The sequence below is a fragment of the Oryctolagus cuniculus genome, chromosome 17 (assembly GCF_964237555.1).
Source record: "Oryctolagus cuniculus chromosome 17, mOryCun1.1, whole genome shotgun sequence".
Lineage (NCBI taxonomy): Eukaryota > Metazoa > Chordata > Mammalia > Lagomorpha > Leporidae > Oryctolagus > Oryctolagus cuniculus.
Window position 1 is genome coordinate 23,762,633 of NC_091448.1, and position 50,714 is coordinate 23,813,346.

The window sequence follows — 50,714 nt, forward strand, 5'->3', positions numbered from 1 at the left end:
AAGCACCTGGCTCCTGGCTTCAGAACGGCATAGCTCCGGCTGTAGTGGCCATTTTAGGGGTGAACCAACGGAAGGAAGACCTTTCTCTCTGTCTCTAACTCTGCCTGTTCAAATAAATAAATAAATAAACAAACAAACAACACCAAGGCATGGGCTGGGACATGTGCTCCCTCATCTGCCTCTCTGTTTGCACACAGCATCAGAGGGGCCAAGGACAGGGCCACGGCTGTGCAACGCAGGGTTCTGTCCCCAGCCATGCCATGGCTTGGGGACCTTGGCAATGTCACTCTCCTTGCAGGGTTTTGGCTTCCTTATCTGCTGAAGAAGCGTCTGGGCTATGGATTCTTCAAGCTCGAATGTTACGGAGATTCTCCTAGGGCTTTGTCCTCTGCCCCCTACCTCCCCCACTTGCCCTACATTCCCGCTTGGGCCCCACAGCAGAATCGCTGCTTGCAGAGGCCACCGTGAAGCAAGGGAAGTTTTTAGCAACACCCATCCATATCCTCGGTGCTCCAGAACACCAAGGTTTTAAACAGTGGAGGGGCTCTGGGAGTGTGGAAGGGTGGGCAGCAGGAGGCAGTGCAGGCCCGTGGGGAAGTGGGAACACAGCAGCCATGAAAGGAGATGCAGAGGTGAGATCAAAAGATGGGCGGGCAAGGAAGCCAGGAGGCAGGACTTTTCTTCTGTGGCTTCCCCCAAGAAGCCATTCCCTTCCAGATCCAAGGAGGCTGCCAGGCAGTGCTGACCCTGGCCCCTGGTATTGTGTACAGCAGAGGGAAGTTATTTGTGAGGTGTAAGAAAATGGGGGAGGCATAGTGGGTAAAGCCTCTGCCCGCAGTGCTGGCATCCCATATGGGCGCCAGTTCAAGTCCCAGCTGCTCCACTTCCTATACGGCTCCCTGCTAATGCACCTGGCACAAGTCCTTGGATCCCTGCACCCACGTGGGAAACCTGGAAAAAGCTCCTGGCTTCTGGCTTCAGGTAGGCTCAGTTCCAGCCATTGCAGCCATTTGGGGACTGAACCAAGGGATGGAAGATTTCTCTTTCTCTCTCTGTAACTCTGCTTTTCAAGTAAATAATATTTTTTTAAAGAAAATAATGGAGAAGAACAAGACCGAGCAGGTTTTCTTTTTATTTTTGGTTTTTTTTTTTGTTTTTTGTTTTTTTGTTTTGTTTTGTTTTGCTTCGTTTTAAAGTTTATATGCTTATTTGAAAGGCAGAGTTACAGAGAGGCAGAGGCAGAGGAAAGACATCTTCCATCCACTGGTTAAATGGCCACAACAGCTGGAGCTGGGCCAATCCAAAGCCAGGAGCCAGGAGCTTTTTCTGGGTCTCTCCACACAGGTGCAAGGACCTGGGCCATCTTCTACTGCTTTCCCAGGCCACATCAGAGAACTGGACGGGAAGAGGAGCAGCCAGGACTCAAACCAGTGTCCATATGGGAGGCCGGCACTGCAGGCGGCAGCTTTACCCACTATGCCACAGTGCTGGCCCCTGAGCAGGTTTTCTAGGAAGGAAGGAGAAGGCAGGGCTTAGGATGTAACAATGAAGATAGAAGAAATAGAGGCAAAATTTTATTGTTCTTCTCCCTGTCCCTCCATCCCGCCCCGCCCCCCCCAGCTGCCCTGCTTGTCACTCCGAGGTCCAGGAGAAAGAAGGCTGTGGCAGGTGGAGACCTGCGTGAGGCTACAGCCCCACCAAGGACAGCAGAGTGGTCCTAGGGAAGCCTTTCACCCCTCTGGGCCACGGCTACTCCTCTGAAATGGGGCCTTACTACACCCCCGAAGTGGAGCAACAAGGCGCTGGTTGTGGTGTTGCTGGGCAGCGCACTGGTCATCTTCTCATCACTCCAGCCAAATACCCGAGAACACTGACTTTTAGAGAAAAGGTTCATCTAGCTCACAGGTTTGGAGGTTCGCAGTCCAAGCTCACATGTTGGTTGGGGTCGCAGTGGATGGATGGATCACTAGGGCACCCAGGAGGCAGAGAGAATGGCGGGGCCTGACTGAGGCTTTTATAACCATCATTTTCCCAGTAACTTCAGGATCTCCCACCTCTAATCATTACTTGCATTGTCTCCACCCTCATGGCACCATTAACTTAGGGTTTAATGTCCACATGAGTGTCCTGGCATTGTGGCGTAGAGGGTTAAGGCACCCCCTGTGACAGCAGCATTCCATATGGTCACTGGTTCAAGTCCTGGCTGCTCCACTTGCGATCCAGCACCCTGCTAATGCACCTGGGAAAGCAGCATAAGATGGCCCAAGTGCTTGTGCCTCCGCACCCACATGGGAGGCTCAGATGAAGCTCCTGGCTCCTGGCTTTGATCTTGACCCTGCTCTGGCTATTGCAGCCATTTAGGGAGGGAGTAAACCAGCAGGTGGAAGATCAATCTTTCTCTTTCAAATAAAATAAATAAATCTTAAATAATAATAAAGTCCCCAAAAATATGGGAGTCAGATCTTGTTTAAATGACAGCAGGTGGTGTAGGGGAGTCAAAGGTCTAGCTTTGTCAACTGAGAGTGACTCTCTGAGCCTCAGGGTCTGCATCTGTGAAGTGGGGATAAGCACACTCACCACGAGGTGGGGAAGAATCATTGCAGTAAAGCACACAATAAACACTTTATAAGCTGCCCCAGTCTGCACAAAGAGTGACCCTGGTTATACCCTCACCATGCCCACTCTCAAATTCTAGTTGAGTGGCAAGGTGCCAGGGGGGTGCAGGCGTCCAGAGCAGCAGGCCAGGAGGGGGAGCCTGATCCTTCATCACGCCTGTTGCAACCACTGCCAGGGAGCTGCAGGAGCAGAGGGTTGGGGAGAGGGGCACGGGCTCATCTGTGGTTGCTATGGCACCCATGCTGGATTTGCCCATCTCTCCTAATGGAGCAAAGGGCAGAGGGAGGGAGGGGGGAGGAGCACCACTGGTCCCTTCCTCCTCTCTCGCCCTCTCCCTGGAGCAGATGCGGGGTGGGGGGTGGAGGGAGTGCAGACACTGGATCAGAGAGTGGGGGGAGGACAGAGTGGCTGCCAGGATTAAGAGGGTTTGAGGTGGGGGCCACACTGAGAGGGGAGGGGCAGGGCCCTCATAACGACATCCAGAGCTGGCTGATGACGTTAGAGAAAAGAAAAAACAGGCGAGCGTGAGAGAGAGGGAGGGAAGAGGAGGGGGAGCCAGGAGAGGAGGTGTGGAGGCAGGCAGCCCCCAGATGACAGCCACCTCTTCCTGGGCTTTCTCGAGTCACCGAATCCCCCAGGCAGCCTGGAGCCCAGGGTCTTGAGAGCTGCCCCGAGGATGGACACCAGGGCAGTGGTCCTGCTGCCTCCCGTGTGGGGGCTGCTGGGCTGCTACTTCCTCTGCGGCTGGGCTCTGGGGGGCCCACGGTCGCTCCGCTCTCTGCCCTCTCAGGCCCCGCCAGGGTCCGGGCCCGTGTGGCTGCCCCCAGAGGGGGCTGAGGCGGCGCTGGCTTTTCTCCACTCTGGGGACGCCCGGCAGCTGTTGGGGGCTAACTGCAGTGAGCGCTACGAAGCAGGTGGTGCAGGAGCCAGCCCGGGGCTCCCCCAGGTGCTACACCACGCAGCCAGCACCCTCGCCCAAGCTGCCAACTTCCTCAACATGCTGCTGCAGGCCAACGACATCCGTGAGTCCAGCGTGGAGGAGGACGTGGAGTGGTACCAGGCTCTGGTCCGCAGCGTGGCGGAGGGAGACCCGCGAGCTTACCGTGCCTCGCTGACCTTCAACCCTCCACCAGGGGCCAGCCACCTACAGCTGGCCTTGCAGGCCACCAGGATGGGAGAGGAAACCATCCTTAAGGACTTGTCTGGCTACAGGGTGCAGGAGAGCCCAGCCGGGGACCCAGACACCTCTGCCCTGCGGAAGCGAGTGCTGACCAATGACCTGGGGAGCCTTGGCAGCCCCAAGTGGCCACAGGGGGATGGGTATGTGGGGGACATTCAGCAGGTGAAGCTGTCTCCTCCCTTCCTGGAATGCCAGGAGGGCCAGCTCCGTCCCGGTTGGCTGATCACACTCTCGGCCACCTTCTACGGACTCAAGCCAGACCTCAGCCCAGAGGCCAGGTAAGTGGGTAGGACTTGATGCCTTTGTGGGCACACGATGGTGAGAGGGGCAGCTGCGCTTGGGCCATTTGGCACACACATGTGCCTGTCTGAGGGACACAGCTGTATGTACTCACCTTTGGCTCTGAGACTCTGTAGCTATTGGTTAAGGTATATAGACACGGGTGCATACACAATGTATGAGTCAGTGCATGGACAAGTGTTGGTGTGGGGGTCTGTATTTATGCTCTTGAGCACAGGAATGGGCGTATGTGAGCTCATGCAAGCATAAGTGGGCATGCACCTGCCGGCAGGAGTACATAGGGAGTGTGTACAGATGTGTACAAATGTGTGGGTGTAGCCAAGCAGAGGTCTTGGGCCCCAGGTCTGAGGAGTGGGCAGTGTAAGAAGCTGGACAGGGCTTGATGTGGATGACAGTGACAGTCCTTGCCCCAGGCGGACAGCCCAGGAGTCAAGCGTGCTGGTCCCTAGCACTGAGAACTAGCAGAGGGAGGAGAATTATTGGGAGTGGGGGGTCTGGAACCAGCGCTCTTTGTTTCCAAGAGCTGGAGCTGGCTGGGTCCCCAGTGGCACTCTCAATGCTGTATTTTGCATCTGTCCTGACCCAGGAGCTTGTGATGTGCCTTAAATAACTGACCCCTCACTCAGCCAGAGTAAAGAGGACTGGAAGCCTCTTTGGGAAGGGGCAGCAGCTGAGGCCTTCAGCAGGTTGCTTTTCCGGCTCCATGTACCCGTGCTGCAGGAAGCCTGCAGGGGCTGGGGAGCTCGGGAGCAGTGCTCCCCTCTTCCACGTCCCCCTGGCCGATTGGCACAGACGTGGGAGTGAGATGCTGGCTAACAGCTGAGCTGTGTTGTGGGTACCTGCAGTAGGGCAGAGTGAAAGCCCCCTCCGACTGATCCTCAGAACCCTGGCTCCCACGTTTCTCGGCAGGGTCCCTCCCATTGATAGAAACCAGAACGGATAAGATGCTGAAAAGCTGAGGGGTAGAAGGACAACCCGTGTGAGGTTGCCCCGGAGACAGTGAGGGTCAGGAGCACTGGAGGAGCGGAAATGCTCGTGTGCCCTGCTCTGCACTTGCTCAAGTGTGTAAGAATTGTATTTGTTGCCCTAAACGCCCACCTTGGCAACCATCACTGTGCCCCTCACTGCCAATTCACTGCCCTAGGGGGCAGGTGCAGATGGACATCGATCTGCAGAGGGTGGACATCGACCAGTGTGCAAGCGGCCCAGGCTGGTACTCCAACACGCACCTGTGCGACCTCAACAGCACCCAGGTACGGAGAAGGAGGATGAGGGACCACGAGTGTCCTGCCTGCCTCCCCTCTGCCCATCACTGCCACCACCCAGGTCCCGGGAGCAGCTGGCAGAGCCACCCTAGCATCTCAGGGCTTCAGGGGAGCCCTTGCAGTGGGAGAGGCAGGAAACCCCGTTTTTAAAAAGTGAGACCATGTACAGCCCACCCCTCCAGCCTCCCGTCCCTGCCCAAGGCAGCTCTAGCTCCCGTCCCAGGCTTGCCCCCTGAGCCTCCATAATCACCCTCTGTCTTTCCCCTCGGCCACATTCTGCAGCTCTGGGCTCTTCTTGGTGCACAAAAGGTGCCCACCAATGGGCTTCCTCTTAGGGATGGGAGCCATCTCCCCCAGGAAGAACTTGCAGGGTCTGGGATGATGCAAGGGAGGGATCCCAGGCCAGATGCAGACGAAATAGAGGCCCCGGGAGCAGGTGAGGCCTGGTGATGGGTCCTGCAAGCCCAGGACTGGATGCCAGTGAATGCCTCCGCACCACGGTTACACCGACCGCACACTTGGTGGGCAGGCAGGTCGCTCCGTGTGCACAGGTGGCCCTGCTGCTCTTTAGGGAGCATATGTCCAGGGGTGGAGAAGGCTCCCGCTGTCCCGCTGCTTCCCATGTACTTTCTTTTCTTCCTTCTTCCTTCCTTCCTTCCTTCCTTTTTCTTTCTTTCTTTCTTTCTTTCTTTCTTTCTTTCTTTCTTTCTTTCTTTCTTTCTTTCTCTTTCTTTCTCTCTCTCTCTCTCTCTCTTTCTCTTTTTTTTTTTTTTTTTTACTTATTTGACAGGTAGAGTTAGACAGTGAGAGCAAGAGACAGAACGGTCTTCCTTCCATTGGTTCACCCTCCCCAAAGGGCCACCACGGCCGGCACCATATCAATCCGAAGCCAGGAGCCAGATGATTCCTCCTGGTCCCCCACGCGGGTGCAGGCGCCCAATCACCTGGGCCATCCTCCACTGCCCTCTCATGTCCCGTCCACTTTCTAACCCAGCCTACTTCTCTGGGTACACGTTTGGCTGACCATTCAGACTGAGGCAGGAATGGAGCACCATCCACGGGTCCGTGTGAGAGAGAGCTGAGCCGTCACACTCCAACCTTCCGGGCGAGGTCAGGGCTGGCTGTAGACTCGCCCAGGGTCATCTCCTCCCTCTGCCTCCTTGGTGTCTGTTCCCAGCCACTCCAACAGAGCTGACCTCCCCCGCATCTCATCTTCCCCGCCTGGCTCTGAGTTCTGCTTTCTCCCCTGCTGCGCAGACATCAATGGGTGGAGGTGGAATAAAGGGCTGGCCTTGGCATCCCACCAGTGTGGCATTAGCCTGGCATTAGGGCCGGGGAAAGCAGTCCTGCGCCAAGCCAGATGGCCCCTGACAGAGGAAGCTGCTCCTCCACAGGGGCCTTTTCAACCCACCCACATGCCAAAGAGGGAGGTTGATGGGGACCCTTTGAAGCAGACGGTAGCACACAAGGTGTGGCCGGACAGAGTGCCCCCTCTTCCGCTCCCCCATGCACCATGCCCTAGCAGCAGGTGGGCACTGAGACTTGGGACCTATGAGGCTCCTGTCACTGGTCGTCTGAACAAAAGGGAGATCCAGCCCTGTAGTCTTTGCTTGAGGTTTCTTTGAGCAGAAGCAATAGCAGGGGGCAGGGGACAGTTTCCATAGAGGGAAAGTGCCCCAAGGACTTGGGAGGGCTGCCGGTGGGATTCTCTGTGCCACAGAAAGGGAGGGAGGCGGGCACGCCCACTCTCCCCAGGAGGGGAGCTCTTCCAGAGAAAGCCCCCTGTAAACACCTGTCGTGTTTGTCATCCCCACAGTGTGTCCCCCTGGAGAACCAGGGCTTTGTCCTTGGCCGCTACCTCTGCCGTTGCCGACCTGGATTCTACGGGGCAAGTCACGCCAGGGGTATGCCAGGGTGGCGAGGGCCAGGCAGGTGTTGTGCAGGCCATGGTGGTTGGGCGCATCTGGGGAGGAAAGGAAGTTGCCGTGAGACCATGGGGGGACACCTGTGGGGCAAAGGCAGAGGTCAAGAAGATGTTGCAAGGGCAAGGGGCGTCCAGTCGGGGGGCGTCTGTTTCTTCCGGAACGAGCCTGTCTCATGCAGGTGTGGTGCACGTTAACCTTCCAATGAGCCCTAGCCTGACGTCACCTCTTCCTCTTACTGTCTCCCTGGGGGGTGCCCACTCCCTCATAGCCCTGGGGCCACAGATCCCAGGAGGGCAGGGAGGGAGTTGTGGTGTCCATCAGGAGAGATGGCTGGGACACAGGCTGCCCCAGCCATGCCTCTCCCTGCACCCCTCTTGTTCTTTGTAGGGTTAGAGGAGACTGCCACCTACCCTGCTGGGCAATTCCAGCCCCCAGAGAGGCTGCTGCGGTGCCAGCCGTGTCCCGAGGGCTGCACCAGCTGCATAGATGCCACACCGTGCCTGGCGGAGGAGGCCCTGGCGCTGCGGGCAGCAGTGCTGGCCTGCCAGGCCTGCTGCATGCTGGCCGTCTTCCTGGGCATGCTGATCTCCTACCGCTGTCGCTGGAGCAAGGCAAGGAAGGCCCCACAGCCCCCTGCGCACATGTCCTGCCTGTCTCAACAGGAGATATGAGACAACCTAAGACTAGAACTCAGGGTGCCGGTCTTGGTTCTAAAGCAAATTCAGTATGTGACGTTAGGCAAGTGACTTCTCCACTTTAAACCTCTTAAATTAGCACTGAATGGGATTCAACCAGTGCTAGTTGAGGACGAGAAGCAAAATACTGCCTATGTGATCTTGACCCTCAGGGAGCTCCCGGCTTGGTGGAGGAAGCAGAAATGTACAAAAAAATGACAGCACGTGAGACAGGGGCATGATGGAGGGCTCTGTCAGGTGCTGGGTGGGCGCTCAGAGAAGGGACCCAGTCATCCTGCCTGGCAGGACATCGGAGGGACTTGCAGGAGAACGTGACATTAACATTAACCAGCTATTTACTGGGCAGAGACGGGCGTCTTCTCCCAGACTGGGAGGCAGTTTGACCCTAAGCTTGGGGGAAGGCATAAGATCCTATTCAGCTCCAGCAACCTCTGATGTGAGCCCAGGTCTGCAGCAAGGCCAGGGGTGGGATTGGGAGAGAAATGGGACTGGAATGCAGGAGGGGGAGCCACAGGAACCCTTGGTCTCAACCAGGCTTAGTGCCAGTGGAGCTAGGGGCAGGGTGGGAGTTGGGGCATGGCTGTGGACAGACAGGGCAGAGCTAGCATTGTGGGTAAAGCCAGGTCAGGCCAGGTCACTGAGTGAGCCTGAGGACAGGCCTGAGACCTGGCGCACTGTTCCGGCTCTGTGCTCCCCTGCTCTGCTCACCTGCCTCTCTGGTCCCTGCATCCACAGAGGATCCGGGCATCTGGAGTTGTCCTCCTGGAAACCATCCTTTTTGGATCCCTGCTGCTCTACTTTCCTGTGAGTCTGTGGCCAGAGGCTGGTCCTACCTCCCAGGATTCCCTACAGCCTGCAGCTGCCCGCCCCCCACCCCAGAACCCTCCCTCTTCTCTGCTCTCTTGGGGCCTCCTTGCTTCTACTCATGCCCACGAGAGGCAGGCTGGCCCCTGAGCTCTGAGACACACCGCGCGGTGATGCAGGGCAGGCTGCCGACCTCTCTGGAGGCGATGCTGTTTCTCCCGCAGGCTGCACAGCCCAGACCCGCGCCTCACACCAGCACAGTGGAACCCAGCTCTCCTGCCCTCTTCCCTCCAGGTCTTCATCCTGTACTTCAATGCCAGTGTGTTCCGCTGCATCGCGCTTCGCTGGGTCCGGCTGCTGGGCTTCGCCATCGTCTACGGCACCATCATCCTCAAGCTTTACAGGTAGGGCTCAGGTACAAGCTCCCTCTGCTTGCAGCAGGCCGCCCCAGCTCATCCGTGGAATGGAGGTTTTCACAGCAGACCCTTGCCAGCTCCGGTGCCCGTGCCCCCGAGACCTGCCTCCATCACGCTAGCCTTCCCCTCCATGTAACTTTTCGGGGTAAGATGAGGCAGACCACCGTGGGCAGGAAGGGAGGGCAGGCCCACGTGCAGAGGGGAGGGCAGCAGCAGACAGAGGCCAGGGCCCGTCTCTCGGGGCCTCCTGCAGAGTGCTCCAGCTGTTCCTGTCTCGAACGGCCCAGCGGGGCCCACACCTGAGCAGCGGGCGGCTGCTGCGGCGCCTCGGGCTGCTCCTGCTGCTTGTACTGGGCTTCTTGGCCGTGTGGACAGCGGGCGTCCTGGAGCGGGGGCCCCAGCAGACACCTCTGGTGACCCGAGGCCACACTCCCACCGGCCGCCACTTCTACCTCTGCCACCACGACCGCTGGGACTACATCATGGTTGTGGGTGAGCTACTTCCCCCAAGCCCAGCCTCACTCTGGCCCCTGGCGCTGCCCTTCCGGGTGTCCTCTTGTCCCCATCTCCTGCCTCGTCCCCAGAGCCCCGGGCCCGGGCCACCTGGCACGCCCTGCAGAGAAGCGGCACTGGCTGCTGAGGTGGTCCGCTCTCCCTCCCGGACTCCCACAGCTGAGCTGCTGCTCCTGTGCTGGGGCAGCTTCCTGTGCTATGCCACCCGCGCCGTGCCCTCAGCCTTCCACGAGCCGCGCTACATGGGCATCGCCCTGCACAATGAGCTGCTGCTCTCGGCCGCCTTCCACACAGCCAGGTGAGCACAGCCCCACCTGCCCGGGACTCCTCCCACTGCATCCTGGAGAGGGCAGGAAGAAGGCAGGCAGGGGAGGTGGGGGCGCTGGCTCTCACCTCTGACTCCCGCCCACCCACAGGTTTTTGCTGGTTCCCTCCCTGCACCCGGACTGGACCCTCCTCCTCTTCTTCTTCCACACCCACAGCACAGTCACTGCCACGCTGGCTCTGATCTTCATCCCTAAGGTGAGGTCCTTCCCACGCCTGCATGTGAGCAGCCCCCAGCCCCTCCCTAAGGGACTCTGTGGAGCTGCTGCCACCCTACAGCGCCCTCTCCAGGTCAGGATGAGGATGGCAGAGGTGCTAGGGGTGAGTGGGCTCTGTGGGAGGGGAGCCCCAGGCAAGGATCTGACTTGGTAGGGGTTGGAGTGAGCTGCTGTTTCTGCTTCCTGTGCCTGTGCAAGGGAACTAAGAGCTAGGGATTGGGGGTGGAGGGGCAGCTTCCTTCTATCACAGCAGGAAAATCCAGCCAGAGGCCATTAGAGAGAGGTGGGGGAGCTGAAGGACTCAGGCAGGGACTGTGGGCACAGGAGTTGGGACCACGCTGGTCTGTGGGGCCCCAAAATTCCAAACCAGAGAAGGGGGTGAAGATTCAGAAAGAGGAGACATATGCCCCAGGGCACTTGAGGGCAGGAGAGGGGAGGGAGCCAGGGCAAGTATTTCCTACTCAAACCCGCTTGGTCAGTTCCGGAAGCCGGGGGCTCCTCCCCGGGAGGAGATCTTGGAAGAGGTGTACGAGGATGAGCTAGACCTGCAGCGCTCGGGTTCCTACCTGGACAGCAGCATCGCCTCAGCCTGGAGCGAGCGCAGCCTGGACCCTGGAGACATCCGGGTAAGTGCTGCCCTCCCTGGCTCCTTTGGGTGCTGGCTACCCTGACACTAGGGCTGGGTGCTGCTGCAGGACCCCTGGCTCTCCCTCTCTCCCAGACCCACCCTCTCCCTTGCTCACCACTGCCCTAAGCTGATTCTCTGACTCTAATCAAAGGAGGCCCTGTAGCACCCAAATGGAAAGACTCCATGAGCCTGGATCCAGATCCCAGAATCCCAGGCTATCCTGCAAGTGAGATGCAGAGCTGAGAAGGAAGCCCTAACCCCTCATGTCCTCATCAGGGGGAAGCGGGTGTTAAACAAACCCTCAGCCCCCAGCAAAGCAGTTCAGTTGGTGACCCTGGGCCAGCTGTGGGGTTGGCTCATTCAGGCACCAATAGCCACCAGCACTTCATGCTAGGATCCCCTGTCCCTTGACCTGGCAGGTCTTAGAGAAAGGCAGTTCTTCCTGAGTCTTGCTTACTCTCCCCCCCCCACCCCCCGGCTGATGGGCACCCTTCTAGCCACAGGAAGCCCAAGAGGAGGCTCAATGGGGGAGTAAATAAGGAGACATGGTGGTCTAAGCCCTTGTTTTGTTTTTGAAGATTTATTTATTTGAGAGGCAGAGTGACAGGGAGAGAGGGAAAGGCGGTGTGTTGGGGAGTGGGTGGGAGAGACTTTTTCCATCCACTGCTTTATTCCCCAAATACCTGCAATGGCCAAGGGCTGGTCCAGGACAAAGTCAGCAGCCAGGTCTCTATCCAGGTCTCCCATGCAGGTGCAGGGGCCCAGGCACTTGGGCCATCATCTGCTGTTTCCCAGGGTGGGAGCTGGATTGGAAGTGGAGCAGCCAGGACTTGAACTGGCACTCTGATAGGGGATGCCAGCATTGCAAGAGGTAGCTTAATCTGCTGCATCACAACACCAGCCCCTGAGCCCTTGTTTTACAAAAACAGAGGCACAGGGACCTTTGGGAGCCCCTTTGTCCATCTCCTCCACCTCTACCAGGGAGCCCTCCACACCTGTCCCATTTACGGCTTCGAAAAGGAGACTCCACACCTCCACACCTCGCCGTCCCATCTGCCTCAGCTTCTGTGCCCCCTTGTGTCCTCCTTACCCTCTGAGCTCCGCCTGCCCTCCCTTCTGCCCCCCAGCCCCAGCCCTGGGTAAAGGCTGTGAGCTGAGTTCTCAATCCAGCTGGGAAGCCAGGAAGTGTGGCCGCACCTCCTATGGCAACACCATTTCAGCCCTCCACTTGGGGGAACATAGGCCATCTGCTCCCCTGTGGGGACCCTGGCCAGCAATGCACAGCGTAAGAGACTTTCAAAGCCCTGTTTGTTCCATCATCTACACCTGAATCAGCACTTGTCCAGTGCACTCGTCCCATGAATCCTGTCTGATCCTCTTAAGGATGTGAACCTGGTCAGCCAGGTACCATCAGTTTCTAGAAGATGCAGAGACTCAGGGAAGCCAAAAAGACACCTTGAGGCACACGAGGGGTCAGCCGCCTCAAACCCTGTCCCCTGAGCTGGTGACTGCCCAGCAGAGCCCAGGGCCCCGGAGAAGGGAGAGCCTCCTGCGTCCTCAGCGCTCAGTGGAGCTGGCGTGGAGCCGGGCTGGCAGGAACCAGGTCTTGCAGGAAGGGAGAGGTAAATTCTGAGCATTTTAGAAGCAGGGAACACAGGCTGATGGGAAAGACCGCAGGGAGGAAATGGCCTGAACAGGGCCGAGGGGGAGGGGTACAGCGCCGGCTCAGCCCTCCACCCCACGGCAGCTCGGTTCCCCTCTTCCCTCCCGTCCCCGCAGGATGAGCTGAAGAAGCTCTACGCCCAGCTAGAGGTCCACAAGACCAAGGAAATGGCTGCCAACAACCCCCACCTGCCCAAGAAGCGGGGCAGCTCCCGCCAGGGCCTGGGCCGCTCCTTCATAAGGTACCTGGCCGAGTTCCCCGAGGCCCTGGCCCGCCAGCACTCCCGGGACTCCAGCTCCCCAGGCCTCAGCAGCCTGCCCGGCTCCTCCCGCCGCCGGCTCCTCAGCTCCAGCCTCCAGGAACCGGAGGGGCCGCCAGCCCTGCGCAAGTCGCGCAGCATCTATGACCAGCACAGGGAGCAGGACTCTCCTCTCCTTGATTCGCTGCCGAGGAGGAACCTGTCCAAGAAGGACCCACGGCTGGAGAGCCGGGAGCCGGCTCCTGGGCCGCCTGCCCTGAGCTTCAGGTCAGCCAGCGCCCACAACCTGACGGTGGGAGAGCGGCTCCCCAGGGCCCGGCCCCCCTCCCTGCAGAAGTCGCTCAGTGTCGCGGCTGGCTCCAGGGAAAAGGCCTTGCTCGTGGCCAGCCAGGCCTACCTGGAAGAGACCTACAGGCAGGCCAAGGAGCGAGAGGAGCGAAAGAAGGCGGAGGCGGCCATGGTGAGCCCCGTGCGGAGGCCATCGGCCAGGAGGCTGGAGAGGGCTCGGGGAGCCCCCGTGTCAGCCCCGCCTTCCCCCGCCAAGAGCAGCAGTGTGGACAGCTCCTACACCTCAGGGAAGCTTCATGAGGAGGCTGGGAGGAGGCTGCCTCACCCACCCATCCGGCATCAGGTCTCCACACCCATCTTGGCCCTGTCTGGGGCCTGCCTGGGAGAGCCAAGGATGCTGTCTCCCATCTCCACCCTGGCTCCTGCTCTGATGCCAACTCTGGCCCCACCTGCCCTGGCTCCGGTCCCAACACCTCCCCAAAGCCCCAGCCTCCTCACCTTCATCTGCCCCTGGGAGAATGCAGAACTGCCAGTCAAGAAAGAGAACGTGGCCCCGGAAGCTCCCTCGGGGCCGGAGCGAGGCAGCCACTCTCCCGCCCCGGCTCGAGCCAGGCTCTGGAGGGCCCTCTCTGTGGCAGTAGAGAACAGGGGGGCCGGGGAGAATGACAGGGACACGGAGGGTGGACCTCTGCAGGGGGAAGCCGATGACGCGGATGGGGACAGGCCCAAGATCTTCTCTAAATCCCACAGCCTCAAGACTCCTGTTCAGCAGGGCTCCATGCGCAGCCTCGGCCTGGCCATCAAAGCTCTGACACGGTCTCGGAGCACGTACAAGGAGAAGGAGGGCGGGGAGGGCAGCCCCGAGAAGGAGAAGGGCAGAGCGTCAGGGCAGGGGGTGGGGGCAGCCCCCAGGTCCCCCAGGTCTCCCAGGCCGGGCCGGCCCCGGGCGGTGAGTAAGCAGGCCGCCCTTGCTCCCTGCGACGATGAGGAGTCTCTGCAGAACCAACAGAACGCTCACACCAGCAGAATGCTCCAAGTCTGTCGCCCAGAGGGCAGCAGGGAGCAGGAAGACGGAGGCAAGAGGACGGCCCAGGGGCTAGGGGAGCGGAGAGTTGACAGAGCAGGCAAAACGGGGCCTGCCATCCTGAGGCAAGTATTTGGGGACAAAAACGCTGAGCAGGCAAGAGAGGCCCCTGTGGGGTGGCAGGAACCGCCCAAGGCTGGCCTCGGGCTCCTGGGCAGTGCCGACTGCAGGGCGGCTGAGGTATGTCCCTGGGAAGCCACTGGGTCAGAAACGGGTCAGCTGGACAGTAGCAGCAAGGCCCAGATCTGCCCCTGGGAGGTGAGCGAAGGAGGCCCTGACGGGAGGGCAGGGAGACAAGCTCTAAATGACCAGCAGGAAGAGAGGCAGACAGCCCCAGAAAAAACAGAGCCCAAAGGTGTGGCTGCCACTGCTCGGAAGAAGCCAGAGAGGCTGGTCAGGGGGCAGGAGGCCGTGTGTCCCTGGGAGAGCGCCGACCCTGGCGGTCTTTCCCCTCAGTCATCCCTCGTGGAGGCTGACGGAACCAAGGGCAGGCCCGAGGCAGCGGGCGGCATGCGGGCTAGGAAGCTGGGGGAGAGCAATCGGGGAGAAGCTGCCGGCCCAGAGGGCTGCACAGCTGACCTAGCCAAGGCAGAGCGGTGCCCCCGGGAGGTGAGTGAGGAAGGAGCCCGGGGGGTGGTGAAGGAGCTCCCCCAGGAACGGCAGAAAAGTCCCAAGAAGGCAACCTTTGGAGACTTAGAGGCCTTCTGTCCATGGGAGAGCACCGATTTCCGGGGCCCCTTGGCGGTCTCACTCCAGGCCTCAGGCAGCCCAGAGGGCTCATGGAGTCCGGGCAGCGGTATGGCTGAGGTGCGGCCACCGGAGGCAGGAGACTCTCTCGCCATCAGGAAGGCAGAGGCCTGCCCGTGGGAGCTGGGGGATGAGCTGATGGGGACAGGTAGAGACTCCCTCCGGGAGAAGGGAAAAGGGAGCTTAGGAGAGGCAGGGGACCAAACTGTGAACACCGGGCAGATGTCAAGTCCACGGCAGGAGTCACCGTGCCCCTGGGACAGCACAGCTGCTGGACAGCCTGGCCCAGGTGCAGACAGTTCCTCCCCCACAGCTGGGGGCCAGCTCCAAAGCAGTGAGGGCAGCAGAGTGACACATGTGTGTCCATGGGAAGACCTCAAGCCAGAAGGAAAGGAGGCAACACCCGCCAAAGCAGAAATCTGTCCCTGGGAGGTTAACGAAATAACAGAGGACTGGACGTCGGGACAGGCACCAAGAGGAGAATCTCTGAAGGAAGAGCAGAAAGTGCCTAGGAAAGCAGGAATCAAAGATGCCAGGGCTTGGGAAAAGTCTGAGGGGCTGATGGAAAAGCAGGAAGCAGTCTGCCCCTGGGACAGCGTGGACCCCAGCAGCTGCCCCCCACAACAACCAGGTCCTCAAGACGCAGAGAGAGCACAAGCCGTTTTCCAGATGCCAGGCAGCGTGGAAGGCAAAGCTGCTGAGATCTGCCCGTGGGACCTGGAAGAAACCCTGGCTGCTGAGAAGGCCGCGATCTGCCCCTGGGAGGTGGGTGCCACAGCCAGGGAGGAGGGGGCTCAGGGAATTGAGGCCATCAGGAAATCTCCCAGTGATACAGGAAAGCCTCCTGCAGATTCTGGACCCAGGGAGAGGGCTGTTACGGCTCCAAAGAAGCCAGAGAGACCAGCCCTGGAGCGCGAGGTGGCCTGTCCCTGGGAGGGCTTGGGTCCAGGGGGCTCCTGTCAGCATTCAGACTCTCTGGACACCGACAGACCGAAAGCTGGGTTCCAGGGTCCAGCCCGTGTGGGGTGCAGGCCACCTGAGGTGTGTCCCTGGGAAGTGGAAGAAGCTCCTACCAGTGAAAAAGCCGAGATCTGCCCCTGGGAGGTGAATGAAGGAGCCACTGCGGAGGGACTGGGGAGCGGATCAACAGCGCAGAGAGAGAAAACTCCAGAAACGGGGAGACTCACCTCCCTGGGAGAAGAGGTATCAAAGCCAGAGGCAAAACTAAGTCAAAAGCAGGAAGCAATTTGTCCTTGGGAGGACAAGAACCTGAGGGAACCATCTGCTCAGGCCGACACCTCAGACTCGTGCAGCCGCAGGAGCAGCCAGGTGGATGTGAGTGATGAAGCAACAGAGAAGGGGGGCCTGAGACAAGACCCAAAGACAGACTCCCTCCGGGAAGATACAACCCAATCAGAAGCACTCACTCCTGAAGACGGGGAAAGAATGAGCAGTGCGCTACAGTCTGTCTCCTTCCCTCCCCCTGACAGCCCTGACCAACCTGGGGGCAGCCCCCAGACACTGGCCAGCGCCAGGGGCAGGGCCGCTGAGATATGTCCATGGGATGCACCTGAGCTGGACGCGTGTAACCCTGACATGGGTGCCAAGACTGAGATCTGTCCCTGGGAGGGGGCTGAAAGACTCCCTAAGAAAAATGCATCAAGACAGGATGGACAAGGGGACTCTCAAGAGAAGGGGAAGGCACCAGAAAAACCAGGGCCCAAAGGTGTGGCAGTCCAGAAAAAGCCAGAGACGGCAGACTCCGGGAAGCAGGAAGCTGTGCTTCCCCGGGAGAGTCCAGATTGCAGGGGTCTCTCTCCACGGCCAGGCCTACGTGCTGCCGACAGAGGCACAGGCGGTTCTGAGGCGGCAGGCAGTGTGGGAGGCAGGGCAGCAGAAGTGTGTCCCTGGGAAGCCGAAGCGCCACCCTCTGCCAATAGAGCGGAGATCTGCCCTTGGGAGGCAAGAGAAGGCGCAGCAGAGGAAGGGGGACTGGGACAGGAGGTAGACAGAGAGTCACGTGGGCGAGGAGCGCTATCCCTTCAGGAGGTAGAAGCTGAAGGCCACTTTTCAAAAGCAGCTGCAGAACTTGGCAGAGAGCAGGAAGCAGTGTGCCCTTGGGAAGGCATGCAAGCAGGGGGGCTCCTCCCCCAGCCAGAGGCTCTGGACCCGGCCCAAGTCCAAGTCAGCCCTCACGCGGCAAGTGGTGCAGGGAGCAGGATGGCAGAGCTGTGTCAGTGGGAAGTCACAGATCCAGAAGGAAACGTAACAAAGGGCACCATGGCAGACATCTGTCCTTGGGAGGAAACCAGCCTCCAGGCTCTACCAGCAGCTCAGACAGAGGCTGTCCCTGCAGTCGCTGAGACATCACCATGCCTTTCAGTCCACAGACCCCTGCATAGCTTCCTTCCGGAAAGCAAGAGCCCCCGCCCTCAGGTGAGCAAGCCAGCCAGTACTTCTACTGTAGATGGTGTCAAAGAACCACAAGGACCTGCAGGCCTTGGGCCAAGGACTAGCTCAGTCCCCGAGCCACGTCACCAAGAACCCGAGGCCCAGCAGTCTGCCTCCAAAACTGAAGATGAAGAGCAGCTGGCTTGGGAAGCTGACAGCGGAGAGCTCGCCCCTCCAAGTGTCTATCCTTGGGACTGGGAGTGACACGGAGCTGGCTTTCCACAGCCACTGTGCTTCCCACAGCCTCGTCTTCCTGAACAGTGGAATCAAAAGACACCTGGCCACTTCCCCACCTAGGAAGGCCAAAGTCAAAAAAAAAAAAGAAAAGAAAAGAAAAGAAAAGAAAAGAAAAGAAAAGAAAAGAAAAGAAAAGAAAAGAAAGAAAGAAAGAAAGAAAGAAAGAAAGAAAGAAAGAAAGAAAAACTGTCTAAGAAGGGTACAGCTCAGACCCCAGTGGGCAGTGCCACCCTCTCTTCTAATTTCTCTTCCTACTCGAGGAGAGCAAGACGGACCCTCTGCTTCTGAAGACTCCTCCCATCCCTCCCGAGTACTCAACACAAGCACCAGAGTTGACACCCGCTTGTGACGCCAACGTCAGCAGTGTCCAGGCTGCATTTTCTCTAGAATACGGAGACCCAATTCTTCTCCAGAGCCTATAAAGACCATTTTTCATGACTAAACTCAACACAAGGCATTGGCAACACAGGGACCATGGACCACAGAAGGCTATAAAGGTCACTCCAAGAAGTGCTAAGAAGCTACCTACTCAAGTTGCAAGACAAATTGGGGGAAAAGCTAAAAGGACTCAAAATAGGTGTCTGAGATGCCTTAAGGACCTTGTCATTTTGACTTCAAATCTCTTATTTCTGCTTTATTGCTCTTGTACCTGCCCTGCCTGACTGCTGAAGTAGAGACAATCAGAACAGCCCTGTCAACATCTGGTATCCAAAGCAATGCCAGAGACAGACACAGGAAAGCACTTCCCCAGGCCCTCCCCGTTGGGTCGAGGTGGGGCTCTCCCTTCCACACATCCTCAGCTCTCCTCCTCGAAAGCCCCGGCTCCTGCCAGTCTCACTGCTCACGTCACTGGCTCATGCTTCTCCTGGCCTCCCAGCGCTGTCTCAATGCAACTGGAGCCAGAGAGTCCCAGGAACCACTGCCAGTCAGTCTCCTTCCCACAGAAACCCAAGTAAGGAAGGCGGTCCTGGTCGCAGCCAGCACTCTATCTGCACCTGCCCTCAGAAGGGACGGTGCCAGGGGGCAGTGAGAAGCCTGAGGTGGGGAAGAGTGTCACATAAATACAAAGCTCCTTTCTCAGGGAGCTCTCTCTGTCGTAGCTCAGCTCTCTTGACAGTCAGTCTTGCGCAGGCAGAACTAGATCAGAGTGCTGGGATTAGATAACATCAGAGGGAAACAGGAAGCAGAACAACATGCAAAGAAGTCCCAGCACTGGCAGAGGAGAGCTGAGGATAGAAACAGGCAGGTTCCACATGGGAGAGCCGGGCAGAGGTACTTGAGAAAGCACTGAGACCCACTAACAGTTCAGATACTGATGTCATTCATGGGAAGGAAAAAAAAGGGAACAAGGGGACCAAACACCCAATGGGAAAACAGTGAGTCTGTGTATAAACACGGCAGTCAGGGGACTTCACAGAAAAGGAGCAGAGCAATGGAGTAACCCAATCTCCTTCAGGGACCAATGTCCTAGTTCTCACACCTAGGCCCTCCCACTTACCCGGCCCTGGGGCCCTGGGCTTTTGGGGCAGTTGGAAGTCTGCTGTTACAGCTCTGGGCTCTGGCTACTCAGCCTGCAGCCTCTGCCAACCACATGCCCCAGGGCAATCCCGGTGGGTCTGGTCTAACTGGGAACAGCAAGGCTTTCCCAACCCTGACTCTCGTGAAATAAACCACAGGGAGAAAAAATACAGAGTACTTTTCCTTGATCACTGCTGTTGGCTCTAGCTTATTCATAATAGTGGTTTTCCTTTTCAACATGTCTAAATAGCAACAGCACATAGACAAGGAAAGAACAATGCCTGCCCCAAAGCCCAAGGCACCAGCGCTGCAGGCTTCAGGGCATCGGGTAGTCTGGTGAATTCGAGACGACGGCCGACACTGCAGATGGTCTCTGCCCAGTCCTTCTAGCCAAGCCCTCACATCTGCAGCATCTGCTCAGCTGGATTCATTCCCGAGGGAAGATGAAAACTGCCCCTTTCCTTTGGCTCCCTGGTGGCAGCTATTGCTTAGGGGCTACTGAGGATTATCTAGGGACCCCCAAGACAGATCCAGGGGAGTGGGATGGAACAGCGTATTTCAAACACTGGTTTTGTATATTCAGAGAAATCAGTGCAACGTTTGCCCGCTAAGTGTCTTTTTGTTTATTTGTTTCTCTGCTTTGCTAACCTGCCAGGATTACCTTCCCTTCATCCATACTCTCAAGCTGTGGATTCTGATCAAAGCACTTCTCTTATCTGGCCTTAATCCAGGGCTCAGGCAAATAGGATATGACCAAACCTCACTTGGGCAGTAATGCTCCAAACTGATGTACACTTTAAGCCAAAAGGGTTGACAATAAGTAGCATGATAAGGGTTGCCATTTGGATTAACCAACCAGTGCTCTTTTTCCTAAGCACGTCCATTTTTGTTTCAATGGTCAGCATATCAGCTATAAAAACATCAGTTTTCCCTGGTGAGGCCTGGGTTGCTCGCTGCTTGGCTAAGGTGTGGCTATTGGGAGAATGAAGAGTCAAGTTATTTATTCTTGACCTGATTCCAGTTCCTTTGGATTCTACTATGAAAACAAGGTCAGAACAGATTAATCCTTACCTTAAGTGGCAAATTCCTTAAAAGAAAAATTCTAGGTTTGAAAATAAAATATGAGAATAAAGGTCCTGTTTTTAAAGAGAGGTCCAGCCTGCACTGATGAAAGCAATAGTATTAAAAGCCAAGCTTGGGGGCCAGCGCTGTGGTGTAGTGGGTAAAGTCTCTACCTGCAACATCGGCACCCCATCTGGGTACTGGTTCGAGCCTCAGCTGCTCCACTGCCAATTCAGCCCCCTGCTAGTGACCTGGGAAAGCAGCAGCAGATGGTCCCATCTGGGAGTCCTGCCACCCACATGGGGGACTCAGATGAAGCAGCTGGCTTCAGTCTGGCTCAGCCTACCCATTGCAGCCATTTGGGGAGTGAGCCAGGAGATGGAAGACCTCTCTCTCTCTCCCTGTCTGTAACTTTACCTCTCAAATAAATAAATAAAATCTTTTAAAAAAAATCTGTCTCTCCCTCTCTCTCTCTATTAACTCTGCTTTTCAAATAAATAAAAGAAACCTTAAAAAAAAAAAAAAAAAAAAAAAAAAGCCCGGCTTGTAAGCAGGGAACCAAGTCTCACAAATGTTGGCAGCTACTCCACAGCTCTGCCTCTCCCTACACTTCCTAGAGTCTCACCACTAAGAACACAAACCAAAGGCCAAGTGAGAAATAATTTCTTTGGATTTACATTCTTCTATGTGGTTCAGGGTGTCAGTGTGTGAGAAGAGACCCTCTTAAGTAATAACCTATTTTATACACGCTAATTATTCTTCCCAAGTTTGGACTTCCTGGGAGTCCGTCACATCACTCACCAGTAGGCCGCTTTCCACTCCTGCCATTTGAAGGCTGGTCTACTCCCAGCCTGAGCCAGGAGAAATGTACAGGACCCATCAACATTTGTCTGATACCTTTATGGTACTTTATTTCAAACTCTTATCCCGGCCCTAAGACTAGAAACAGGTTGCTGCCAGTTTGCTCCCACGGTCCCTGCTGCAGGAAGAACTGGCATCACTGGTCTCTGAAATACACTGCCTTTCATTACGAAGTCTGTGGTTTTGCATCCCAGCTACTCCTCATCCCAGCTACTCCTCATCCCAGCCTCCGCATGGCTGTGGCAAAGTCCATGCAGGACAGGAGAGAACAAGGAAGGCCTGGATGACTTCACAGTGTGCAGCAGCTGCTCACCCGTGTCTCACCCCAACAGTCCTTTTTGCCATTAGGCCAACTGAGGCTTATGGCCCTCTTGTTGTGTTTCTTCACAGTCTTCCTATGGTTTCAGCTGGGGACCAGGGATCATCACCGTCTGAAAGAGCAGGAGGCTGAGTTACCTATCAACCAAGCCCATGGCTTATTTAGAAGAGCCTCATCCCAGCCTCTACCCATCTACCATCACTAAGAGGCCCCTTCCCTGGGGTTGCCTCACCCCCTCTCACCACTAGGTGGAGCCCGAGAGGAGGGGTCCTAATGCCTCAGGTCTCAACCACCCACAAGCCTTACCTTAAGGATGGGCTGCTTCGGGGGCGCCCACGGGGGAACAATCTTGCCATGCATTCTCCAGCTGCCATAGGGGTTCATCAGGTGCTTCTCAAACACAACATATTCCAGGACGTCCTTGGGAACGTCTTCCTGTCCATACATCAACCTGCCAAAGCGGTCATAGATGGCCAGCGCCTGCAAGGGTGACAGCAAAGCTGACCTGTTAGTCTTTGTGGGTAGTTATTTTATTTTTGCCATACAACCATAACAGAGTTGTAATGGGCAGAAAAGAATCACCTCAGAAGTCGTAACCTAGGCAGAACTGATCACTTGCTGTCGCTTTACTCTTAGAGGTTCTTCAACGGGGTCGGGGAGGGAAGAGTCCAGACCAGGAAGGGTGGGAGAGACTGTCCACACACCATGTCTCGGTAGAACTACAGTTCAGTAGTTGGAAGGGGACAGAGGCAGAGCAAGAAAAGCCACAGCGAACCTCTCTTCAGAACCTAGTCCTGAGCAGCTATGCCCGGAACCCCAGAGGCAGAGGCTCAAGATGAGAGTAAAGAAAAGGGGGTGGGGCTGGTGCTGGGGCGCAGCAGGTTAAAGCCTTGGCCTGCAGTGCTGGCATCCCAGAGTCCCAGCTGCTCCACTTCCCATCCAGCTCTCTGCTATGGCCTGAAAAAGCAGTGGAGGAAGTCCTTAGGTGCCTGCCCCCGCATGGGGGGCCCGGAGGAAGCTCCTGGCTCCTGGCTTCGGATCAGCTCAGCTCTGACCATTGCAGCCATTTGGGGAGTAAACTAGCAGATGAAAGACCTCTCTTTCTCTGGCTCTACCTCTCTCTGTAGCTCTTTCAAATAAATACAATAAAATTTAAAAAGGAAAGGGAAAGGGAAAGGGAAAGGGAAAGGGAAAGGGAAAGGAAGGGAAAGGAAGGGAAGGGGAGAGGAAAGCAGACTGCTGGCTCACCTGCCGGGAGTGCATGCGCACAGTGACCTGGCCATACATGTTGCTCTGGTTCACCAAGCTTGAGCAGCGCACCTGAACCACCTGAGGGGGTTCTAAAGACTCCACGAAGCGCCAGCGGACAGTCTTATATTTGAGGTCCCAGACCATGTCCTAAGGGCAGAGAAACACAAGCTCAGCTGGGTTTTCCCCGCCCTGTAGGGAAGTGGGTGCCGCCGTGCCTGCTCTCACTCCCCGCAGTTCCGCAGCCAACAGGCAATGCTTCCCACCAAACGCTCTCCGATGCCTACTTCCTCTTGTCCCTTGAGCTACCACTTAAGCTCACCTCCCAACTCTCTTTCCATCTCAATCACAACTTAAAAACCTATCTACCTCTTTAAGGACTTTTCTCAAATCAATGAAAACCACATTTAAACTTTTTTTTTCTATTTATTTGAAAGGCAGAGAGCTTGATTGGAAGTGGAGCAGCCGGGTCCTGAACCAGCACCCATATGGGATGCCGGCCCTGCAGGTAGCGGCTTTACCTGCTATGCCACAGCACTGGCCCTTGAAGACCACATTTAAACTGCTGGCCTTCCCTGTGCACCATTATGTGTCCTGTGCACTTTCAAAATCTGCTCATTACCACGAGCACTTTGGTTGCCTGATGTTCCCTTTCTTCCCCTCACCTTTTAGCAGTAAAAGGTGGAATTTTACATCAACATGAAGGTTAAATTGCTGACTAGACTACCTCTACTTATCTCAGGTGAGAGAGAAGCTGAAATTCTCCTGATAGAAACTGAACTGATGGGGGCCAGCACTGTGGCACACTGGGTTAAGCTGACGCCCGCAGTGCCAGCATCCTATATGGGCACCAGTTCGAGTCCCAGCTGCTCCACTTCCAATGCAGCTTCTTGCTAGTGCACCTGGGAAAGCAGTGGAATATGGCCCAAGTGTTTGCAGGCCTTGCTCCCACAGGGGAAATCCAGATGAAGCTGCTGGCTCTCGTCTTCAGCCTGGCCTAGCCCTGGTCATTTAGCCATTTGGGGAGTGAATCAGCAAAATGAAATATATCTTTCTTTCTCTCACTCTTTCTCTGTAACTGCCTTTAAAACTCTGCCTTTTTTAAAAAAAGAAACTGAACTAATGATAGAAACTCAAGTTCTTATTCTTGACCCTCTAACTAGACCACAGCATCTCCATTCTTGGGAGTCCCCGAAAGCCCCTGGCACCCGTGACTACACAATATAAGCCTCAAGAACTCTTGTCTAAGCCTTCACTATAGCATGGGTGTAGCCCAATGTAGCCCACACCCTGATCTCAGGACCCCACTGTGGTTTCTGTCCTCCATGTTTAAGGACTCTTTCCTCATTTGCCATGGTCCTTACAAGAGTCTACGTCACATCATTATCACTCAGCTAAAAACAATGGACCTTAAGCTTGTACCTTTAATTTTCTGCACTTTCAAAAGTGACCTTTTTTAAGAAAAAATCAGAAACAATATTTAGGATCTGTCTACTCAGCATTCCACACTTCTAAGTAGGATGAGAACCCACCGGGAAACAGTGCTCTGTCACCAAGGTATGAAGCCGGTCGTGGTCTGAGCTAGAACAGAAAGAGATACACATCATCAACTCCTGCTTTTACGACATGTTGTAAGTTGGAAATAGCCCAGAAAGTGGAAAATGATTCATTTTTTCAAACATTTCCTGCACATCTACAATAAGGCACTATACTTAGTTCTGGGAACACAAAGATGGGCAATGCAATGTTTATTTACCAGAAAACTCTGAGATCTGAAAGCAGAGTAAAATTATGTTTGAATTTCAGAGGCAGAAAAAAGTTATCTGAAATTACTATACATCCTAGAGCTGGTCAAGAGATCTTTACTGGGGGCTGGCGTTGTGGCATAGTAGGTTAGGTCACTCCCTATGATGCTGGTATCCCAAACAGGCACTGGCTCGAGTCCCGGCTGCTCCACTCCCAATCTAGCTCCCTGCTAAGGTGCCTGGGAAAGATGACCAAAGTACTTGGACCTCTGCACCCACATGGGAGACCTGGATGAAACTCCTGGATCCTGGATTCAGCCTGGCCTAGGCCTGTCTGTCACAGCCATTTGAGAAGTGAACCAGTGGATGGAAGATTCTCTCCTTCTTTCTTTCCTCTTCTCTCTCTAACTCTGCCTTAGAAAACAAACAAATAAATCTTTTTTTTTTTTTTTTTTTTAATAGAGACCTTACTGGGCCCTGGGGACCAATCTTTGCTCTAGGCTGGTATGGAGAACAAAGTCTAACACAAAGTACAATCAAAAACTCATCTTATCTCCTCTTACCCCTCACACAGTACCAACTTATGTGGCCCTGTATCTCACACTATTATTTTTGAACCCAGTTCAAAGAAAATCATCTGTCATTTCTGGTCCCTTCTCTTTCTTTCCCTCCTTCTTCGTTACTGCCAGAGTGGCCGTATCATGCTAACTCAGACAGACAGCAAAACTCTGCTCCTGGAAATAAAAGATTTTAGGGGTTCCTAGCTAAGACTACAGACTAGTTGCAGTTACACATGCATGACGTTTCCCCACAGTTTAATATTTTACAGATACATTAGCTCTTTGTCCCCTTCAAAAAACCTTGTTCTCGAACCCCAGGGCAGGTAAGAAGCTACTTCCAAGGTGTCTGCTTCCCTTCCACCTCTCATCCCAGTAGGAAAGATTCCAAGTCATTGCCCCAGCTGCAGGACTAGAGTACACGGAGTCTTGTTGACAACCATTGTGGTGACCTCCACGGCTGGGAGCTCTGAATGAACTCACTACTCTGGCCTTGAAATCTCCAGTAGAAATAAATTCCTTATTCTTTCTTTCTTTCTTTTTTTTTTTTTTTTTTTAAGATTTTATTTGCGGGGCCAGCACTGTGGTGTAGCGGGTAAAGCCACTGCCTGCAGTGCCAGCATCCCATATGGGTTCCGGTTCAAGTCCCAGCTGCTCCACTTCCAGTCCAGCTCTCTGCTATGGCCTGGGAAAACAGTGGAAGATGACCCAAGTCCTTGGGTCCTGCACCCACATGAGAGACCCGGAAGAAACTCCTGGCTCCAGGCTTTGGATCAGCACAGTTCCGGCCATTGCGGCCAGTTGGGGAGTGAACCAGTGGATGGAAGACTCTCTCTCTGTGTAACTCTGTCTTTCAAATAAATAAATAAATATTTTTTATAAAAACATTTTATTTGAAAATCAGAGTTATATATAGAGAGGAGAGACAGAGATCTTCCATTACTCTTTCACTCCCCAGATGGCCACAATGGTCAGGGTTGGGTCGGGTCAAAGCTAGGGGCCAGAAGCTTCTTTCAGGTCTCCCACATGGGTGAGAGGCCCAAACACTTGGGCCATCTTCGGCTACTTTTCCCAAGGCCATTAGCAGGGAGCTGGATTGGAAGTAGAGCAGCTGGGATTCGAACCAGTGCCCAAATGGGATGCTAGTATCACAGGCAGCAGCTTTACCACTGTAACACTGGCCCCCTTTTCTTTCTTTTTCTTTGTCGTCGTCTTCTTCTTCTTCTTTTTTTTTAGATTTATTTATTTATTTGAAAAGAAGAACATCAGAGAGAGAGAGAGAGAGAAAGAGAGATCCTCCATCAGCTGCTTTACTACCCAAATGGCCACTGCAGCCAGGTCTGAGGCAGGCCAAAGCCAGGAGCCAGAAACTCCATCCTGATCTCTTATATGGGCTCAAAGGCCCAAGCACTTGGCCATCTCCCATTGCTTTCCCAGGCACATTAGCAGAGAGCTGGATCAGGAGCAGAGTAGCTGGGACTCAAACTGGCACTTTGATATGGGATGCAGGCATCACAAGTAGAGGCTTAACTCATTGTATCACTATGCTGTCCCCAATAAATTCCATTTTCTGAACTCACTATTTTAAAACAGAACATACATTCAGAAATAAGAGGAAGACATCTGCTTCTACAGCATAATGCACTATCCTACTTTAAGCTATTAATGTTGGATACCATGTAATACAGACACATACACAGATACAGACATACAGATGTTCCTTTTTTTTTTTTTAATTTTTTGACAGGCAGAGTGGATAGTGAGAGAGAGAGACAGAGAGAAAGGCCTTCCTTTTGCCATTGGTTCACCCTCAAATGGCCGCCGCGGCCGGCGGATGCGCTGATCCAATGGCAGGAGCCAGGTACTTATCCTGGTCTCCCATGGAGTACAGGGCCAAGCACTTGGGCCATCCTCCACTGCATTCCCTGGCCACAGCAGAGAGCTGGCCTGGAAGAGGGGCAACCGGGACAGAATCCGGCGCCCCGATCGGGACTAGAACCCGGTGTGCCAGGGCCGCAAGGCAGAGGATTAGCCTAGTGAGCCGCGGCACCGGCCACAGATGTTCCTTAACTCACAATGAGGTTCTGTCCCAACAATGCCATCGTAAATGGAAAGTATGTTTATTTTTATCTATTTATTTTTATTTGACAGATAGAGTTAGACAGTGAGAGAGAGAGACAGAGAGAAAGGTCTTCCTTCCGTTGGTTCACCCCCAAAATGGCCGCTACGGCCGGAGCTACGCCGATCTGAAGCCAGGAACCAGGTGCTTCCTCCTGGTCTCCCATGTGGGTTCAGGGGCCCAAGCACTTGGGCCATCTTCCACTGCCTTCTGGGCCACAGCAGAGAGCTGGCCTGGAACAGGAGCAACCAGGACTAGAACCCGGCACCCATATGGGATGTTAGCACCGCAGGCAGAGGATTAACCAAGTGAGCCATGGTGCCAGCCCCAGAAAGTATGTTTAATACATTTGATCCACCAAATACCACAGTTTGGTCGAACAACACGCTATACATTACTGGGTGTGTACCCTTGGGATCATGTGGCTGACAGGGAGCTGTGGCTTGATCATGGGAGAGTATTGTATCATGTATTGCTAACCTAGGAAAAGATTAAAATTCAAAATTCGGCTGGCGCCGCAGCTCACTAGGCTAATCCTCCACCTTGCGGCGCTGGCACACCGGGTTCTAATCCCGATCGGGGCGCCAGATTCTGTCCCGGTTGCCCCTCTTCCAGGCCAGCTCTCTGCTGTGGCCCGGGAGTGCAGTGGAGGACGGCCCAAGTGCTTGGGCCCTGCACCCCATGGGAGACCAGGAGAAGTACCTGGCTCCTGCCATCGGATCGGCGCGGTGCGCCGGCCGCAGTGTGCCGGCCGCGGCGGCCATTGGAGGGTGAACCAACGGCAAATGGAAGACCTTTCTCTCTGTCTCTCTCTCACTGTCCACTCTGCCTGCCAAAAAAAAAAAAAAAATTCAAAATTCAAAGTATGGTTTCTTATGTAGCATATCACTTTTGCACAACTGAAGAGTTGAACCTTTAGAAGTCAGGGATCACTTGTACACAATTTTTTTCTTAATACTTATTTTTATTTATTTGAAAAGCAGAGTTACAGAAAGGCAGAGAGCGAAAGAGAAGTCTTTCATCCACTGATTTACTCCCCAAATGGCTGCAATGGCCAGAGCTGGACCAATCCAAAGCCAGAAGCCAGGAGCTTCTTACAGGTTTCCCACATGGGTGCAGGAGCTCAAGGACTTGAGCCATCTTCTACTGCTTTCCCAGGCCGTAGTAGAGAGCTGGACGGGAAGTGCAGCAGCCAGGACTTGAACTGGTGCCCTTTTGGGATGCTGCCACTGCAGGCAGTGGCTTTACCCACTACGCCATAGCGCTGCCCCCCTACACAATTTTTGATTTATTTATTTGAGAGAGAAAGAGAGAGGGAGAAATAGATCATTCCCCAAATGCCCCAACAGTGAGGGCTAGGCCAAATCAAAGCCAGGAATCAAGAACTCCATCTGGGTCTTCCAGATGGGTGGCAGGAACCCAAGTACTTGGGCCATCATCTGCTGCCTCAGTGCCTTAGCAGGAAGCTAGTTCGGAAGCACAGAGTAGCTGGGACTTGGATGTGGCACCCCAAGCAGCAGCTTAACTTGCTGCACCACAGCGCTTCCTCCTGTACACACATTTTGAAATTGTCTAGCCTTGTTTGCAAGAAAGAAAGGTAATTCCCCAGATGACAGAAAGTTAGAAGCAACTAAAGCCAAAATGGAAAGACTGCAACCTGATACCACAACCACATAAGGGATGATTAAGGGACTCAGAAATAGAATCTCACGGCGAGGAGCTGAACTTTTCCTGAAACCTCGGACCCTGAAAGGGCAGGGAGTGGACTGGATACCCTGCGTAAGCTAGGACTCTCCAAAGGGACCTGTGCCTGCAGGAAAGGGAGACTAGGAAAACAGTCCACACTCCCACAGACAAAGCTTCTCTGTCTAGGGCTCTGAGGAAAAGGGAAAATAAAAACTGAAAAATTAAAGAAAGCCCTAAGCCCATATTACACTCAGATATGGACACAGAACTTATGATGTAGGAATTCCTGAGCTAAGAAATACACAGAAGGGGCCAGTGCTGTGGCACAGGAGGATAAGCCGCTGTCTGTAGCACTGTCATCCTATACGGGTGCTGGTTCGAGTCCTAGATGCTCTACTTTTGATCCAGCTCCCTAATAATGTGCCTGGGAAAGCAGTAGCAGATGGCTCTAAGTCCTTGGGGGCCCTGCACCCACATGGGAGATCTGGATGAAGCTCCTGGATCCTGGTTTCAGCCTGGCCCAACCCTGGCATTGGGGCCATTTGGGGAGTGAACTAGTTATGGAAGATCTCTCTCTCTCTCTGTAACTCTGCCTTTCAAATAAATAAATAAATACAAAAAAAAAAAAAAAAAAAAACAGAAAAACTGACACGTGGTCAGGATACCCTGTGGTGCCCAGCAGAAGCAGACCTGAGGCAGCCACGGGAGCACAGTCACAGGTCGGGTTATTGGAACCCCTCAGGAGTGATAACCAGCGCTCAGGATGAGCTTGCACCCAATGGTCCACAATCTCCTAGAAACCTTCCAGCAAAAGCAACAGACATAGACATCAAGCAACATGATGGAGTAAGGAAGTCCTAGGGTTAGGCCCTCCACCAAAACAAAACAAAACAAGGTGGTAAACTGAAAAAAATGAGCAGCACCAAGCATTCTGGAAGTCTGGATCCTAACTGGATGCTTACAACAAGCAGGGGTGTGCTTGATGGGGAGCGGTGGTTGATCTTGGGTAGAGGAACGACAAGCCCATACTGCTTCCATCCCCCTTCTCTTGGCCCGCCGCAACTGTGGGGATAGTGGCCAGCGTTCCTAGAGCAGATGGCTGGTACTGGGAGAGAAAGTGGGGACCTTGCTCTCTAAAAACTTGGGCTTGTACATTTTGATCAGTCTGGTAGATTTCAGAAGGACCAGTACTGACATCTGCCTTGGTTGCAACCATTGTTTGCTTCGGCAACTTCTACTAGCATCTATCAGATGACTGAAAGAGACAAGAACACCTGCTTCGTTTTTATTTAGCCAGACAAGTAAGGAAATATTTTTCAGGTCACTGGCTGCTGACAGAAATAATGGAACGAAAACTCAATGACTACACACAACAAGGAATACACATTTAGCTAAATTAGTTTGGAATAATACAAATACCAGCAACCTTACTGAGGAAAATTAGGAATTCCTGAGGAGGGGAAACATCTGATTTCTGAAGTTACTGAATTATAATACTCAGAATGTTTAGTTCTCAACAACATAAAAATACAAAACATACAAAGGAACAAACAGGAACACATGATCCATTTACAGGAAAAAGAATTTGACAGAAATCATTCCTGAGGAAGCCCAAACACTGGAATTGTAAGACAGACATTAAATCAACCGCCCCAAATATGCTCTTTGAGCTAAAGGAAACTATCAACAAAGAACTAATGAAGTCAGGAAAATAATGTGTATGAATAAAAGGATATCAATAAAGATGCAAATTATAAAAAGGAACCAAACTGTGCAGCTACAAAGTACAATAAGTTAATTTAAAAATTCACTAGAAGGATTCAAAGCAGAAAGAATCAGTGAACTTGAGGAAATTATCCAGTCTGATGAACAAAAAGAATGAAGAACAGGCCCTGTGGCACAGTGGTCTGGGCCACTGCTTGGGATGTCTGTATGCCAGGTCAGAGAGCTCCTGAGATCAAGTCTTGCCACCACTTCTGATCCAGCTTCCTGCTGATGTACCTGAGAGACAACAGATAATGGCCAGAGTACTTTGGTTCCCGTCACCCACACAGGAGACCCAGATGGAGATCCTGACTTCTGGCTTTGGACTGGTTCAGTACCAGCTTTTGTATGCATTTGGGGAATGAACCAACAGATGGAAAAGATCTCTCCCTGTCATTCTCCCTTTCAAATAAATAATCTTAAAAAAAAAAAAAAAAAGCAAAAATGCACAGAGCCTGAGGCTGGCGTTGTGGTGTGGCAGGTTAAGTTGTGGCCTGCAACAGTGGCTTCCTACATTAGAGTGCTGGTTCAAGTCCCAGCTGTTCTGCTTCTGATCCAGCTTTCTGCTAATGTTTCTGGAAAAGCAGCAGCAGATGGCCCAAGTACCTGGGACCCTGCCACCCATGCGGGCAATCCAGGTGGAGTTCCAGGTCCCTGACTTCTGCATGGCCCAGACCCGGCTGTTGCACCCATCTGGCGAGTGAACCAGCAGATGGAAGATCCTTTTCTCTTTCTCTCTCTGTCTCCCCTCTCTGTCATTCTGCCTTTCGAATAAATAAATCTTTTTAAAAAGCACACAGAGCCTGAAGGACTTGCTAGATATCATCAAGTATACCAATGCACATCACAGGAGTTTCAGAAGAAGGGAGAAAAGGGCAAGAAATTCTTCTGAAAAAATAATTCTGGGGCCAGCGCTGTGGCGTAGCAGGTAAAGCTGCCGCCTGCAGTGCTGGCCTCCCATATAGGCTGCTCCACTTCCTGTCCAGCTCCCTGCTGTGGCCTGGGAAAGCAGTAGAAAATGGACCAAGTGCTTGGGCCTCTGCACCCACGTGGGAGACTCGGAAGAAGCTCCTGGCTTCGTATTAGCCAAGTTCTGTCCATTGCGGCCATTTGGGGAGTGAACCAGTGGATGGAAGACACCCCCATCCAACCACCCTGCCTCTGCCTCTGCAACTCCACCTTTCAAATAAATAAATAAATCTTTTTTTTTTTTTTTTTTTTTTTTTGACAGGCAGAGTGGACAGTGAGAGAGAGACAGAGAGAGAAAGGTCTTCCTTTGCCGCTGGTTCACCCTCCAATGGCCGCCGCTGCAGCCGGCGCACCGCGCTGATCCTGGCAGGAGCCAGGAGCCAGGTGCTTTTCCTGGTCTCCCATGGGGTGCAGGGCCCAAGCACCTGGGCCATCCTCCACTGCACTCCCTGGCCATAGCAGAGAGCTGGCCTGGAAGAGGGGCAACCGGGACAGAATCCGGCGCCCCAACCGGGACTAGAACCCGGTGTGCCGGCGCCGCAAGGTGGAGGATTAGCCTATTGAGCCACGGCGCCGGCTATAAATAAATAAATCTTTAAAAAATTAACTTTGGAGGCTGGGAAGTCCAAGATCACAGTGCTGGCATCCTCGAAGATGGTGCCTTCTTGCTGCGTCTTCAGTGAGTGGAACAGGCACATAAGCTTCCCCAGGGCTCTTCTGTATGAACACTAAGCCCATTTATGAGGGCTCCATTCTCACAATCTGATTGGCTCAAACGCCACACAGCTTAACACCATCACCTTAGAGGTGAGGAATTCAACACAGGAATTCAGGAGCAAGAGACCATGAACATTCAGGCCACCTCATTAGAATAGGCAAATTCACAGGCAGGAAGTAGAATGAGGTCACCAGAGTCTATGGGTAACTACTCCTTAATGGGTACATTCTGGAAATGGGTAGTGGTAATGGTTGTACAACATCGTGAAAGTACTTAATGCCACCAAATTATACACTTCAAAGGTTTTAAGTGGAGGCAAGCGTTTGGCACTTGGGACATCTACATTCCTTTTCAGAGTCCCTGGGGTTGGGTCCCAGCTCCACTTCTGATAGAGCTACCTGGATGGTAGCAGATAATGCCTTAAGTACATGGGTCCTTGTCACCCACATGGGAGTCCTGGATTGAGCTCCATGTTCCTGGCTTTTGCCTAGCCTAGCTCTGGTTGTTGCAGGAATTTGGGGAGTAAACCAGCAAATGGAAGATCTCTATGTCTCTGTCTTTCAAATAAAATGAAAAAACGAAAAGAAAAAAAAAAAAAACCTGGTTGTTAAACAAAACATGCAGGCTGGGCAGGCAACATGGCACAGTGGATTAAGCTGCTGCTTGGGATCCTGTATCCTATCATGGAGTGCCTGGGTACAAGCCTTGGACACTCCACTTCCAGCTAACACAACTATGAGTCAGCAAATGATGGCCCAAGTACTTGAGTTCCTGTCACCCATGTGGGAGACCCGGATGGAGATCCTGGGGAGTGAACCAGAAGATGGAAGATCTCTCCGTCTCTACCATTCTGCCTCTCAAATAAATGAAAGAGAGAGAGAGAAAGAGAGAGAGAGAGAGAGAGAGAGAGAGAGAGAGAGAGAGAGAGGAGCAGACATAGAAAAAGACAAGAATTAACCAAAACAGAAAGAAAAAAATAAGAGAGGGGTGACTTGCACTGTGTTCCTCCTGGCTGCCCACCAGCCCAGCTCATGCAGACAGGGACTGAATCAAATGAAGAGTGTTCTCTCATCTCTGTCTCTCTAGGTCTGTCTTGCTTTCTCTGTCTCTCACATAAAAAGTCCTAGGGGATGGCATTGTGGCACAGCGGGTAAAGACACCGCCTGCAGTGCCAGCATCCCATATTGGCGCCAGTTCCAGTCCAGGCTGCACCACTTCCGACCCAGCTCTCCACTATGGCCTGGGAAAGCAGTAGAAGATGGCCCAAATCCTTTGGCCCCTGCACCCACGTGGGAGACCCAGAGGAAGTTCCTGGCTCCTGGCTTCAGATGGGCTCAGCTCTGGCTGTTGCAGCCAACTGGGGAGTGAACCAGGGAATAGAAGACCTCTCCCTCTCTCTCTGCCTCTCCTTCTCTCTCCGTATAACTCTGACTTTCAAATAAATAAATACATCTTTAAAAAGAAATAAGAAAAAACAAGGGTCAGTATTGTTGTGCAGCAAGTTAGGCACCACATGCAATGCCAGCATCCTGTATCAGTGCCAGTTCAAGTCCTGGCTGCTCCACTTCCAACCCAGCTTCCTGCTAATGCAACTGGGAAAGCAGTGGAAAGTGGTCCAAGTGCCGGGGCCCCTACACCCACATGAGTGTAGTTACAGGTTCCTGCCTTCAGCCTGGCCCAGGCCCAGCCATTGCAGCCATTTGGGGAGTGAACCAGTGGATGGAAGATTTCTTTCTGTCTCTCCTCTCTCTGTAACTCTGACTTTCAAATAACTAAACAAATCTTTAAAAAAATACAAATTTTGAAGTCATAAGAAACAGATTTTAAAATAATTGTGAATACTACATTCAATAAATTAAAATCACAAAAAAAAGATTTTTAGCAGAGAGATGAACACAAAGTCAAATGAAAATCCTGAAGGTGAAAAACAGAGAATAAATATAAAATTAAGAATTCACTAGGCAAATTTAACAGCAGTTTAGATATAATTGAAAAGAGGACAGAGCAGAAAATATCCAGACTAAAGTGGGAGGGGGAAAAAAAGATTGGAAAAATATAAAAGGGAACTTGGGACATATTTGGCACACAAGTGAAAAGATCTAACACCAGGAGATGGGAAAGTGGAGCAGAAGCAACATTTGAAGAGATAGTCTGAGAATTTTCCAACTCTGACAAAAAAAAAGCACCCAGCAATTTAAAAAGCAAGAGGAAGCCATAGCAGGATAAAGATGCACACAAACACCTCCAGTATATAATAGTGCAGTGTTGCATACTTAAGGGAAAAGAAAGAAATTTTCAAAGCAGCCTGAGAAAAAGAAACAAAGAAACAACAGGACAAACTAGCTAGTTTCTCAACTGAAACAATAGCAATCAAAAGATGACATCTTCAAAACTGCTGACAGAAAACAATCACCAGAGGCCAGTGCTGTGGCGAAGCAGGTTAAGGCCCTGGCCTGAAGCACTGGCATCCCATATGGGTGCAGGTTTGAGATCTGGCTGCTCCACTTCCGATCCAGCTCTCTGCTGTGGCCTAGGAAAGCAGTAGAAGATGGCCCAAGTCCTTGGGCCCCTGCACCCATGTGGGAGACCCAGAAGAAGCTCCTGACTCCTGGGTTCGGATCAGCACAGCTCCTGCTGTAGCTGCTGCCAATTGGGGAGTGAACCAGCGGATGGAAGACCTGACTCTCTCTGCCTTTCCTCTCTCTGTGTAGCTCTGACTTTCAAATAAATAAATAAATCTTTAAAAAGAAAAGAAAAGAAACCACCAACCAGGAATTCTCTACCCAAAATTACTTAACCGTTTCTTATAACTGCAAGTCAAGAGTGCATGTTAAACAATTATTAACTGCTAAAAGAATACAAGTAGAGGCCGGCGCCGCGGCTCACCGGGTTCTAGTTCCGGTCAGGGCGCCAGATTCTGTCCTGGTTGCCCCTCTTCCAGGCCAGCTCTCTGCTGTGGCCAGGGAGTGCAGTGGAGGATGGCCCAGGTGCTTGGGCCCTGCACCCCATGGGAGACCAGGATAAGTACCTGGCTCCTGCCATCGGATCAGTGCAGTGCGCCGGCCACAGCGCACTGGCCGCGGCGGCCACTGGAGGGTGAACCAACAGCAAAGGAAGACCTTTCTCTCTGTCTCTCTCTCTCACTGTCCATTCTGCCTGTCAAAAAAAAAAAAAAAAAAAAAAGAATACAAGTAGAGGGGAGAAAAAGGAAGAAGGAAATGATATCACTCTAATAAATGAGAGGGAAAAAGAAAAATCATGTGATAGAAAAAAATCCAGTACACAAAGAACAACATCAAACAATAAAGACAGTAGATTGCAAAAAGATATACAACATTGTTCATGTGAATTTTTTAGATACATAAAATAATGTGGCACAATTATGGACTAATATTGTATATAGATGCATACATGCATGCTTGTGGTGAAGGTATTAAAATATGCATGAAATGATTCATAGGATAGTGGTTATTTCTAAGGAGAGAAAGGATGGGAGATGGAGCTTTAGGTATGATGTTTTCTCTTCCTCTTATTCCAAATTATGGATTTTGAAGCAAATATAGCAAAACATAAATACATGAACTTGAAGATTACTTTTTTTAATAAAGATTTATTTATTTACTTGAAAGGCAGAGTTACAGAGACAGAGACAGACACAGAGAAAGAGAGATCTTCCATTCTCTGGCTCACCCCCCAAATGGCCACAATGGCTGGGGTTAGGCCAATCTGAAGCCACAAGCCAGGAGCTTCCTCCGAGTCTCCCACGAGGAAGCAGGGGCCCAAGCATGTGAGCTGTCCTCCGCTGCTTTCCCAGGAGCATTAGCAGGGAACTGGATTGGAAGTGGAGTAGCAGGGCCATGAATCTGCGCCCATATGATGCTGGCATTGCAGGCAGCAGCTTTACCTGTGACGCCACAGTACTGGCCCCAAAGAGTAGTTTTTTTAATGTTTCAAATAGTTCACAATTTAAAAACTCTTTAAGAAATAAAAGTAAAAAAAAAAACAAGAAAAAAAAAAGAAATAAAAGTAAAAAGAAATAATTACTGGATTTTAGAGAGGAGTCTGACGTGCACTCCTGACCTGCTAAGGCACAGGCATGGCAGCTATTGCCCAAAGACCATCAACGGTGGCCCAGGATTATTCGAGGGGCTGCATTGTGGCCTAGTGGGGTGGGCTGCCACCTGTGATACCGGCACCCCATATGAATGCTGGTTTGAATCCTGGTGGCTTCACTTATGATACAGCTCCCTACTAATGCACCTGGGAAGGCAGAGAAGGATGGTGCACGTGCTTGGACCCCTGTCACCGATGTGAGATACCAGGATGAAGCTCCTGGCTTCAGTCTGGCCCAGTCCCAGCTTTGCGGCCATTTGGAGAGCGAACCAATAGATAAAAGATCTCTCTCTCTAAAAAGAAAAAAAAAAAAAAGACATTTCAGCCTGGATTCAGGGCCACCTTAATCCAGGATGATGTTTAAAAAAAAAATTATTCCAGGTCTTCATGTTGATTTTTTCATCTTCCTAAAAGTCCTGACTTGGAGAAATAAAAAAAGTTGGAAATATTCAAAAGACACTTATTGAAAATAACTAAGGAGGGGCTGGCACCGTGGCACAGTAGGTTAAAGCCCTGGCCTGCAGCGCTTGCATCCCATACGGGTGCTGATTTGTGTTCCTGCTGCTCCACTTCTTTATTTTTTTAAAAGATGCATTTATTTGAAAGACAGAATTACAGAGAGAGGTAGAGCCAGAGAGAGAAAGAGAGGTCCTCCATCTGCTGGCTCACTCCCCAAATGACCGCAATTGCCAGAGCTGAGCTGATCCAAAGCCAGGAGCCAGGAGCTTCCTCCAGGCCTCCCATGTGGGTGCAGGGGTCCAAGGACTTGGGCCATTCTCTACTTCTTTCCCAGGCCATAACAGAGAGTTGGATCAGGGTTGGAACAGCCAGGACTTGAACTGCCACCCTTATGGGATGCTGGTGCTGCAGGCTGGAGCTTTAACCCGCTGTACCACAGCGCCAGCCCCACTGGCTGCTCCACTTCTGATTCAGCTCTCTGCTAATGCGCCTGGGAAAGCAATGGAAGATGACCCAAGTCTTTGGGCCCCTGCACCTTTGTGGGAAGCCCAGAAGAAGCTCCTGGTTCCTGGCTTCGGATCATCTCAGCTCTGGCCATTGCAGCCATTTGGAGAGTGAACCAGTGGATGGAAGACCTCTCTGGCTCTACCTCTCTCTGTAATTCTGCCTTTCAAATAAATAAAATAAATATTGAAAAAAAATAGCTAAGGAAAAAGAAATGTACATATACAAGACAAATCCATAAAAAGGGTCAGGATGAATAAAGGGGCCAGACAGGGTGAGGACTGTAGCCAGCCTAGCATAGAATCCCAATGCTTGCAGGTAGAACTAAGGCACAGCGGGTTAACATCCTAGCCTGAAGCGCCAGCATCCCACATGGGTGCCAGTTCTAGTCCCGGCTGCTCCTCTTCCGATCCAGCTTTCTGCTGTGGCCTGTAGAAGATGGCCCAAGTCCTTGGACCCCTGCACCCATGTGGGAGACCTGGAAGAAGCTCCTGGCTCCTGGCTTCGGATTGGCGCAGCTCTGGCTGTTGCAGCCATCTGGGGAATGAACCAGCAGATGGAAGACCTCTCTATCACTACCTCTCTCTCTAACTCTGTCTTTCAAATAAATAAAATAAATCTTAAAAAAAAAAAAAAAAAAAAAAAAGACCAAAGGGTCAAAACTCCCAGTAATAGGGAGGGGTGTCAAGGACAGCTGCAGGGAAGGTGTTTGGCACAAAGGTTAAGACCCTGCTTGGGACGCTCAAATCCCATACTGGAGTGCCTGGGTTCAAATCCCAGCTCCACTTAGCTTCCTGCTAATGCATCACTCTGGGAAGTGGCAGCTGATGGCTCACGTACTTAGGTCCCTGCCACCCACTGTGGGTGATCCAGACTGAGGCTCTGCCTCCCGGCCTTGGCCTGGGCCAACCTTAGCTGTCACAGGCATTTGGGAAGTTAAAGCAGTGATGGAAGATGTCTCTGTCTCTGTGCCCTTCAAATAAAATGAAATATATACACACACGCACACAAAAGGGCAGCATCAGTTACTAATTAAGTTCTTCAGAGAATTCGCTCTCTCTTCTTACCTAAATTTTTTTTTTTTTTTTTTTTGACAGGCAGAGTGGACAGTGAGAGAGAGAGAGAGAGAGAAAGGTCTTCCTTTGCCGTTGGTTCACCCTCCAATGGCCGCCGCGGCCGGCGCGCTGCGGCCAGCGCACTGCGCTGATCCGATGGCAGGAGCCAGGAGCCAGGTGCTTTTCCTGGTCTCCCATGGGGTGCAGGGCCCAAGCACCTGGGCCATCCTCCACTGCACTCCCTGACCACAGCAGAGGGCTGGCCTGGAAGAGGGGCAACCGGGACAGAATCCGGCGCCCCGACCGGGACTAGAACCCGGTGTGCCGGCGCCGCTAGGTGGAGGATTAGCCTAGTGAGCCGCGGCGCCGGCCTCTCTTACCTAAAATTTAAGGAAAAAATCTGTACAAAAAAGCAAAACAAAATACTGTGTTTAGAATAATAGCTGCTGATAAGAAAAGGTATAAAACAGGGAGCTCACTTACTTGTTCAGACAAAGGTGGGCTTCAATGAAGATATCCTTAGCTTTTTCTGGGAAGTCCTTTGTTTTAAAATTAGCATCATATTCTTTTATCTTCCGGATTCTGTAAAATTAAGCCTGAGAATCAATTTTAAAGACGACATCATCCAATTTCCCTAACTCATAACTTAACCTCTATTAATATCTGTCCACTCATAATAATTTTTTCTTGAATGTGTCAAGTCTTGTAAATTTAATCTTCTAACTCTCTTAAATCAACCATTTTGAAAAAGGATCAAGCCTTTGTCTTTTTTTTTTTTCCTGAAGTGAAACTTCAGAATTCTGGTATAGGTTTCATAAAGGATCAAGAGTCAGAATGGATCAAGAGGGGCTGGCACTGTGGCACAGTGGGTTAAAGCCCTGGTCTGCAGCACCAGCGTCCCATATGGGCACTGGTCTGAGTCCTGGCTGCTTTACTTCCAATCTAGCTCCCTGCTAACGTGCTTGGGAAAGCAGTAGAGAACGGCCTAAGTGCTTGGGCTCCTGCACCCACATGGGAGACCCAGAAGAAGCTCCTGGTTCCTAGCTTCGGATCACCTCAGCTCCGGCCATTGCAGCCATCTAGGGAGTGAACCAGCAGATGGAAGACCTCTCTCTGTCTCTACCTCTCTCTGTAACTCTGTTTTTCAAATAATAAAATAAATCTTAAAACATTTAACAACATTAAAACAGATAATAAAACTTTTGAAGGGGATGGCACTGTGGCACAGAGGGCTAAAAGCCCTGGCCTGCAGTGCCAGCATGCCAGATGGGCACTGGTTTGAGTTCCAGCTGCTCCAGTTCCAATCTAGCTCTCTGCTATGGCCTGGGAAAGCAGTAGAAGGTGGCCCAAGTCATTGCGCCCCAGCACCCACATGGGAGACCCAGAAGAAGCTCCTGGCTCCTGGCTTTGGATCAGCTCAGCTTCAGCCATGGTGGCCATTTGGGGAGTGGACCAGCAGATGGAAGACCTCTCTCTGTCTCTACTTCTCTGTAACTCTTTGAAATAAATAAATCTTAAAAACAAACACTTTTGAATTGAGTAAAAAAATCTATCACAGAATTCCTTTTCCAAAGATTGATTTATTTGATCTTTTTTAAAGATTTATTTTCTTTATTTACTTGACAGGCAGAATGACTCAGAGAAGGGGAGAGACAGATATTTCTTGTGTTAGTTCACTCCCCAAATGGCCACAATAACCAGGACTGAGCCAGTCTTAAGTCAGGAGCCAGGAACTGCATCGGGTCTCCCACAAGGGTGGTAGGAACTCAAGCACTTCAGCCATCATCAGCTTCTTCCCCAGGCATGTTAGCAAACAGCTGGACTGGAAGTTTCTTCAGACCTGCGAGATCTTATTTATTTAACGTGCAAACTTTCCTAAGAAGTTGCTGGAGAATATATAGCCCCAAAGTCATGAAATAAATGATGAAAGTAAGAAACATGGGATCCAGGAAACAGAGAATACAGCATAGGTAATATCAGGATGTTGATAAAAGTAGACCCCAGGGACGGCATTGTAGTGCAGCAGGTTAAGCCACCATTTAGGATACTGGAGTGTGGGTTTGAGTTGTGGCTACTACACTTCTGACCCAGGTGCCTGCTAACACATCCTTCAGGCAGCAGAAGATGGCTCAAGTGTTTTGGCCCCTGCTGCCCACATGGGAGATCGAGATCAAGTTCTGGGCTCCCAGCCTCTGTCTGGTCCAGGCCTCACTGCTGCAGGCATCTAGGGAGTGAACCCGTAGATATGGAATCTTTCTCTCTCTTTTTATTGCTCTGCCTTTCAAGTAGATGAAAATAATAAACATTAAAAAACAACAACAAAAAAAGCAGAGCTCAAGATATACAGTGGCCTAAAGGGCAAGTAGTCAATATTGAAACAGGTGAGGAGGCTCAGGAGAGATTTCTTCTTGAAGAAATTGAGAGGCCAACACTGAGGCGTAGTGGGTAAAGCTGCCACCTGCAGTGCTGGCACTCCAAATGGGCACCAGTTCGAGTTCCAGCTGTCCCACTTCCAATCTTCCTCTCTGCTATAACCTGGGAAAGCAGTAGAAGTTGGCCCAAGTCCTTGGTCCCCTGCATCTGCATGGAGACCCAGGAGAAACTGTTGGCTCCTGGCTTCAGACAGGCGCAGCTCCAGCCACTGGAGCCACCTGGGGAGTGAGCCAGCAGATACAAGACCTCTCTTTCTCTCTCTCTCTCTACCTCTGCATTTCAAATAAATAAATAAATCCTTAACAAAAAAAGAGAGAGAGAGAGAGAGAGAGAGAGAGAGAAAAGAAATTGATAAAATTCTTAATGCTTTGAATGCACTGTAAGCAAAATAAAAGACACTTTAACTTCAGGAAAAAAAAACCTTATGCAAGAAAAGTAATCAGAATGTACTATATGACTCAGTTGTGAACAGTATTTTTTTATTTATTTTTATTTATTTATTTATTTTTTTTTTTGACAGGCAGAGTGGACAGTGAGAGAGAGAGAGAAAGGTCTTCCTTTGCTGTTGGTTCACCCTCCAATGGCCATCGCGGCTGGCGCACCGCGCTGATGCGATGGCAGGAGCCAGGTACTTATCCTGGTCTCCCATGGGGTGCAGGGCCCAAGCACCTGGGCCATCCTCCACTGCACTCCCTGGCCACAGCAGAGAGCTGGCCTGGAAGAGGGGCAACCGGGACAGAATCCGGCGCCCTGACCGGGACTAGAACCCGGTGTGCCGGCGCCGCAAGGCGGAGGATTAGCCTAGTGAGCTGCGGCGCCGGCCTATGAACAGTATTTTTATAATTATAATAATGTAGGCTGGCGCCGTGGCTCAATAGGCTAATCTTCCACCTGTGGCGCTAGCACACTGGGTTCTAGTCCCGGTCAGGGTGCCGGTTCTGTCCCGGTTGCTCCTCTTCCAGTCCAGCTCTCTGCTGTGGCCCGGGAGTACAGTGGAGGATGGCCCAAGTTCTTTGGCCCTTCGCCTGCATGGAAGACCAGAAGCACCTGGCTCCTGGCTTCGGATCAGTGCAGCGCGCCGGCTGCAGCAGCCACTGGGGGATGAACCAATGGAAAAGGAAGACCTTTCTCTCTGTCTCTCTCTCTCACTGTCCACTCTGCCTGTCCAAAAGAAAAAAAAAATTATAATAATGTAAATAAGAATTCTGATTGACTCAAAGTGTTAATATACATACGTTAAAAGGATGAGGGACACTTTAATAATGCAGAATTTATTCCAGGAATAGTAGATAAGTTTAACATTAGAAAATCAGTTAATGTCATATGCCACATTAACAGAATAAAGGACAGGGGCCGGTGGGAAAAGCTGCCACCTGCAGTGCCGGCATCCCATATGGGCACCGGATTCAGTCCTGGCTGCTCCACCTCCAATCCAGCTCTCTGCTATGGCCTGGGAAAGCAGTGGAAGATGGCCCAAGTGCTTGAGCCCCTGCACCCAAGTGAGAGACCTGGAAGAAGCTCCCGGCTCCTGGATTTGGATCAGCAAAGCTCCGGCCATTGTGGCCACCTGGGGAGTGAACCAGTGGATGGAAGACCCCTCTATCTCTCTGCCTCTGCTTCTCTGTAACTCTGCATTTCAAATAAATAAATAAATCTTTAAAATAAAATAATAAAGGACAAAAAGAAAAGAAAACATAGAATAAAGGACCAATATCACATGATCATCTCAATAGTCACAGATAAAGTATTTAACAAAAGTCAACACCTGGAGTTGGTGTTCTAATGTAGTAGGCTAAGCTTCCGCCTGCAACAATAGCATCCCATTTGGGTGCCAGTTGAAGTCTCAGCTGTTCGGCTTCTGATCTAGCTCCCTGCTAATGCTCCTGAGAAAGCAGAAAATAGGCCCAAGTACTTGGGTCCCTGAACTCATGTGGGAGACCTGGATGAAGCTCCTGGCTCCTGGCTTCAGCCTGGCCCAGTCTCAGCCAATGTGGCCATTTGGGGAATGAAGTAGTGGATGGAAGATCTCTCTCTCTCTCTCTCTCTCCCCTCCTACTCTCTGTAACTCTACCTTTCAAATAAATAAATAAATCTTAAAAAAAAGAAAGAAAGAAAGTCAATACTCTTCCACATCTTTCCACCTGAGCTGTGCCAGTACCATTCTCTCTCCCTGGAATGCTAGTCCTCACTACAATCCTCCACCCAGCTAACTCCAGTCCTTCAGGTTGCAACTTCAAATATCAACTCAAGTTCGCCTTCCCTAATCTCCCACACCAAGTTGTCTTTCCGTGTCTTACGCTCTCAACAGCGCTCATGCTTCACCACACCTATCATTATTTAAGTGTGTGCAATCAGTATTTACTGACTGTTTTCTCCCCCTAGATGGTAACTCCCTGGTATAATCACGTGTGTTTTGTTCATCATCTTCATGGACCTTACCAACTAAGAGGTCGTGGTCCAAGAAGGAAATACACGAAAGGCAATCACTGCAGAAGATAGCTGTTAGAAGTAGTAAGAATAAATGTGCAGTGAATATTCTAGCCAAGGGTAGCACCAAAAAGCCAGGAAGGCATAAAAGCAGACGGGCTGCTTGAAGGGGTCTTGAGGAATGAGTTGGAATTATTAGCTAAAGAAAGGAGGAAAAAAACATTTTCAGGCAAAGGAAAGGGAAGGATGTGCAAAGACATAGAAGTGGGACATACTTCCGTAAAGGAAGTGGCCATTAAGTTTGGACATGCTGTCATTTAGGAGGAGAAAAATGGAGTAAGGGGCAAGAGATGATGATGGAAACAAAAGTAAGGGCCAGATTATACATAAGCCTTGTATATCATTGAAGAAATCTGGACTTATTCTTCAGGTAACAGGGAGCCATGAAAGTTTTAAGCAGGGAAGATAACATGATGAGATTGTACTTAGAGAATTAAGTCATGGCCATGTAAAGAATCAACACTGAATCAATATATTTGCACACATAAACCTACACATGACCCTAAAAAACCTGATTTAGATATAGTTAAGAGGTGCGGTGAGGAATACTGAATGATTTTTGTCCCTTTAACTAAGAGAGACTAAGAAAATATTCACAGGGTTGGCATTCTGGCATATTGGGTGAGGCTGCTGCCTGGGATGCTGGCATCCCTTGTGGCACTGTACATGTCCCAGCTGATCCAACTCCTTGCTAATGTGCCTGGGAAAACAGTGGAAGATGGCCCAGGCCCTTGTGCCCCTGCCACCCATGTGGAAGGCCTGGAAGAAGCTCCTGACTTCAGACCGGCCCAGCTCTGACTGCTGCAGCTATTTGGGGAGCGAACAAGCAGACAGAAGATCTCTTTCTCTCTGTAAATTCTGCTTTTCAAATAAATAAGTGAATTTTTAAAAAAGAAAAGGTTCAGGCCTCTGTGCCTTATCTAAGGACTAATTAGCTCCCTAGAACAGATCTTGACCCTTTTTGGCTTTTTTTACTCTCTGAAGTTTAAACTATAAGGTACTTCTCATATAAATATGCTCTTCTATTATCACTTTAAGCATTAAATTATGTGATCCAAAAAGGGTTCCACATAATCCAAAGTCAATTCCCTAATGTGACAAGAATTACCAATAGAGGCCGGCGCCATGGCTCACTTGGCTAATCCTCCACCTGTGGCGCCAGCACCCCAGGTTCTAGTCCCGGTTGGGGTGCTGGGTTCTAGTCCTGGTTACTCCTCTTCCAGTCCAGCTCTCTGCTGTGGCCCGGGAGGGCAGTGGAAGTTGGCCCAAGTGCTTGGGTCCCTGCACATGCATGGGAGACCAGGAGGAAGTACCCAGCTCCTGGCTTCAGACTGGCGCAGCACTGGCCATAGTGGCCATTAGGGGAGTGAACCAACGGAAGGAAAACCTTTCTCTCTGTCTCTCTCACTGTCTATAACTCTCTCTCACTGTCTAACTCTGTCAAAAAAAATAATAATAATAATTACCAATAGAGACAGGCTGCTAGTGATCAGAATGCTCATACTATTTTGTATTAATCATAGACTCTATTACAGAGGAAAAAAAAACATTGTCCAGTTATTAAGGGAGTGAAACTCAAATCAATTAACCAAAGGTAGCCTCTGAGGGATAAAGTAGCAACAAGAACTTTTTATTCTGGGGCCAAAGTTTGGCTCAGGGGCTAAGACACCACTTGGTGTGCCCGCATCTGATGCTGGAGTGCCTAGGTTTGAATCCCTGCCCTGCTTTTCATTCAGCTTCCTGCTAACGTGTATCTTAGGAGGTAGTAGCTGACAGCTCAAGTACTAGAGTTCCTCCTGGCTTTAAGCTGGCCCAGCCCTGGGCATTTGTGCACATTTGAAGGGTGAACCAGTGGATGGAAGACTTCTCTGTCACTCTGCCTTTCAAGTAAATTTTTTAAAAATTAAGAACTTTGGGGGCTGTCACTGTGGCACAGCGGGTAAAGATGCTGCTTGCAGTGCCGGCATCCCATGTGGGCGCCAGCTCAAGTCCCGGCTGCTCCACTTCCAATCCATCTCTCCACTATGGCCTGGCAAAGCGGTGGAAGATGCCCCAGTCCTTGGGCCCCTGCACCTGTGAGGGAGATCCAGAGGCTCCTGGCTTCGGATCAGCACAGTTCCGGCCATTGCGGCCCTCTGGGGAGTGAATCAGTGGATGGAAGACCTCTCTCTCTCTCGGCCTCTGCCTTTCAAATAAATAAATAAATCTTTAAAAAAATTAAGACATTTTTACTCTAATATTGATTTCCGGTTGTTTCAGACACCTACGACAATTGTGACGCCACATTCTTCTTCAGTCGCTCAGTTCTCTGGCTTAGTCCTTCCTTGGAAAGAGAAGACATGCGAGCATCACCCTCAGGAGGAACATAAGCATCAAAGATACCAGCTGCAATGACAGAAGGAGGAAACAAAGCGTTAGAAGATCGAGAAAAAGTCGCTTTCCCATAAAAAACTGGGAAGGATCCTGGATTTAAAGTAGACTAATGAAATAGACTTCCATATTGAGGGAATTTTATTACACTAGGGGAAAAAAAGAGTAAGTCTTTTCTCAGAGCCTCAGTTTCTACAAATTTCCTACTTGCTTTCTAGGAATAGTATGAAAACAAGAGCAAAAAGATGACCTCCGTGAAATACAGTGTACATGAAGTAAAGCAGTGTAGAGGCTTAACTGATTTAGTGATTAATTGAATGCCATCAATCATAGTCCAAATTATTCCAGGCCCATAAGATCTCTGACAGAAGGGAATTGGCTTAGAGTCCCAGAGATGCCACACCTCACCTGTACAGGCCAGATGTATGGGCCGCTCCAAATGTTCTGGAGGAATGACCAATCCTGCTTTCCGGGCATGTTCCATAAACTCCTTTTCTGTTCTGTATTTGGGTTCATAAGGAGGGGGTGTGAACCGTTTTTTAGTTCTCACTGGAACTACAGCTGTCAAGTGAGTCCCTAGGATGGGCTGGAAGGTGAGGGAAAGGTTAGGATAAAGGTAACTTGGGAAAAAGCGAGTATCCTGAGCAAAATCTTATAGAAAGAGCATATCCAAATAACGTTTCAGGAACAATTATAAACGAATTATCAAGGGGAAAATGCACTATTACCCGAAGACATATGGTGTCCAGTACTGGATGATAGTTCCCAACCTTTATTAACATCACTCAGCATTTACTAAAGGCGTTCCTTTATCGTTTCCAAAGCACCGAATTATGGTAACTCAGGGAGGCAGAGTAGATCGAAGCAAGGCTTCTGCTTTCAAAGAACTTTCAGTCTGACGGGAAACTTAAATACCAACCTGACACTGAGATTGGCTGAACGCTTTACCAAAACATAAAGTCTTCCTGGCGTCTCCTCCCCACTGAATCAGACTACATTTGGTTCAGTCTATGGGGAATTCCGCCGCAAATTTTATTGTCCTTCTAGCTCATAACTGATCAATAAGCTCTTCAAAAACCCGAGTCCTTTCCTCTCTAATCATGAGATTTGCTCAGACCAGGGCAATGATAATATGGGACTCTTTCCTTCTACTTCGGACAACTCTTCAGGATCTAAGAGAAGCGAGCCCTCATTCCAAGGCGTCTCTTCTTCCCTTTTTAATACCCGCACACCAAACACAAACCAAATGAAAGTAAATTCCCACGCACTGTCTCCCCACCCCACCACTGAGCACAGTAGCTGGATCCCGCCCACTTCAAACTCTCACTCAACCTGGGTCTGACTCGAATCACCCGAGCTCACCAAGGACAACTGCACGGAGAGAATTCCCGTTCTACTCTGTCCTCCTCTTCCAGCCCATAGAGTCCCATCCGCCCCGTCCCTACCCACCTGCCGAGACCACCATCCCACAGCCTTGGATAAACAGGACAATCCCCGTGGCATGGGGGCAGCCATTTTGCTCGCGCAAAGGTTGCCGGGAGGCGGGCTGACAGGGAAGAGCGTAGGGTAACAGAGAAGGAGCATAGGGCGGAGCTAGCGCGGGAGTGGAATTTTCCAGGGCGCGCGCCCTCCGCCGAAATGTGCGCCGCGCGGACGCGCACGTGCTCTTTGGGGGTAAGGGTGGGGAGGGCGGAGTACGGTTGCGCGTGCGCAGTGAGAGGGCGTTGGGGGTAGGGTGAAACGCACGGCTGTCACGCGCCAGCCGGAACGAGCTAGAGGTCGAGCTGCGCCTGCGCGTGAGGTTGTCTGGCGTCCAGGGGCTCCTGCATTCTTTTGGGCTTGTCGCATTTCTGCGCTTTATTTCTCTCCGGTACGAAATGAGATGTTTTCCCTCGGAGGTCAGGGAACTCTGAGGCAAGTGTTTTCCTTCAATGCCCGGAGTACACTGGAGGCGCTTGGTTCCCTAAAGGGTGAAGAATAGTTTCTGATCTGCCTGTGACCCCAATGTGCTGCGTAACCTTGAATCTGAACCCTCGTTTTCCCTGTGTGTACTATGTAGAAAATTCTTTCTTACTGTCAAATTAAGGGAATTTACTTTTGTGTTCACTAAAGCAAAATACATGGATTGGCAGAAACATTTTTTGTCATGTGGGAGTCATAGGTTTAATACTAACAAATTTAATAATAGCTTTTATTTTAGAAATTGCTTACCACGTGCCTGGCAAATTTGTAAGTATTTTACGTGTATTAGCTCAATCCTCACTACAAAAAAAAAAAAAAAGAGAGAATATTCCTGTTTTACATATGTGGTTAAACCACAAAGAAATATGTCATTTGTGCAAGGAATTGGCAGAATTGGGATCCAGACCCAAGCAGTCAATTTCAGAACTCATACACCTACTGCTTTGCATTCAGCCTTTTTTTTTTTTTTTTTAGGATTTTATTTATTTATTTGAGAGGTAGAGTTACAGACAGTGAGAGGGAGAGACAGAGAGAAAGATCTTCCCCAAATGACCGCAACGTCCAGAGCTGTCCGAAGCCAGGAGCCAGGAGCTTCTTCTAGGTCTCCCACGCAAGTGCAGCGGCCCAAGGACTTGGGCCATCTTCCACTGCTTTCCTGGGCCTGGATGAGAAGAGCAGCTGAGACACGAACCAGTGCCCATATGGGATGCCGGCACCACAGGGGGAGGATTAACCTGTGCCACAGCTCTGGCCCCCGCATTCAGCTTTTAAAGGAGCCGTGATGTTGGCATCATACTGGAAAGTCCCGTACTTGAAATGTTGCTGAATGGCAAGCACTTTCCACACTTACCAATTGCTTATTATCTTATTGTGCCAATTAGTGTTTATGGAGTACTTGTCCATCAGGGAGTTTGGAGTCATGGTCTGTGCATACAAGAGCTTTCAGGCTGCAGTCCAGCTGCTGCCAAGGTTGAGTGAGGTGCCAGGGACTATCAGTGGAAATGAGAGAAATTACTTCTGGGTTTGGGGATCATATAGTCTTAAGTTGTCACTTTCCATCTATACTGTCAGTCCCATCACCTCTAGCCACAACTTAAACCCATAGCATGACACATTAATAGTGACGTGAAGTTAGGTGCTAGGGGTGTGTGTGTGTGTGTGTTAATAAAAGGTGCAGGGAGGGGGGCTGGCATTGTGGCATAGCAGGTCAAACTGCAGCCTGCCAGCTGCTCCACATCCGTTCCAGCTCTCAGCTATGGCCTGGGAAGGCAGCAGGGGATGACCCAAGTCCTTGGGCCCCTGCCACCCACGTAGGAGACCAAGAAGAAGCTGCTGGCTCCTGGCTTTGGTCTGGCCCAGCCCTGGCCTGTTGCAGCCACCTGGGGAGTGAACCAGCAGATGGGCGATTTCTTTCTGTCTCTCCTTCTTTCTCTATGTAACTCTGCCTTTCAAATAAATAAAATAAATCTAAAAAAAAAAAAAAAAAAAAAAAACAAAGATGCAAGGGGAGTGCATTTGTAATAGCAGTTAAAATGCTGCTGGGAAGACCCACATCTCATATCAAAGTACCTGGCTTCAAATTCTGGCTCTGCCCCAGATTCCAGATTCCTGCCAATGTGCACCTTAGGAGGCAGGAGGTGAAGCTCAAGTACTTGGGTCTCTGCCACCCACGTGGGAGACCCAGGCTAAGTTCTCAGCACTTGGTTCACTGCCCAAATGCTTGTAACAGCCAGGGCTGGGCCAGGTCAAAGCCAAGAGCCTGAAACTCCATGCAATTGGAAACAGAGTAGCAAGGACTTGAACCAGGCACTCCTATGTGGTATGCCGGTATCCCAAACAGCAGCATAACCCACTGTGCTACAGCTCCCCCCTCCACTGTCAGATATGACGCTGGCTCACACAGTAGCCAGTACATTCCAGATTGTTTCTGTCTGTCCTCAGATCAGTTTCTCAGATGACACAAACATGATCCACATCAGCCTGGATGAAATAGTAGGGGGAGTCAATATTATTTGAATTCATTTGAGATGAATTATAAATGGGTGGTGGTGTTTGATTCTGCTGTTTTGGAAAATTCATCTAATCCTCCTACCTCAGCTCCATGGAAGATTGGAGGGTGTCTACGAGAGAAGTAACACCAAAAGGGGGTTTCATAGCCCTACAACACTAGTAGTTCACATTTCTCGATAAGCAAGATAAAAGGGCCTTGCCTTGATGGTGAGAGCAAGATAAGGGAACTCATTGTGCAATCAGAGGAAGGAATAGGTTAGGGCTCAGCATTGCATAGGCTAGGCCTGCAAGCTGGTAGACACTCAGCTATTTACTTACAAAATAAACAGAGGAGAATCTGAGGTGAATTATGAGACAGAAGGAAAAGTTGATTTCCTGTTTCTCCAAATACAGGGGGGTTCCTGGAATCTCTTGTCCTATTGAAACTTCCAACGGATCCCGAAGAGGATGGGCCTCCCTGTGCACAGTGGGATACGTACCTGCATTTTCTTTTCCTCCCAGTGGCAGATAACATCACAAAATTGAAATCCTAGTCCGGAGTTTGGCCTAGAAGTTGAGATGCCACATCCCACATTAACATGCCTGGGTTCCTGGCTCCGGCTTCCTGCCAATGCACACTGTGGGAGCTGGTGGTGATGGGTCAAGTGACTGGGTCCCTGCCACTAGCAGGACACCTGGGTCGTGTTCTCAGCTCTGAGCTCTGGCCCAACCCTGGTCAATACAGGCATTTGGAGGCATGAATCAGCAGATGGAAGCTCTCTATGTCTCTGTCTTCCTTTCTCTCTCTCTCTCTCTCAAAGCAATGTTTAAAAAACTTGTAGAGATTGGAACTTTGGAAATTGTGCCTAGTAACCTTCCTTCTTGGAGAAGCACTGCTGATTTGAACAAGGAAAGTTTTTCTGCAGGATTGGAAGAATCAGTTCCAAACAATATGATTCTTGGGTTGAAGCAAGTAATAGACTTGCTCTGTATTTGTGTTATACTTCTCTGATGTGAGGGCATGGAGAGCAGTAGAAATGAATTGTCCCAGATAAGGTGCTACAGAAGAAACAAGAATCTTGACTTTCTAAGGAATATTCTCAACTGATCTGGAGCTAACAGTGTTAGTAGAGTTTGTCTCTTCAAGTTGACTATCTGTGGTT

General features: G+C 51.4%; 2 protein-coding genes across 2 annotated transcripts; one reads left to right on the top strand and one right to left on the bottom strand.

The window, feature by feature from the left end:
• Positions 1-3,157: 3,157 nt before the first annotated feature.
• GPR179 (G protein-coupled receptor 179) lies at positions 3,158-21,487 on the top strand. Its single transcript, XM_002719329.5, has 11 exons — positions 3,158-4,074; positions 5,241-5,349; positions 7,178-7,265; positions 7,674-7,897; positions 8,717-8,785; positions 9,080-9,189; positions 9,455-9,693; positions 9,874-10,012; positions 10,131-10,236; positions 10,736-10,882; positions 12,664-21,487. Exons 1-11 carry the CDS (start codon positions 3,293-3,295, stop codon positions 17,578-17,580), a joined length of 6,930 nt encoding a protein of 2,309 aa, XP_002719375.3. The 5' UTR covers positions 3,158-3,292; the 3' UTR covers positions 17,581-21,487.
• Positions 21,079-48,860, bottom strand: MRPL45 (mitochondrial ribosomal protein L45). The gene is made up of 8 exons (XM_008271383.4): positions 47,050-48,860; positions 46,009-46,186; positions 45,498-45,615; positions 38,794-38,892; positions 24,154-24,202; positions 22,622-22,771; positions 21,680-21,853; positions 21,079-21,485 (listed from the first exon to the last, which is right to left on the bottom strand). The coding sequence occupies exons 1-8, from the start codon at positions 47,182-47,184 to the stop codon at positions 21,450-21,452; spliced, it is 939 nt and encodes a 312-aa protein (XP_008269605.3). The 5' UTR covers positions 47,185-48,860; the 3' UTR covers positions 21,079-21,449.
• Between the last annotated feature and the right edge of the window lie 1,854 nt (positions 48,861-50,714).

Bases quoted from the DNA above. Each gene is read 5' to 3' on its own strand.
- GPR179 (XM_002719329.5), top strand. From the start codon at position 3,293: ATGGACACCAGGGCAGTGGTCCTGCTGCCTCCCGTGTGGGGGCTGCTG. The intron at 4,075-5,240 runs GTAAGTGGGTAG...TCACTGCCCTAG, and splicing joins GACCTCAGCCCAGAGGCCAG to GGGGCAGGTGCAGATGGACA. The intron at 9,694-9,873 runs GTGAGCTACTTC...GGACTCCCACAG, and splicing joins GGACTACATCATGGTTGTGG to CTGAGCTGCTGCTCCTGTGC.
- MRPL45 (XM_008271383.4), bottom strand. From the start codon at position 47,184: ATGCTCCTTCTCTGTTACCCTACGCTCTTCCCTGTCAGCCCGCCTCCC. The intron at 22,772-24,153 runs GTGGGTTCTCAT...CTCTGCCCTTAG, and splicing joins TGACAGAGCACTGTTTCCCG to GACATGGTCTGGGACCTCAA. The intron at 21,854-22,621 runs GTGAGCCAGCAG...TCACCCTTGCAG, and splicing joins TGCGCATGCACTCCCGGCAG to GCGCTGGCCATCTATGACCG.